Genomic DNA, 72,089 nt, shown 5'->3' with positions numbered 1-72,089 from the left:
AAGCGAACTTGAACAAAGAATAAGCACTGACACCATCGATAGAAAATGGGGCAATATAAGGCGATTTGCATGAATGAAGGGCCTTCATTTTGAAAATAGTGGGCGTCGTATTCCTAGCTGATGCTACATTCGCCCGCTCCATTAGCCATGAAATGTCCTGCTATAAAAGGGTAGCTATAAAATCTCCTAGTAGCGTTATAAGAACGCCTTAAGCGTGATATTTTAATAGCATTATAAAATTTTCACGAACAAAACTACAATCATAACGGTGGTGAATTATTGCATAGGAAAAAAAATCAGGGATCCGGTGTCGTGTGTTCTGAACCTCAACGAGTGTAGCGAAACAGTAGAAGGCACTTGCGGACTCATCGTTCAAGCGCTATTCTATTTTGTCTGGAAGATATTCCATCTGACCATCTTGAAAAAATAGCAAAACAATACCCCGGAATAACCAATATTGGCAGTTGCTTTTTTTTTCAAATACAACAAACTTGCAGCCAAAAGTTGTAGGTTATTGTTTTACCATTCCTAGGGCTGTCCAGGATATCCTACGGGGTGACGTATGTCGAAGGGGGAGTTAATTTTTGGGCATTGTTCCTCTTAGGCCGCTTAGGTGCTTGTGAGCGAACAAAATCAATTCCGCCAGGAACAGAAAGGAGCGCCGGGCAAATTTTCGAGGTAGCGGCCGCCATCTCTTGCCTCCCGTTGGCGCCGAACGTCACTGAAACACAAGCCACTGATTTCCCTTTGAAAGCTTTAAAAAAATTATTCATTCGTTTTGTGCATTTTCACTAGCAGCCAAGCGGTGATGCATCAAAAAATTGGGATGCTTATGTGATAACGCCGTAACAAACAGCGCGACTGTCCTGCCGGCCCCTCGTAGCTGCGCGTACCGACGACGCGCTGTTTCTGCTCCAGACGCCGTGCCGCGGCAACCGCTTCTGAAGCCTCACGGGGAGAGCGCCGCTGTTGCCACTACAAAACATTCTAGAACACTGTAGTGTCGTGTCAGTGGTGCTATAGAGCTAGAGCCGAGTGGTGCCGACTAGAGGCGGTAGGATCGGAGCGCCATGATCGCGCAGCGGAGGCAGACAGGCAACACCTCCAGTGCGCAGGCCGTACAAAGCGCGCGCCGCCGCCGCTACTCGAGCCCGGCCGTGCTCCATGCAAACTCCAATAGGCGGGGCGCCAGCTTTCCCTCTAGTTAATAGCAGGAAACTCTACGCGTCCGCCCAGCTGCGGTGGTTGCTAGGCAACGTCTCAAGGTCTGTCTTTGGGCCTCCTCGGAGCACCGCCACAGCGAAATCGCAGGTTCTCGACCAGTGTAGCTTTCGCTACAAAATTAACTACTATTTAAGTACTAACCTACAATTTTTAGTTATAAGTTTGTTCCAATTGAAAAAAAGACAAAAAATGGAATGAAAATTGGTTGTTGGGGAAAGGAAATGACGCCAATCTTGTTTTTTTCCAAGGGTTTTCTTCTTTCTTTTTTTTCCAGGAAGGCCAGACGGATTGGGTGAGGTGTGTTTTCTGATTCAGCGCAGACGATCATGGGAAAGTCGTCTGCTACTTCTACTTTCGGTTCCAAATTTCTCCCCCTGCTCGATGGTTTTACAGCAGTCGCTGTGTTAATATCGCTCGTTGCACTAATTTATTTGCACTGCAACACCACTGATTGTATTTCATCATCGCAATACAAACGTGACATCGACTCTGCTATGCTTCGTCGTGTGTTTTCGCACGATATGCAACAAAAATAATGTAAATGGTAGGAGGCTTTCTAAGCCTATGCAGTGCAATGTGTTGAGACGCGCTGTGCGCACAGTGGCGTGTATGGATAGCTTGCTAGCCCACTTGCAGCTTTTACATGCTGCGAGAAAAATACATCTATCGTCTGCGAAACTGCGCACGTTTCAGCCCTTCGTTGCCATCGTAGTGCGGTGAATAAACAAATACATGACCGACGCGTTAAACTATAGTTCAACCGACTGCCGTGCATACGCAGAGCAGACAGGCTACGCCGGCATATTATAACCATGACAAAACACTCCTACCTTTCGTTATTGTCAATTTCTGCGCTCAGAACGCGTTCATACGCTGCACGCGCAGATCTTACGGTGCTGCTGTGCAGTAAGCGGTGTCGCAGTACAAATAAATGAGTGAATAAACGATCATACACGCACGGCAATTGCTATGCAAAAGGCTGTGTGTTCGAGAAATTTGGAACCAGAAGTAGCTGGCAGACGACTTTCCCAAGATTCTTAGCGTCCACTTCGGAAACGCACCTCACCTATATAGGAACTATATGGGTCTGCAAGTGCAGTCTGTTGTACCACTGCATTCGTTAATGCAGGACATCGTATCCTTGATTTTTTCTTTGCAATATTTTAATTCACCAGCATTCTGATTCTAGTTGTAATAATTGTGTGCATAATGCTATTAAAATATCACGCGCTCAAAATGTTCTTCAACGCTACTAGAGGGTTTAATTTTGCTACCTTTCCTTTAGTTGGACACCTCTTACACCGTGGACGCCTCATGGATATGGTGGAACGAGCGGGTGTAGCATCAGCTGGGAATACGACACCCGCTATATTCTCCGAATGAGGGCTAATGCACATGCAGATCGATCGATCGCCTCATAGTGTGCCATTTTCTACCCAGTGTCAGTACTTATCCTTCTTTCAAGTTCACTTGTGTTTTAGGACATTAATTATAATGGCCCAACCCAGCTGTTACTGCTCCTTAAGACTCGCTTCTAACAGCTTTGTTTTGTTTTTGTGCTCTGACCTTATAACTGAGTTTCATGTCGCCCTTGCCTGGTCTTAGAGCGATCACGTTTTTTTTTCGAAATTTAAGTTTAACGTTACCGTAACCTCTAACGAAGCAAATGCAACTTACAATTATAAAATGCTATTTTTTATGCAGTTAACAAAACAAACTTCCACTTTGCAAAGATATAGTTATCATTACTTTCGGTCTGCGACTTATATGTTCCCAAATGGGGCGTAATCACAAATAAAATGATACATAGGCAGATACATATATGTGCAGACAAGTTTCCACTTAATTTTGTGCTGGTGCTCAAGCGATGGAAAGAGTGAATTAAACCGACTGTGGCGGATGCTTTCAAATTACTTCTGCCAGAGAGTGTACAGTGCGATGTCAGTGCACGTTAAAAGAACTCCAGGTTGTCGAAATTATCATGAGCCCTCCGCTGTGGTGTCCCCGAGTCGCTTGGGATGTTAAACCCCATAAAACCGATCCAAACCTTTCACGCTTTTCCCACGCCTCCTACTCTTCGTCCGCACCTTTTCTATGTTGTTTTACCCTCGTTTCGCGCTTTTGCCGAGTGGTTTGACCTCCCTTTCACTTTAGCCATTCTTCGTTCACTTCTCGAGTTTCACTGCTATATATACCACTTGTAATTGCTGCTCGTCAACTTCGCCCGCGTTCGCTTGCCTCCTATTTGCCTAGCTGAGTGCTCGTTCTCTGTCCCATATGGTGTTTCGATGTGTGTGATGCGTTCGCCCCACGTTTTGTAGACTTTTTGCATGTATTTATGTCTTCGAGGCACTCTTATCCACTTTTATTACCCAAACGAGCTTAAACCGCCACCCTTTTCCAGCAGCAACACTAAAACTCGCTGAATGCCGCAACGCAGACCTTAGACAATTTCACTTTCACAGCTATACTCGCCGCTTGCTGGCTTGCCAATCGCGGACGTCGCTGGAACTAACGGCGCTGCAGTCGCGCTTTTCTACACATCTCGCGCGTCGTCCGCTACACCCTCGTAAAGAAGGGCGGCGCCGCGCCCATACCTGGAGGTAAATTAATTTTTTTTTCCGGCGTGAGCAATCAATAATATGGCATAACTGCTGTTGATACGTGGACAAAAGTTGTTCCGCTTGGAGGGCACAAGGGTACAACCACTGGGGTTGGGGCGAACGATATCTGAACGAGGCACTAGACGAGGCGCGCTTCGCCTGTTAGGTGTCTATCGTCCCAACCTTCTCGTGTGTGTCACTATATATATGTTTTTTTTTGCGGTTATAGCACTGCACACCAATCAGAATCTATGACAATACTGTTTCAGTCCGCAAGCATTGAGCTGTGTTCTGAACGCCCTATCATACACCGTGCGGCCGAATCTGTGCAGCGAAAGAATCTTGTTTCTTAATTGCGTTCATTAGGTTCGAATAATTGAACTTTATATGAACAAGGAAAGACAAACTTGTTTAAATATTTTATTGTACAGTTCTTTTACGGCTCTCTGTTGGTTGAACTGCGCCATTTTTAAAAACAACTAATTTATCGGGCTCTTGAGGAGAAATTTGTTTTAAATGTCAAACGCTTCCATTGAAAGAGAAAAAAAACACATTGCTGCAAAAAGCGTTCCATTTATGGGTGCTTAAAGCAGTTCTGCTCTCTTTCTCGCTGACTGCACTTGCAGCAGTTACCAATATTTCATAGTTATTTTCCTGGAAACAAACTGCATCCTCATGATAATGTAACTTGATCACTTCTGCAGTGAACATCACAAGCGACTGCAGGCACAGAGCACTCTTCAAGCTTGTCTACAGTACCTCCCAGAACAGGTGACTAAATGCAACGCGCTTTTCAAGGGCTTTGTGAACAATGCTCATCTTCTTTACGACTGGGTACAGCCTTAGCGACGGCTCGCGAAGGCATCCTGGCTTGAACGACCTCAGGTCAGTCAAGTGCCCCTGAGCAACATATCATTTGGGCTGGCGTCTTCAGGAGCAGCCGTCACCGAGACCTGGCAATCCTTACAATGCATTGCCTTAGTTATCTTCTTATGCGCATATCCTGCTAATTAATAGACAACCTTTTCTTCTGATCCTGCTCTTTCATATCCATGGTCGCCCAGGTCATCACTTTCACCTGAAAGATAGCTGATGCTAAGAAGCTTCACAGCTTTTCTTCCACAGCATTCCTGAGCTCCGCAGCAGCCTTTGCCTTTTCTCCGAGGCTGTCATGCAACGACACGAGGACACTTTCAGCGGCTACAGAACAGTTCCCTTTCACTGCATTCTTCACAGGAGTGAACAGGGACAAAAGCCAGGTGAAAATTCAAGTTCCTATGGACGTCTTACGGACGTTCAGAACGTCCGCAGAATGTCGAAGGGAGTTCCATGTGCCCATTGGGTTATAATCTGCTACTTCAAAAAAATTGTGCTATGTTCACCATTTCATCATTATGCACGTACGCGTACCTGTTACCTCCAAGGGATCTTGGTTCAGCTTGGCCGTCAGCAAATAAGGCACACCTGCTTTGTGCAGCTCATCAATTATGTCTAAAGCCGACAGCAAGGTGACTTGTAGAGAATTCTGTCGTCTGCTGTGAATCAAATAGGAGCATGTTTCGATGTTGGTGGTTGTGCTCTGTTTCATCAAGAAGATGGAGGAAGTCATTTGATGACCTGCCCGAAGAATACAATGATTACTGAGTCAAACCCTTGAGAAGCAAAAGTGTATATCACGACGAATAACAACTCGAGAGCCCTCCGACGAACATCACATTAGGAAAAAATCTTCGGCGAGTTCACTCGGATCCCTTCCGCAGGGTGTTTTGTGTTCAGTGCATCGAAAAGATCGCTCATTCTTCTCGTGAAGGCCTCTGTTCCCTCCGTGTGAACGAGTCCTTCAACACCCTCTGCTCTGTAGACCTGCAGGGCAGCGCTCCGACTGAAGAGCTGCAGGGAAATATATAGTGTTTGATGACACTACTCCCAACACTGAACGCGTTGAAATTTATAAATCTTTTTGTATGTTCCCCTCGTAGCTAACCTGCACAGCAATCAAAATTGCCGATTGGGCGAGTTGGTGGGACATGATTCGAAATGACCAGAGCGGAAACAGACGAGGACACGAGAAGAAAAAACAGTGACAACAAGACGGGCGCTGACTATCCTCTGCTTCAAACAAAAGGAAACCACCCTCGACTGACAGGTGGTCGCAGCCACAATGTTGACCAGCGTGATGGCAGAATTGTGCCTGCGTGGATGACATAGAAAAGAGCCCAATGTAGAAGAAATACGTTCAATCAAAATTGCCGATTGGGCGAGTTGGTGGGACATTATTCTAAATGACCAGTATGGTCGTTACCTTCGTCTATTAATTCGCATAAACTTTTACGCAAGCCTGCTCAAGAGTTGGAATCTCAAAAAATGAATAAGCAGCGATTATATCGCAGTTTTTGCATGGCTCACGTGACCTCAAATCGTCTGCTTCTTCGGCTGTTGAAACGAAACTGAAACAGCATGAGAGAAAAAAAAAACCCAATCAGAATATTGAGCTGGCGTAAGTGAATGTCATGGCTCATGTATACTAGTGTCTTGCGCACCATTCCGAATAAAAAAAAACATTCAACCAAAAAAATTGGTTTCTCTACTTCATTCAGTTGACGAATTATTAATGGAAGCGTGTTACTTCATGCGTACCTGGCCATATCTGTGCTTAAGGAGATGGTTCCGCACACATTTGACGACGTGAGGAATGTCACACATAAAATGAAGGCACTTCCCCTCACGTAGACAAGGATGTTGAATCTTGTGACAAGGGGATGCAATGTTGCTACTGATTCCCATGTACTGCCACATTGAACGATTATTTCCAGCACCATATCGCTGACCACCGATATGACAGTCACTCCATACTTGTGCAGTTCGATAACCGCCTCCTACTCAAGTTTCGCCACAATGTTTCCTGGTGCAGATCCTTTCGTGACAAAGGTCGCTATAGGTTGCACCCAGTTTTCAAGCACAGGCACGAACACAGGAACAAAAGCATGGTTCGCAAGCTCTGTGCTTCCTTCTGAAATGTCATCGTAATCGACAAAGCCGTCAATCTTAAATGTCGACTTGCTGAAGTTGTACACCTGGCGCAATATTATTTCATCTAATATCGGAGTGCCAAATCCCTCGCCACCCGTTTTCCCACCTAAATGCTTTTGTATTGCGTCCAAACAAATGGATTTGAACCCAAACGTGCAAGTATAGCCTTTAAGGACTTGAGTTAGACGACTCGTAGAGGGCAGAGGCATCATATTCATGTAATAAATAAGCCTGTATAAGCTCTTGGCCTGGCTATCCTCAGCATTAAATAGTTTAACAACCACTCAGCATTGTAGCGCGCATGCCACATGCGCTGACTTTGATTTTTAGCTGCTTTAATGATGTCATGAATGCCAGGCACTGCAAAGGTGGAGATAAACTAGTGCTCTTTCAATTCCTTGATCCGTAACCTTTGAGAGCGCTGCTTTCAGTGCCACGACCTCGCTCTGTTTTTTCTCTCGCGCGGCAGTTGCTCGACAAGCTAAATTTCCTCTTCAAGTTCTGCAGCTTCTGGCCCTTCTTATATGTGCTGCCATTTTCTTCCTCGGGCGAACCTGTCTTCGCAAACGCAAGCAACGCGCACTGATTAGCTGCTTCGAAAAAGCATAACAGTGTTTGTGATGAACAGCTAGCAAGGTTTGTATTTACCCCTGCACAGATATTTAATTAAGCCATCTGTTTCCATCAGAGCGTTTTCAAGGTAAGTGACAGACGCTACAGTTTTGAACAGCTCTTTGTGCAGCTTGTTGTAGCCGTTCACGAAGCAGCTACCATCTTCTTCGACGACAACAAGCCTTGGGAATCACTGGACGGCTTATTGCCGCTAGCTTTCTGCAGTTTAAGCCTGGACTCCATGTACGCGAAAACTCACGCGAACGCGAAGGCGACGGCGGCGGCGACGGCTGGCGTTCGCTCCGTCGCTTGTGGGCAACCTCCATGCAAGCGAAGGCGGCAAGCGACGCGAACCCGCGACGTGCGCAGCGGATTCCGTGCTTTGCGCACTCAAGCTTAGAAACACGCCCGTAACCTGTTCTCTCTCTTAAAATTTTGTGAGTGTGCCTCATAGTCAGGGCCAAAGGAATATTTCCTCTACGGCAGCGGTGTAGCGGCAGTGGAGATAGCCAAAGGCGTGCTTGCGGAGACGGAAGTCACATCATGGGGGAGGTGTGCTTTCGTTCGGTGCCTGTGCACTCCTGCTTAGTAAAAACACTCCCATAAACTGTCACCGCAGTTTGATTGTAAGTGAGCGAACTATAATTTACAAGTGAGAATGCGCGCCGCGAGTGTTTCTGCACAGTTGGAGCGCAGCGGCACGGTGGATCGAGCGCCGGTACCCGCGGCTCGGCACGCACCTCTTCCTGCAGTACGCCCGCTCGCGTAGCCCGCTCCAAATGCTGTTAGCCCTGGGCACCCAACAAGTAGATTGTTTTAATTATTTAAATCATGCGGGTCTGCCTCTCAGCTACAAAACCAAATATTTTATCGACGGTGGCGATGACCAAGACGACAGGCGGGTTTCGTGAGATGTACCCGTGAGAAACCGTCGAGGAACCGGAAACGGCTTTGGGGGGCTCTGGTTGGCCAGTCGCGTGGGGGACTTCCGGGCGACGAGCGAAATTTTCTGTGGGTGCAGATCCGAGCGACACGGCAAGCGACACATGCATTTTGCTTCGCGCGACGGCGTCGCTCGTCGCTTGCCGCCGTCGCCTTCGCGTTCGCGTGAGTTTTCGCGTATATGGAGTCCAGGCTTTATAAACTGCGCACTCCTTCCCAGTTATTTCGTCCTTTATAATTTCATGTTGCCAGTCCGTAGATGGTAGAGTCGCAGTAGCCAGGTCACCAATCGCCAGTGCAGTCGACGTAGCACTGGTTTCCGCCGAGCGGGAAAGAGGAATATATCAGCTCATCCGCGATGACTGCCTCTACGCAAGGCTCGCCTGAGGAGGACGCACTGTCGCCGCTGTCGCTGCAAGGATCTTCACACTTATCAGATAAGCCTACATGACAGCACGCGTTTTTGGTGACTTTCGCCTGTATTTCACAATTTTTGGCTTTGAGAATCAGCCTGGAAGGCCGGGAAAGAGTCGAGGGACGGCACCGGGCACTAGCGCCCAGTTCCCACGGGGAATTCGGACCTCTCCCCCGTTCACAATGTAATTGTACGCCTTGATAATATCGTCATGCTCAAAATGACGCTCACATAGCTTAGACGTGTGAGAGAGCCGCCTCTCCTTGCGATGCAACATCTGCTCCCGCCTTATAAATTCGCTTTCATCGCGAGGCGGTTTGAAAAAATGATGACCGATGGCATCGTTTCTGTTGCCACTTTTGCAGCTGAAAGCAAAGCAGGATGGCATGTTTACCTCTTGCTTGAAGTCACCAAGTGCACATATTTCCCCACAAACACGTTTTCACAACACTAGCAGCACCATCACACGAAAAACCAGCTTGAAAATCTGACTAGCCTGTCGTAACTGTAGCGAGCGAAACTTCCGCAACAGTAGACGATGCATAAAAGCTCGACTGCAGCGCCACTAGTTCCCGCGACCGCCACTTTAGCCACCTCCCGAGCGGAGCTGCGAAACTGAAACTGTTTAAGAACGTTGACGCAGACGGCAACGTTTTTATCTAAAAACATGGAGGAAGGAATTTTCCTTTCTCCATGTCTAAAAACGATCTGAGCAGTTTCTCCTCTGATAAATGGAACGATGGGCGGTGGTTCTTTGAATCGGGCGGTGGTTCAAGCACCTAGCCATGAGTTGTGAAGGATGGGTGGATGGATGATTACGGCTGAACCCTTTAAATCGAGCGGTGGCTCAAGCCACCTAGCCATGACTTGTGAAATTTTACTCCTGTCTTGCTTTTAGCCACCAATCATATAAGCTTCGCTTGGTTACTTCTACCCGCTTAAAATCTACTTTCCCTTCACTATCCTTAAACCCCAATGCCTTGGGTAAATCAGCCCCGCTGCTTTCCACTGTAGGGTGAAGCCCTTTGCAGAAAAGTATCAAGTGTTCAGCCGTTTCCTCCTCCTCTCCGCACGCAATGCACAACGTGTCTATCTCGTGGTACCTGGCTCTATACGTCTTAGTCCGCAAAACTTCAGTCCTGGCCTCAAACAACAAATATCTTCCCCTACAATTATCATAGATATTTTCTTTGGCAATTTCCTGCTTAAAGGTCCGGGTCCCAGTGCCGATTTCGTCAGCATCCCTGTTTTCCACAGAGCTCTCTCTGTTTCTTTAACCTTTTTCTTAACCGAAAATTGCTGATTTGCCCTCTTACTGCTGTCCAGATATTTTCTTGTCAATTTTCTGGTTCGCTTTCTCCATTTCGTGTCAGCATTCTTTATATACAGGTATCTCAAAACTCTCCTAGCCCACTGCTTTTTTCCCATTTTTCTCTATCGTTCCTCAAATGCTATCTTACTGCTAGCCTCTCTGCTCTCGAAAGACACCCATCCCATATCACCCTGTACCCCCTGATTTGGTGTATTGCTATGAGCTCCCAAAGCTAACCTCCCTACTCCCCATTGTTTAATTTCTAACCTTGCTTGAACATCTGGTCTCATGCACAGGACCGCATGCCAAAAGTCAGGCTAGGGACCATCACCCCTTTCCAGATCCCTCTTACCACTTCATACCTATTGTAATTCCACAGTGCCCTATTTTTCATGACAGATGCATTCCTACTAGCTTTATTCATTACATATTTTTCATGCTCTGTCAGATACTCAGCACTGTTATTTATCCACACCCCAAGATACTTGTACTCATCCACTACTTTTAGCACGAACTCCTGTATTCTATGCTCGCCGCACTCTTCATTAAATATCATATGACTGCAGATTTTTCCTTACTATACTTGAAGCCTAATCTATCTCCCTCTGTACCACGTCTGTACCACTATATCATCCGCGTATATTAGTCCCGGTAATGACTGTTTAATCCATCCCCCTTGCTTGAAAAAAGATAGGTTGAAGCCTAGTCCGCTCCCCTCTAGCTTGGTCTCCAACCCTTGCAGGTACAACATAAACAACAAAGGGGACAGAGGACATCCTTGCCTAAGCCCCCGCTGTATCTCTACAGACCCTGATACATTTTTTCCCATTTTATGAGCACTCTGTTACCTTTATATATATATATATATATATATATATATACTCTTGAATAACGTTGTCATATGCTCCCCTAATATTCAGAAATGCTAGCCATAGGGGCCTAGTGCGTTCCTTTTCAGCAATCTCTATACACTGCGTCAATAAAAATAGATTGTCCTCCAACCTCCTTTGTTTCCAGAACCCATTTTGTAGTTCCCCTAGCACCCCCTCGTTCTCCACCCAAGCCTGCAATCTATCCTTTATAATCTGCATCACCACCCTGTAAACCACAGATGTCACTGTTATGGGACGGTAGTTACTTACGTCTGCTTTGTCCCCCTTTCCCTTGTATATCATGTTTATTGTACTTAATCGCTATTCATCGGGGACATTCTCATCCACTATCATTTCGTTCACTACGTGTATTAATGTTTGTTTGGATTTTGGTCCTAGCTTCTTTATCAACATAATCGGGATACCATCTGGTCCTGTTGATGTGCCACTAGGAACCTTCTTCTCTGCCCTTTCGCACTCTCCTTGCTCAAGTGAAGCTATTGCTGTAACCGGTCTATCCTCCTTCGATAAATTATGTACAACATTTCTTGAAATTTTTCTGTCATCTTTGTTCCTATGTGTTTTGCTGCTTCATCCCCTTCTAGTTGAATACCCTCATCTGTAACAATAAACCTTTGTTCTAGCCTAGTCTTATTACTCATTGCGTTTAGACGTTTCCAGAATTTTTGAGCTGCTTTTCTATCCTTTTTATTTACTTTTGACATCCATTGGGCACCCTTTCTTCTAATTTTCTCATTAATCGAATAGGATGCTTCCCTTCTACACATTTTAAGATATCCCATTTTCTGTCTACTTCAAATTCTGGTTCCCCCCTTTTCTTGGAATATCTGTGTTCCCTGGACGCTTCCTGACGTTTCTCTATCGCCCTCTTGACCTCCTCATCCCAACTCTTGGGTTTGCGTCGTTTCCCTTTTAGCTTTACTTGCGCCTTAGCTAGCTCTAGCCCCAGTAATCGAGTTAATTTGGTATAAGTCCATTCTGTTTCACTATCCTCAAAAATTACTTTCTCAATTTGTTTGGCTGCTGCTTCCAATTGATTTTCTGAGTAAAAATTCCCCTCTGATTGTTCATCTCGCTTCAGTCCTACAATGGTTTCTCTTCTGAAGCTCAACTTGATACGCTTGCGGTCACTACCTAGACTTCCAACTAGAAAGTTCTCGACAGCAGTGCCGCGCGCGGCCGACCACTTTTTTTTTTTTTTGCTTCAGCGTCTCCCATTGAAACCCGCTTCGCTCTTGACTGATGTTTCTGAGAGGAAGAGGGAAAAGGAAAGAGCTCGGGCCTGCCTACTGGCTCAAGCCGAGCCACACTCGCTGCCGCGTGCTGAAAGTAGGAGGGGTGAAGGATAGGAGAGTAAATATTGAAAGAAAAGGCGCGCCGCGCTAATAGTCCCCGGGCCGATCCCGGAGGCAGTGCAATACCTGGCCGACCCGTGCCGAGTGCTAGCTATCCCAGCAACGTTTTTATATTAGGTCATCGCTTCCTCTAGGAAGACGCCTGCCGTGTGCGCCAAAAACCTGCTGCCCTTACCTTTCTCTTTATCCCTCCTTTTCACTTGAAGTAGTAGCTAGCGATCCTTGTGGTGGCCGCTTGCAACATATGCGCGCATGCGCACATCAACGCGCGGTTGTGGCGCGCCCGCGCCGTAGCAGACGACGTCTCCGCGCCAGACGGCGCCTTCCGCACGTTTTCGAGTGTTTAAGCAAACGAAAACAAAAGCACGCAGAGCTGAAAGTAAAAAGTCGCAAATAAATTTATTTTACTCTCTCATAGGCTACTTAATATCTCTTTAAATTAAGTTTAAATCTTTTGAGAAAAATATGTTGGCAGACCTATTAGCAGAACTGTTTAACACGCCTGCTTACAGCTGCCGCTCGCTGCTTGCAACTGTTCCGGCATTTTGGCACTTCGGCAGCAGCTATACTTGCTCATTGTGCGTACTGAAAAGAATTTTGTTCTGTAAAGCACTATGCGCTATTGTTGCGTCCCAAACTGCACCTCAAGCGAACGAAGAAAGGAGCCCGGAGTCTCATTTCATGAGCTACTCCGACAGCGCTACGCGGGAGCGGTGGATAGGGGCAATAGCGAGAAAGGATTGGGTGCCAGCATGTGATTACACTGTTACGTACAGCCTGCATTTCAAACCGTCTGATTTCCGAGACGACTGCAAGCGACGTCTACTGAAGCCAGGTGCAGTGCCCTGTGTGTTCAGTGCCAGAACGCCGCGCACGGAGGAATCCGCCGTTCCGACGAAACCAGGGGGAGGAGCGGAAAAACGCAAGCGCGAGCCTTCGTCAAGTGTGCCTTGCGTGTTAGACGTGTGTGAAGATGAGCTAGGCAAGGCAGCCCCTTCAGTTGAACCAAGACCTACTGAACTAGAGACCTGCACATTTGGCGGGGTCCTATGGGACTGCGTGCGCCAACTTTCGTAACTTTATGGCCGTTGAGGGCGCTCGATTGACCTGTTTGTTTGTCATCATCATCATCGTCTGAATTTCACAAATAATTTCTCTCCTCTCACTGCCTCCCTGTGACTTTATCCTGTCTTGTTATTTTTAAACCTAGTAATGAACGATTGAAATATGACGTTTCTTTAAATCCTGGGTGCGAATATTCTGTTTGCGCGCATGCATGCGTGAAAGTTTCTGGGGCTGCGTTCCAATAGTCCCAAGTAGACGGCTACTTAGACGTCTAGCCGGACAGCCGCCATCTTTGGACGCGTTCCATTTCCCGGCGAAGCAGTCTCATAAGACTGCTTCGCCGAAGTCCACATCGATGCAGGCTAACTTGCTGATGTACGCGGATGAGCGAGTCGTGCTCTTGCGGGCGTCGGACTGTACACGGAGTATAGGAAAGGAAAAATGTGAGTCATTCCATTATGTTATTTGGTACACAAACTAGTGGCTAATTAATCTTCGTGGACGTGCGATTCCTAGCAGTGAATCACGCAGGAGAAAATCGTGCAGTTGAGAGCTTTGCTACAACAGCGGACGCTGTAGGTCTGTTTACGTGATCCGGCATCTGACGATGCCGGATCTTAATTAGCACCTTGACTTTAGAGAATACTCGTCGCTGTCGTTGGTTTCTTCGACGGGCGTTAAGACGGCTGGCGTGACGGTTAACAAATGTGTTCTTCTGTTGCTGTATTAGTTGCATCAACTCTTTCGCGTGCATTCCTTTTTATCTCTACACTCTGAGAACAAATACACCGGCATGTTGCGAATTGATTTGTCTTTGCAGGATTAAAGATCGCTGCTGTATTTAGGTCTCTCGCTGTCTCCGAGTGCCACGTACGGCAGACAGCAGGTTTAATGTCACGTATGTGTTTTCCTGTTGCAGTGTATATTAGCCGTATCGCATTTCGCGCATATTGATTACAGTCTTTCGTATTCTTTCTTATGTTTACAGGACCGACTGGACGAGCACGTTCGAGGAGCATGTACAGTTTAGCATCAATAATAAAAGAATAATCGCATATCTCTTTAGCGTCGTCTTCTGAGAGCGGCCCCGTCTGCTACAAGTAGACTGACCGATAGGCACATCCACCGGTCCGGTTTACGCGCAAAGACATTGCAAAAGAAATGTGTAAACTTGTTGAAAACACGTTTTTAATTATGGTTATTGCTCAGTTTGTGAAAAATAGTAGTACAACTGTTCATAAGCTTTAGTTACATTATTATGCCGCGAGGCGGCGTGAGCAGTAGACAAGACGCATCCTATTTGATTAATGAGAAAATTAGAAGAAAGGGTGCCCAATGGATGTCAAAAGTAAATAAAAAGAATAGAAAAGCAGCCCAAAAATTCTGGAGACATCTAAATGCAATGAGTAATAAAACTAGGCTAGAACAAAGGTTTATTGTTACAGATGAGGGTATTCGACTAGAAGGGGATGAAGCAATAAAACACATAGGAACAAGGATGACGGAAAAATTTTCAGCAAAGCACGTGGTACATAATTTATCGAAGGAGGATAGACCGGTTACAGCAATAGCTTCACTTGAGCAAGGAGAGTGGGACAGGGCAGAGAAGAAGGTTCCTAGTGGCACATCAACAGGACCAGATGGTATCCCGATTATGTTGATAAAGAAGTTAGGACCAAAATCCAAGCAAACATTAATACAGGTAGTGAACAAAATGATAGTGGATGAGAAAGTCCCCGATGAATGGCGATTAAGTAGAATGAACATGATATATAAGGGAAAGGGGGACAAAGCAGACGTAAGTAACTATCGCCCCATAACAGTGACGTCTGTGGTTTACAGGGTGGTGATGCAAATTATAAAGGATAGACTGCAGGCTTGGGTGGAGAACGAGGGGGTGCTAGGGGAACTACAGAATGGGTTCCGGAAACAAAGGAGGTTGGAGGACAATCTATTTTCATTGACACAGTGTATAGAAATTGCGGAAAAGGAACATAGGCCCTTATTGCTAGCATTTCTGGATATTAGGGGAGCCTATGACAACGTTACTCAGGAGCATTTGTGGGACATATTGGGCAGATTGGATGTGGAAAATGGAGTAATTAATATTTTAAAAGATATATATAGAGGTAACAGAGTGCTCATAAAATGGGAAAAAAATGTATCAGGGCCTGTAGAGATACAGCGGGGGCTTAGACAAGGATGTCCTCTGTCCCCTTTGTTGTTCATGTTGTACCTGCAAGGTTTGGAGGCCAAGATAGAGGGGAGCGGACTAGGTTTCAACCTATCTTTTTTCAAGCAAGGTGAATTGATTAAACAGACATTACCGGGACTAATATATGCGGACGATATAGCTATAATGGCTGACAACAAGGAAGACCTGCAGAAGTTGTTAGACATATGCAGTACAGAGGGAGATAGATTAGGCTTCAAGTATAGTAAGGAAAAATCTGCAGTCATGACATTTAATGAAGAGGGTGGCGAGCATAGAATACAGGAGTTCGTGCTAAAGGTAGTGAATGAGTACAAGTATCTTGGGGTGTGGATAAATAACAGTGCTGAGTATCTGACAGAGCATGAAAAATATGTAATGAATAAAGCTAGTAGGAATGCAGCTGTCATGAAAAATAGGGCACTGTGGAATTACAATAGGTATGAGGTGGTAAGAGGGATCTGGAAAGGGTGATGGTCCCTAGCCTGACGTTCGGGAATGCGGTCCTGTGTATGAGGCCAGATGTTCAAGCAAGACTGGAAATTAGGCAACGGGGAGTAGGGAGGTTGGCTTTGGGAGCACATGGCAATACACCAAATCAGGGGGTACAGGGTGATATGGGATGGGCGTCTTTCGAGAGCAGAGAGGCTAGCAGTAAGGTAGCATTTGAGGAACGATTGAGAAGGATGGAGGAAAAGCGGTGGGCTAGGAAAGTTTTCAGATACCTGTATATAAAGAATGTTGACACGAAATGGAGAAAGCGAACTAGAAAATTGACAAGCAAATATCTGGACAGCAGTAAGGGGGCAAATCAGCAATTATCGGTTAAGAAAAAGGTTAAAGGAACAGAGAGAGCTTTGTGGAAAACAGGGATGCTGACGAAATCGGCACTAGAAACATACCGGACCTTTAAACAGGAAATTGTCAAAGAAAATATCTATGATAATTGTAGGGGAAGTTCTTTGTTGTTTGAGGCCAGGACTGGAGTTTTGCGGACTAAGAAGTATAGAGTCAGGTACCAGGAGATAGACACTTTGTGCATTGCGTGCGGAGAGGAGGAGGAAACGGCTGAACACTAGATACTTTTCTGTAAAGGGCTTCACCCTACAGTGGAAGGCAGCGGGGCTGACTTACCCAAGGCATTGGGGTTTAGGGATAGTGAAGGGAAAGTGGATTTTAAGAGGTTAGAAGTAACCAAGCGAAGGTTATCTGATTGGTGGCTAAAAGCAAGACAGGAGTAAAATTTCACTAGACATGGCTAGGTGGCTTGAGCCACCGCCCGATGTAAAGGGTTCAGCCGTATCCATCCATCCATCCATCCATTCCAATACATGGACATGTAGACTGCTTCCTAACACTAGACGAGACGTCTAGAGTATTGGAGCGCAGCCTGGCATCTTTTGGTGTCTTCGGCTGAGCCGCACTGCCTGCGTGCCGGTGCTTAAGAAGTGACGTCAAATACTACACGAGTGGCACGTCCACTTGCACCCCAGCCGAACGTGCGAAGTGTCGTTGCTCTTTCTGCCCTCTGTTCACCGTGGCCTCTGAGATATCCCCAGATCTCAGGGGCCATTTTTACGAGCGGCCGACGCCGACTGCAGTCAGCAATTTGTACAGTTAGCAACAACCTCTTCAGTAACAGCGCGCAGGACCGGCGTTCATAGCAACGGTGGGCAATGCGGGAACCACGACCATGCTCATGAAATACTGCGACTGTGCTTGTGCAGGTTTGTCAGACACACCACGGCGTTATGCTTGCTGGTTTTGACGCATACGCTTTAGAGCAGCTATAGTGACTTCCGGAAATATCTGCCGACGATTCTCAATCCAATCTCAGCTCCCCACATTGTCACTGTATTGATATATCTTTTAACCTATGCTCACGCTGACAAAAAGTACGATGTCATAAAGTGCATGTGTGCCAGATGAACCGCATTTGCCGTTCGCCGCACTAAAAATATTGACGAACCTTTAATTTTTTCAAACGGTCAAGGCACAGCGCTCGCCGGCCAGTGGCTGCATGATTGCAGCGCGAATAAATGCATCGCAGCCGCTACAACATTCAACATTTCTTTAAAATATGCCCACTTGTGATGCTTCGTGTTTTTTCCACTTCGTCGATGCTTCCTATCGGCCACTGTGTAGTGATATTGTCTGCGCCAACAGCATCGTCCGCCCGCGACGTCTGCTAGCGCGAGCTGCACGACGGGATTGCACCGCGCTCCACCGTCGGTCTCCACGGTGGCGCGGTGGCGCGCACTCGTGTCGTGCTCGTCCCAGCCGAACGTAAGGCACTGCACGAGTGGCATCCAGCCGAACGTCGGGCACAGCACGAGTGCGTGGAAAACTCCACGAGTGCCGTCAGCCGAAGACACCATTTGCTAAGACAATGGATGAATGATGAATACTCAAAACGTAGACAAATGACAAAACTTTTACATCCTTGAAGTAATAAAACCTACGCCACCTTGCTCAACAGGTTATTTGTAGCGCCACGCCACCCGTAGCTGCCCTTCCCTAGCGGCAATAGGCATGAACTAGAAGGTGCGCGCTGGAGCGGTGCGAAGTGTGCAGGTCTCTAGTTCCGTAGGTCTTGAGTTGAACTACCCGGTGAGCTACCGACAACATCAGATGCTGCTGGGCCATCCAACGGGCAAGTTACAGACGGTAGAAGCAGCGCACTCCACATTGAACATGACGTGACTGCACCGAGTGGCGCATCGCATGAACCTGTTCAACATGGCAAAGAACCGGTCACAGCTGTGGAGAAGAAGAAACGAAAAACCAAAGCTCATGCTAAGAGGTCATTTCAAACACAAACAGCGCCAACACCCTCTTCAAGTTTTTTCGTCCAGAGCAAACGATGGCGACAAAAAGAACGCGCCCTGAGAGCGAAAATTGACAGGCTGAACAGAACAGTGAACGCGTACAAGCAAGAGCTTCAGAAACAGAAGGAAAGCTGCTTGGTCAGTGCATTTTTAGAAGTTGCGGCCGATGCAGAAGAGGGAAGTGCAAAGGCAGTGCAACTTCACGATCAAGTGAAGAATTATAAGAATAAACCGCAGTGGTCTGAAACCACAATCAGACACGGTATCGTTATTCGACACCTGTCGACAAAGATGTACGAGCATATCAGGAACGAGGGACTCCTCCGACTACCATGTCGAAGCACTCTACAGAAATATATTGGAACAGTCGCCGGAGAAGTTGGGTTTAACGACCTGGTCTGCTGCCGCCTGTAAGCAGAACTAGAAAATCTGGAGACGCCTCAGATCGAAGGTGTGCGGTCTTGTGGTAGACGGCATGAGGATTCAGGAGACGCTGATCTACAACAAGCAAAGATGTGCATTTGTCGGTGATGTTGACATGGGCCCCGAACTTCAAGATATCAGTCCCAGCTCAGAAGACGAGGTCCTAGCGAACTCCCTTTTGTGCTTTTTGCTGTGTGGTCTTCACGCAAGGTTTAAGATACCTGTAGGGTATTTTTTTGCCAAAGGCTGTACAGGAGAAAAACTGGCTGTAGTTGTACGCCACGTGCTCAAGAAGACAGCCGATGTTGGATTCGACATCGTCCGGCTGGTGACTGACAACCACAAGGTGAATGTCGCGGCAATGGATATTCTGTGCGGAGGCAAGGCGAACATGCAGATATCGCACCCTGCCGATCCCTCTACGGAGCCTTTTCTTTCTTTCGACCAAAGCCACATAATAAAAAATGTGAGGCGCCACAGTTCCTGGCGAAGGACTTCGGCAAAGAAAAGCAGATCACATCACGGTATGTCAAAATCTCTACAGAATGCAGAAAAACTCGACAATGAAGCCGGTTAGGTTCTTGACCCGAAAACACGTGTATCCATCTAACATAGAAAAAAATGAACGTCAGATCAACAGTTCAGTTGTTTTCAGTTCCTGTAACTGCCGTGCTTATACAGCTACCTCAAAGATCAGGCCGGCCACACATGTGATCTGGACTTCGCTTCAGCAGGACCGACAATTGAATTCATGCAAATGATACAGAAGTAATTCACAATAATGGACGTCAGCAGTTGTCAACAACACATCCACTGCAATAACGCTGACGCCCGGCAGTTTACGGACGCAGATGACCCAATATTAAAATGGTTTGAGGTTTTTTTCCTTGCTTACATCGAAGACCTCAGGAACGAAAGCGTGGCTGGAAGCTTCTTAAGCAGGGAAACTCGCCACGCTCTTGTCTTTGCGACCACGTCAAATGTGAGGTGCAGTCGTCGCTTGCTGACCGTCAAGAAGTTCCGCTTCGTGCTCACACGCAAATTGTCGAGTGACCCGATAGAGTCTATGGCTTCTGCGACGAAGTTACGGTACCAACGACATCCTTGATGTGGAGAGCGCGATATCCGGACTTGAAAAAATGCTAAAAACCGGCATCGTTGCTGCCTCCGACCAGAGCAACGTTCAGAGCTTGGCATCATTCGTCGCAAGGTAGCTGCTGCCGACTCAACGGAGCCCCACCATGCCTGCCACTGGTAACGAGTTTCTCGATCAGGCAGTGAACAACTTAAAGAATCACTGCACAATATCGACACCACACATAACAGGTCCGGACGAAGCCAGCGTCGCTATGGTTGGAGGTTTCATTGTGAGGGCTGCAAGTGAAAGCATTGCTTGCTCTAACTGCTGATTGGTCTTCGGAAGCTTGTGGATTATACGTGCTTCCCCATAAAAAGTATTTCATTAAACCTTTGGAGGTTTGCGTCGAGAGAAGTGTGGCAGCGCTCATGGAACTGAATGTTCTCAGCTGTGGAAACACATGGTGTCTTCGGCTGACGGCACTCGTGGAGTTTTCCACGCACTCGTGCGGTGCCCCACGTTCGGCTGAATGCCACTCGTGCAGTGTCTTACGTTCGGCTGGGACGAGCACGACACGAGTGCGCGCCACCGCGCCACCGTGGAGACCGACGGTGGAGCGTGGTGCAATCCCGTCGTGCAGCTCGCGCTAGCAGACGTCGGGGGCGTACGATGCTGTTGGCGCAGACAATATCACTACACAGTGGCCGATAGGAAGCATCGACGAAGAGGAAAAAACACGAAGCATCACAAGTGGGCATATTTTAAAGAAATGTTGAATATATGTAGCGGCTGCAATGCATTTATTCGCGCTGCAATCATGCAGCCACCGGCCGGCGAGCGCTGTGCCTTGACCGTTTGAAAAAATTAAAGGTTCGTCAATATTTTTAGTGCGGCGAACGGCAAATGCGGTTCATCTCGCACGCCTGCACTTTATGACATCATAGTTTTTGTCAACGTGAGCATAGGTTAAAAGATATGTCAATACAGTGACAATGTGGGGAGCTGAGATTGGATTGAGAATCGTCGGCAGATATTTTCGGAAGTCACTCTAGCTGCTCTAAAGCGTATGCATCAAAGCCAGCAAGCATGACGCTGTGGTGTGTCTGACAAACCTGCACAAGCACAGTCGCAGTATTTCATGAGCATGGTCGTGGTTCCCGCATTGCCCACCGTCGCTATGAACGGTCCTGCGCGCTGTTACTGAAGAGGTTGTTGCTAACTGTACAAATTGCTGACTGCACTCGTTGGCGTCGGCCGCTCGTAAAAATGGCGTCTGTGATTTGTAAAAGTCTCAGAGGCCACGGTGAACAGAGAGCAGAAAGACCAACGGCACTCTGAGAATGTATTGCACGTTCGGCTGAGGTGCAAGTGGACGTGCCACTCGTGTAGTATTTGACGTCACTTTCTAAGCACCGGCACGGAGGCAGTGCGGCTCAGCCGAAGACACCGACAGAAAGCGACCATCGCAAGCTTCTCCTGGAACTCACTGCACACAAGTTCACGAAGTCACTGTTCACCAACTATGCCGCCAGCGCTACCGACAGGAATGCTGTTGTCAAGTTTCTTGACCGCAAGCCTATTTCCCGCAAAGTGCTTAAATTGTAGGTGACTTAATAAGCATACGCCAAGCTCAAATGATTTGCTTTTATGTTGTCGTTGAACCTGCCCCGAGTTTACCACTAAGCAAAATTACGTGCGACTCGCATTATGCTGCGTAAGCGACATTCCAGGACGAGGTAAATCTGTCAAAATAAAATATTTTCTGAGGGCGTCTTGTTACGTTACTTGTGAACGCCAACTACATTGACTGCAACAACTGCGATACGTGCAAAAAACTAATATTTCATTGCAAGTGGCCACAACACAACGACTTCGCTCAAATACAATTGAACAGTCGCGCCGCGCTTGTCGAGCAGCTTAAAGCCCCTAGATAGCTTTTTTTAGAAAAGCTCATGAAGGGACTTTAGAGCGGCTAGAGCGGCGCCGCCGTTGCCCGCTACTGGCTTCTACCGCCGCGGCACCTCACCACCCTGACCAAGCTGCCACATTGGCGCATGTAGGGAAGTAGCTAGCGCCATCTCTTAACAACCGTCCGCAACTGAGGGCACAGCAGCTACAATGGGTGAGCGAGTGACGCCGCAGGCATCTTTCTAGAGGAGGCAATGATTAGGTCTAAGAAGCAGGCACCGTAGTCCGGCGCTGCCAAATGCGCCCTTGCTCGCATTGACGGACAAGAAGCAGCTGACCTCGGTTTGGTTATTCTGGAATGCTAGACCAGAGCATGTGTCTGTAGACTTTTCTGGAGAACGTGCTGACCGTAAAGCCACCCAAACCGAAATGTCTGCCGTCGCTAATTCAGTGTCGTTGCTCGCCGGCAAGTTTCGAGGTTGTCTCGTCGGCTCTCTCCTCGGAGACTGCTTGGGAGCGCCTTTCGAAGGCGACTTTCCAGTTTCGAAGTCTGTGCTCACGTCCTATATCTCGAAGCTCCTCGATGAATCAGCGAAAGGTGAACCGCATTTTGCTGGAACTTGAGGCCACAGTACTACTGTAGTGTGTTTTAGCAGTAATCCAGTGCAACGTTCTGTTTAATTTGGCGCTTAATGCGCAGTGCGGTGGCTTGTGTTGGCGGCGTGTTTGAACGCTTTTTGGAATGTGTAGCGCTCGGAAGGTTTATGGCGAGCGTAAATTTGTGGTGTGAGTGTGTCATGTACTACGCAGCTGCTTTTACTGCAGTAGTTTCGGACGGATGAGCGCGAATAAAAAAAAATGCACTTGCTTCAGGGCTGCTCCCTTTTCGTCCCTACACCGATGACACCGCAATGACCAAGTGCTTGGCTGCGTCCCTCATCGAAAAGAAGGGTTTCCATGCCGGAGACCTCGCGAAAAGGTAATGCCTTGCTCTTTCCAATGTGGCGCAGATTGAATGAATTTCTCCTGTTGTAGGTTCACCACCGAGTACTTTGAGCAGCCCAAGCGGGGCTATGGACCCAATGTGGTTGACGTGTTCCACGCCTTGAAGAAAAACAACTTTGAGGACCCTTTTGGACCTGCAAAGGACCAGTTTCAAGGCACTGGCTCATACGGAAATGGTGGAGCAATGAGGGTGGCGCCTGTTGCCCTTTTTTGGCACAGAAACTTGGCTGAAATGGTTTCTGTAAGTGAAGTTCGGGGATATCTCTTGCTTCCGAAGAAAGTGGTGACACTCAGTGCTGAGATGCCACGGCTGTTGCAACTTGTAATTGTGCATGGCCCTTTTTGCAGTTAAGGCCTTTTCAAATACAGTCGTGCCTCGTTAATACGACCGCCATTAATATGGAATTCTCAAACTAGACAATTATTCTGTGGACCAAACATTTTATTGTGTATTTTTGCCTCGTTAATATGGAAACTCACTGTTCGGACAATTGGACAGGGTGAAAGTGCACACCAGCCATTGGAGCCCATGTATTTTTGCTATGCTACTGTGGACAGCAATGAGAACACAGTCTCGACGTCCCTAAAGTAAAGTATTGAGGTTGTTGTAAGCTGCTGGTGGGATTAGCCTTGAGATTATTCTGTCGGTTGTTCCTGTAGCCGCCGCGGTGGCTCAGTGGTTATGGCGCTCGGCTGTCGGCCCGAAAGACGCGGGTTCGATCCCGGCCGCGGCGGTTGAATTTCGATGGAGGCAAAATTCTAGAGGCCCGTGTGCTGTGCGATGTCAGTGCACATTAAAGAACCCCATGGGGTCAAAATTTCCGGAGCCCTTCACTACGGCATCTCTCATAGCCTGAGTCGCTTTGGGACGTTAAACCCCTATAAACCAAACCAGTTGTTCCTGTATCTGATCATCCTTCTCCTGTATTTAGAGAGCTGGACACCAGCGAAAGGCAGTGAGAGAGTGCAGATGCCCGAATGATGGCCTTTTGTGTGTAGTTTCATGCTTTGCAGTGCCATGGTGCCCGGTTGACACGCCTTACCTTTTGCCATATTGCATGTGCGATTGTGAATAAATTCTCTCTGCAGGTTGCGCTATGTTGAAGGCTGGCAGCTGTCAGCCAGCTGAGTGCAGTGTACTAGCAGTTTGTGGTATGTGAACAGTCGTAGTAGGAAACAAGGGTTCATGCCATGAGACATCACGTCTTGTAGACCACTAGGTGCTTGAATCTGCACCACCTTATTTTAGATACAGTGGCGATCAGGATAGTACAAACCCAGAAATACTGGACAAGCATATTTTTTGCAACAGGAAGTTGTTTGAGAGTGCAATTTTTTCGCATACTATAGATTGCACCATTACAATCAATATATCCGCAGATCCTTCCTCGAGACTCCAAGTTTTCTGCTTTTTAATGTCAAAAAACGCACCCCATTGGGTTTCTATGGCAGTTTTAACTATTGTTTAAAAGCACAAGACGAAATTTAAAAGTGTCATCATTGTGGTCGTAACAGTGTCCTCCGCAGTTGCCTCGCAATTAAAAGTTATGTCCACGAAAGCTGGACTCGCATTAGGGACTTCCAAGAGTTTTCCCCTTCATGACACACCACTATGCAAAGAAGCTGACATGAATGCCATAGTTTGTGTTTTTTTCTGAATAAGTTATTTTTCTCTGCATTTCGTCACAATTCATTATTGCGGACAAGTAGCTTTATGGAGATCCTTGCTTGAGAACCAAAGTGTCCATATTAACGAGGCACGACTGTACATGTCGGGGCTACACATGCGTCTCACGTATGCTCTAAGTGTCTTTGCGTTTGTGATTTTCAAGTTTTTGCAGTTATGCAAATTTTATATTTTAGTCCCAGATGTTTTCCACTGTCTGCAATTGCGGAAATATGTTGCATTATGGATGAAGTGTTCACATGCAATTGTTCTCACTTTGCACTTTTCGAAACCCACAGAAGTTTGCCTTCCCGTCTTGTATTAGTGCATTATTTCTTGTCACAGAACTTGTTTTGCAGTGGTGTGGAAAATGACAAGAACGCTTTGTTTTCCTATGAGCCTATTGTGAGCACACCCTTTTATCTAGGAACCAAACTTATAAAAACCTACACATTACTCTTTGCTATCTTTAGTTTGAATTAAGCTCTCCATAGAGGTGGAAAACTAGCCAACTAAAGCTTTTCCAAGTTGTCAGATTGAATGTGTACATTCATTTGCCATTCAGTCAGCTTCAATGCAAAATTTGACACGATAGGTAGACTAGATAATAAAATGAGCAGTTTATTTCCTATCAGTTTTTACATTCACAAAAGAGGAAAAAAATAAACATAAACACTTCACTTTTCTCATTCCCTGCTTAGTGGGCAGTGGCATTTGTTTGTGCAGGATCATGCAACATGGGCAATTACAATACAAACATTGCTTGAGAGAGTCCAAAGAAAGAAAAAACAGACATGTTTGCTGCAACCATGTGTGAAGACAATAAAGCAAAATGCTACATTTAGGTCTTTTGTGCGAAAACAAAGCTGGTGGCAGGGAACTCGAAGTGAATCGGGCCAGCGGAGTTGATTCAGGTTGATTAGGTCCTAAAACTTCATCATACAGGTTGGGGGTCAACGTGGAGTTAGTTACATGTTTGTTGTTAGTAAAATTTGACTGTTCGGCTTTTCGTGGCTCTATTGATGTTCGTATGGTGGCAAAACATGGATATTCGATAGTTTTTCATGGCCGTTCATAATGTGGATAGAATTGGGACTCCATGATATGATGGTAGCCTTGACATACAGAAAGTGACCGGCGTCATTGCAATTTTCTTGTGAGAATAGCCCATGGAATTTATTTTTTTTACTTTTCTAGCTTTTAAAAATCTCATTTTCAGTGGCATTGGAAAGCGTTGATCGATAAGGTGGGGCAGTTCTGATAAAGTTTTAGTTGGGAGTAGCAGTGATCAATAAATGGAAGTGCTGGCCAACATTTTGACCAAGTGCTTGCCGGCACTTGTACAAGGTGTTATCACAGGAACCACATCAACATCTACAGCACAAAACACACAAACTGCTTCTGTATTTGCTGCGTTGACTATTGCCTGTTCTGCCATCAGTTGGTCAGGCAGCATTGCTGTGAAGCTGGCTAACATTTCTGAAAAGAGTCCATTGCAGAATAGTGACTTCACTTGAGTTGATGACATCATCGAATTTGTTTATATCTCGTAATTGATGGGTTACCATTTGGCGACCAGAATTTGGCCTTGGTGTGAGTAATGTCCAGTGGCCAGCAGCATTGTAAGTAAGGGTTATTCAAACAATCCTGGTGAAAGTAATGCATAAACAGTATTAAACTATATTTTAGGCTTGAGTTTCATGACACTAACAACCTAAAATGGTGTAAGTTGAATATATGATTTCAAACATGCACAGGAGTACATTGTGTGCCTGCTTGAACTATGCATACAAATGCTTTTTTGTGTGCCTTCTTGATAGGTCATGGACAATGTAAAGAATCCTTTTTTCAACAACAGCTTTAGTCTGTTGCAGCTTGTGTCCGCAGTGAAGCTCTGCCCACATTCATCACTGCACTGAGCTTCTTTGTGATAAGGAAATTGTTTATCATTCAAGTTGTTCTTGTAATATATATAAAAAGTAATCACTGGACGAGATTATAAGCACAAGAATTTTCATGCTTCTGACTTGTTCACTACAGTCGGACATTAAGATGCCGATTTTGTTTGCTGCGCTTGGTTAGTGTAGAGCTAGTGTTCAAGTTTCGAGAGTACCACAATCTTCCTCTCCCTGCTGCCAGATTCGGATGCTTCACGGCTGACCCTGACCGACATTCCCAGCAGTGCAGTTTCATCTGTGGTTCCTTGCGTATCCACGTGTGAAATGACAAAAACTGCTGCATAGGTGTCACAGCTAACTTCACAGGTTACTTGGATGGACACTCAGAATTAACAGGAAATAATACTTCTTGTGACTCAGTGCGATGTCAGTGCACGTTAAAGAACCCCAGGTGGTCGAAATTTCCGGAGCCCTTCACTATGGCGTCTCTCATAGCCTGAGTCACTTTGGGACGTTAAACCCCCATTAACTAAACTAAACTTCTTGTGACTCGCTAAGAAGCAACATCTTGCGCATGTATATGGGTCCTAGATTAAAGCCCAGAGAGTTTGGAAGCCCGTCGCTTTACTGAAAGACCCTGCAAATTACGGTGTTTTCTGTTTTGGCAACATAGGGCTGCGAAAGCCATGTTTCTACAAAGCTCGGTGGCACGGGGGACAAGGAATGCGGTACTCTGAAAATTTGTCCAGTGACTTGAGGTTAGCGGGGTAATGCAGCAGCCTACTATACTTTCTGTAGGCTTGTGAGAGTTGCAGTTGCTGATATTAGGCTTAATAATTTAAATAATGAAAAGGCAGGATATTGTATAAGCCTCAGAATGCTACTTCATATGCTTTTGAAGTTGTATAAATTATGCTGTTGTAACAGTGCATATTTTCTTGAATAATACGATTTTTACATGGCCACTTTCAAGGGCTATTGAGGGCTATGCAACTCGAAGGAATTGACCATTTGCGGAAAAGCGAGCGCCGCCTGTCGTGCAAACAGAGAAGCTCCGCCGGTACCTTTGGTTGGAAAGGGGCTCTCGAGCAAGCATGCACAAGGCAGCGTTCAGCAGCTCACGTGCGCTTGTTTTGTTGTTTTAGTGTCGTTTATTGGCCGGAAACGTGTGTCAGCTAACGAAAGAGTATGATGGAAGAGGAGAACGTCCCATTTCCGTTTTTAGAAACAGGGTGTAGCGGATTATTTTCGCGTTGTAGCCTGAAAAACGACCATGTGTGGCAATACCTGCACTCTGCTACCTCAACGGAGCGCCGAATGACCAAGTGAAAATGTGCGTGAATGTGCGCCTATGTGCGGGCGAGTGTGACAGTATAATCGGATGCACTTTTCTAATGCACACCGACGTTTACGTTTGCGCTTCCTTGATAGGGCCGGAGTTTCTGCTAACTTAACACAACACCTTTTGCCTCAGGGCACACTTAGCTGATTATTAAAGGACCCGTTGTACTATCTCAATCCCGGCTCGTGCTGATACGGCAGAGCGTTGCTTTGCGTGCTCACGGGCCGCGGGAGCGTTAGAATGCGCAGATATATGCGAGGCTGCGCTCGGCCGTGCTCCCGCTGTTCAGGAAGCACATTGTAGCATTAATGGTGAATGTTCATACTAGTATATATCATTCGGTTTTCCTGCGTCGGTGGCAAAACTCTTCTAGAACGACCGAGCAGTGTGTACTCTGCAGTAAGCGCGAAATAAAGCAGCAACACCCGTTTCGAAACGTGCTGGATGTGCGCATTACTGGCCCCATCAACGGGTTCGTCTTTTGCGCCTTGTATGTCGTCGCGGCCTTTATTACGTACAAGTCTCGCTGTTGCAAAACACGTGGTTATCTTAGATAAATCGCGTTGCAGTTACATGTCAGTTATGTGGAAGTTACAGCTCACATCAGTCGTCGCACTACAGCGCAGGAATGCACGGCTGGCTCATGTTTTCCAACCAAAAACCAAACCGCCCAGAGAGGGCGCTGCCTGCGCCTTCACCACGCATGCGCAGAAACTTCTCCGCAAATGGTCAATTGTGCAGTGAGGCGCCACCATTGCTGCCAATAATTTTGCAGGCATGCAAGTGATATGCCCACAAGTTTAACCTGAAAAAGTTAAAATGCTTATTCATTACAGTAGTAATATTGATATCAATTTCCTAGTTTTGAGGAAGCTGATGATCATTTTTGTATTGCTGGCAACAGTGGTATGTGTTCTGCAGTGTTTGTAGTCCGGCCTCTTTTTTTTTTTTTTCAAAATAAGTTGTATATTTAAAATTGTATTTTTCAGAGACGATACTATTATGATTTTACTCCCCAGCGCATTGCTGTGAGCATGCAAAATTGCTCACAGCCACCGCTGAAATGTCCTTGAGCAGAGTTCCACACTGCTCCGTTGACTCAATAGACTATTTGACTCATTGGCCATCGGAGCCGCCCGTGTAGTAGGTAATTGCCCTTTGAGTCGATAGACTATCGTTTCGAGGGCCTTTGAAGTGACCTTGTGACAGGGAGTATAACATATAACCTGAAGGACAGCGAGGTTAGTGAGTACACAGCACCTGGTGGCTTGGTGGTTAGGGCTACTGAGCTGGAGTACCCGGGGTCACACTGTGACCATGTTTCGATGGAGGCGAGACCTGAAAAGTGCCTTTGTGCTAAGCAATGTCAGCCCCCGATGTTTTTAATTAGTCCTCCACTATGGCGTCCCTCATAGCCCATGTGTCGCTTCGGGATGCTAAACCCCACAATTTACAATTGACATTACTTTTTGCCAAAAAGAATATTGCTTTAGGTTGTTATGTTGACAGACCTGACCTGTGTCGCACCTTTCTTCAAAGTTTCTCAGTACCGCATTTTTGCTTTTCCATGAGGTATTGCAAGATTTTCCTGATAGAAACGTAATGATATAATCTGTTCATATCGTAAATCCCACCTTGGGCTTTATAGAAATGTCATAGTTTAAAAGTGGTGCCAGGATACTTATTGGCATATGCCGGAAGTGAGAGGCCATATTCAGTCAAAATTATTTTTTTGCAGTTATTGCACCCGCTCAGTGGCTTTGGTGTTTGGCTGCCGATCTCAAGGTCATGGGTTTGACCCCGGCTGCGGTGGCCGTATTTCAGTGAAGTGCGGTGCATAGTTGGCACCCATTAAAGAGTCCCAGGTGGTTTAAATTACTCTGGAGCGCTCCGCTATGGTGTGCCTCATGCCACTTGCTGCTTTGGGATAAACTCCATGGTTCAAATTTTGACTTGAAATTTTATTGAAAGATCTGCCTGGCATCTATTTTATAGATTTCTAGTTTCCAAAACAGTTTATGGTTTATTCGATCAAATGCCTTAATAGAATCTGCAGATACTTCCAAAACAGTCGCTTTATATCCAAAATTATGTGTATATATTCTTTTTGTCAAAGAAGTGCAAGTTTGATGGGCCGATTTTATCTGAACCAATATATTCAGAGTCTAATTAAATTGCTTCTTGTAAATTTTTCAAGCTGTTTTTAAGGCGAAAGCCCTTAATGGCTCATACTTGCGGCTGTGACCTTCGTCCGGTCTCAGGTCATGCCTGGTCTCAAGTCATGTCACACTGATGACTAAATTAACTCAATAAGAAAAAAAATCCTTGTGCATGGCGGGATTCGAACCACCATCCTTCCGTTCCGCAGCAGAGCGTGCTAACGACTACAATACCTCATGCGAACGCATATGTAGTTCTCCTCTCCAGCATCCTAGGGCGTTTGGAAGGCATCCGTCTGATTGGACGCCTTTCTGTAAACATTCTCCATTGTCCTTACGCTAGTATATGTCTCGCGTAAGGGCGCTGGAGTGAGTTTGCGGAAAGGCGTTGAATCAGACGGATGCCTCCCAAACGCCCTCCAGTGTCCCCAGCATTTAAAATTCACAAACAACTGTGTACTTAATCAACATCTTAACCACACATCAGTGACACAATCAGGAACACCGCGCTAAAGGCTTTCGCCTCACCGCAATTTAGGTCAACAAAGTGCCCCCCTGAATTTCATTATCTAGTCTTGAGGACTCCAGATTTATGATAATAGGCGTGCAATTCTTGAAATAATTCTTTTCCTTTTCGTAGCTAGCTGTCAGTATAACAAAATGAAAAACCACTGTTCCTTGACAAGTTTTATATTGTGGAAGGGTATGCAAATGGTGGCATTTTACCCAGTCGTATTTGAATGTTAGAAGAAAAGATGTTCATAATGTTGGAAAATGTATGTACATACCGTTCATCTTTCGCAGATTAGTTTGAGGAACGTAGGAAATGGGTATGAGTTGATAGCGGTACCTGGTAGCAGTATGAAGGTGAGTGCAAAAAACCACTACACACTGAAAGGCTGACAGGATGACCGCATGTGCTCGTGCTGTTGTCCAGCCTTTCAGTGTGCAATGGTATCTTGTCCAAACCTTCATGCCTTTACAAGGAACTAACCATATGGCGCAACAAAAAATCTTGCTACTGATAACAGTACTGTGGAAAAATGTGGAAGGGTTTGGTTTGCAAATGAATTCATTAAATGCTTCATGGCTGAAAGCTGGGCGTGCATTTGTCACTTGGTTGAGCAAGGCAATTTCCTGCGCATTCTTAGCCATATATATGTAACTTTATCAATGCTTGCAAGTTTGCCAGAATTGTCAGGTGGCTGAATTTTTTTCCGTAACTGATGAGGACGTCATGATGAATATCTAGGGTATTTCCCATAATAGTGGTTTCTAGCTTTATTTCTTTCAGTTGTTTGTACATCGCTTCAACTCCATGAAAAACAAAAAAGATTCGCAGAGCTTGTTCTTTCTGTGGGAGGTCAAGAAGTGGCGGTTGCATGCTGTCTCACCCAGGTGGCCGAGAAGCAAGCGCGGATCACGCACACCCATCGGAACGGCTGCAACGGAGCCGTTCTCCAGTGTTTGGCTGTCTATCGTGCTCTCTTGTCTGATGGCCAGGCTCCATTGAATAAGGCTGCCTTTCTGGAGTTTCTCTTGGAACGTATGGATGCCATTGAGTCTAGGGATGTCAAGTGAGTGTGCTTCTGCTGTTCCCACCACTCAGACAGCTGGCCGACCTAATTGCGGGCGAGTGCTTCAGGCCCTCATATCGGTGGAAATTCTGCATGTCGGTGCAGCACAATGTATTCACAGGTTGTCATGCATGCATGTAGGTTCCTCTGGGCATCTATGCTTAAAGGTAGGAAACAAAGCGCAAAAATGACAAGGACTCAGAAAGAGACACACACAGCGCTAACTTCCAACAATGATTTATTTCCCGAACGGAAGGGTGGTTTTATGTACCGACTCGTCGCAGATGCACCATCACATCATGCACAAGCAAAGCGCATTAGCCAGATATGTGATCTGCTCTGGCAACAATGCAATGGAAGGGCTACTCACACAATCATCTTCCAACAGGGCAATCCATTCAGCTTCAATGATTTCTCGTGTTAAGCGGATTTTGTGCACTTTTAAGACCACACATTTTTTGAGGAGCGGAATGCAATGACAAACACAGCAATGGGCTGACAAACCGTTTCTGCACACGTCCTTTACACGTCACGCCCATGCTCCCGAAGCCTATCATTCAGGCATCTGCCTATGTTTAATTCTTTGCTTGTTTCAGCTTGGGGTTTTGCCATGTGAAATGTGTTGCAAGCACTGTCGGGAAGATTTCACTACTGTAGTTGCATAAGAGAGGCTTCTGCCGCCAAATAGTGTACTGCTGGATTGTGTTTTTGAAAGATAATGCGAAAGAAACTAACTAGTGCTGAGCACTAAGCCACAGTCATTGTTTTAATAAGGGGCTGTTTACTAGATGCTGTTGTCCTTGTGGCTTTTCTTAACCTTCTTATGCATAGATGTTTTAAGCGCACATTGACTGGTCTGGACTTGTGCTGTTTCTTTGGCTATGTTTCTTAGATTGCAGAAATCTCAATAATTAGTCATTGAAAAGCTAAACTATTGCATAAATGGGAACTAGAAAATCAAATTTTGTACTGAAGGACAACTCCGGGGCTGTTTTGACCTCCACGCATTTTACTGAAACTTTCACAGTATACATTTCCCAGATTCTTCTGATACTTTGTGCCAGGCGATATTTTGTTGCAGCGCAAATTAATTAAAAATTTTCCTGTTTTATGGCCTCAGTCGTGGTGATTTCTGTGAAGTCAGAGCTACTTGCCTGCTGGTTTTTTCGCTGATTTTGCTGAAGGGAAAAAATTCAAGCTTGTTCTTTGTCTTCTCAGAGAAATAAATATAACTTAGTTGCCAGCTTGATACAGTCAGATAAGGAGGGAGGCTTTGCATTGCTTCCGATAGATTTGTATCGTAAGAAAGCTCATGATGCTGTTAATTCAGTGTTTGATCGGCACCAACCTTTCTTAGTGCAAAAGGCAAAAGCACAAGCGAAGAAATTGTGTAAGCAGCTGGATCTGTCCAGGCTTTTGCTCGCAATCACGAATTCAGGAAAATATGCACTTGAGATATTTTTCTCAGTCAAGACCCACAAGCCAGAGGCGCCTTTTAGGGTCATCGTCTCCGAACGTGATTCTTGGCAGAAGGAAGTAGGCCTGTTTTTGCAGACTAAGCTGAAGCTGTTGAAACCTGACGACCCATTTATGATCAGAAGCTCAGAACAAGTTGTTGACTACCTGAGAGGGCTTCAGGGTGCAGATGTAGGATTTCTTTCAATAGATATAAAGGACCTTTACTACTCTTTGCCTCATCAACAGCTTTTAGAATGCATTGAAGACTGCATTCATAAATATGGCGCCGTATCGTTTCAAAATGAAGCTGGTATTTCAGTTGATGGTTTTTTGAATTTAGTGTCCCTGTACCTCTCGTCAACCTTTGTTAAGTGGAATGAGGAAGTATATCTGCAAAAAAAGGGAGTGTGTATAGGTTCGTGCATAGCGTCTGCCCTTAGTGACTTGTTTCTTGCGAGCGCAGATAGGAGGATACAGAGTAATCTAGATAGTAAAGTGGTGATAAAAACGTTCCGGTTTGTAGATGATTACTTGGTTGTTCTTCAGAAGAGCAATGGAAGCCTTCTTCAGGTAGCAGAAAGCACTATATCTACCTTCGCGAAGTGTCTTGAGCCACTGTCCATTACTCACGAGCTTCCTGTTGAAGGAATGATCCGTTTCCTTGATTTAAAATTAGTTTCTGTGAGTCGGGTTTGCTGGATGTATGAGCCTAGAGGGAATAACGCTCTCTTACCGTTTACCTCCGCACATACGAAGTTAGTCAAGAGAGGAGTAGTAAAAACATGCCTGTCCAATGCAGTCAATAAGTCGTGCACCTGCCTAATGACAACAAGTTTCAATAATCAGGTTCATTGCCTTCAGGAAGTGGGTTACCCGAGGTACCTTGTAGTATCAGTAGCAGAAAGCATGCGCAGACAAAAGAAAAACACAACGTTGACAGATAAAGAAGAAGGTACCCGCAAAATTGAAGTAATACCTTATATTCACAGGATTTCCCACGGCCTCAAAAAGATTGGAGAGAAAATTGGTGTAAAGATTTGCATGTCAGCCCCAGAAAAACTGTCTCGCATGTGTAAGAACACATGTCCAGACAAGCAGGATAAGAAGGCCTGCTCTGTAAGGCATCAGAACCCATTTGTAACTTGTGCCGATAGCATTATATACAGGTTGCCACTTTCATGTGGCAAGTTTTATATCGGGCAGACAGGCCGGTGCCTGAACAAGCGACTCAGCGAGCACCACAGAAGTGTTAGAGATCAGGGACCAGGTAATCTGGCTCGTCACTGCCGTAGTCACAAGTGCACGCCTAACTTCAAGGAGTGTTCAGTATTAGGAAAAAATAGCAATAAAAAAACGACGGAAATAATTGAAGCGGCAGAGATGGAAAAAGAGGGACTGGGAAATTGTATCAGTGATCCTTCGGTGTTTTTATCAATGAAAGACTTCGCTTTCTTAGGTGCAAGGCAGAGGGCGAAAGTGTGAAACTTGTGCACTGTTTGGTAGGTTTTTTTTTAATGTTTTTATTGTTTTGGTTTTCTTCTTTCCTTGACACATCATGGCCTTGACAAGATAATCATTGTTAGTTGTTTGTACGTGCGCAATACCTGACCTTTATAAGGCTGTCAGCGCCAAATAAAGACCATTCAGTGGAAGTAAGCGCTTGTGTTGTGTCCTGTGTATTCTGTGCGCTATGAATCCTCATGCTGATTACCCACTAGCCCGAACCCTGACCCTTCTAACTTTAACAGTGATGATGCCAAGGGGAGGCAATTGGAGGCGGTTGCCACCCCTAAAATTTGCCAGGCCCTAGCAAGTATTTGTCAAGCACTGTCTTCAGGCCCTGACAAGAAGGGTGTTTCCTGGTAATGCAGCCCTTAAGTGGGATCAGACTTGGAAAATTATTTTCAAAAATTGGCTGTAGTGTAGTTGTAATAAGAGCTGTGGCTATGAAATTTGCTTGTGATCTTTTGCATGGATGCAGCTTTCATTGGAGCTCAAAATTAGACAAATTTTGACTAGTACTGTTTACTAGGCTTTTTCACTATTGTACCTTATTCTTAAGATCTACTGGATACAGCCTTGAAACTGGGACTAAAGCTATGTGCTGTGAGCAAAAATTAATTTGCTGTATTTAATTAAATCTAGGCCGGTAGTTTTTTTTTTAAAACACCAGATATGAAACTCTTTGGTCAGCTTAGATTCAAGGATTTTGTCGTTCTGTTGATAAATTATGACAATGCATAAATAGGAAAAAAATAGCACGCAGGTATCCGTAACTGACGGTGTTATTATACTGCTGCTTTCAAGCGAAAGTTGTGCTCGCTGCAGTGCAGTCTTCAAACCTACAAGCTAGTCCGGATTTAGGCGTGGACAAAAAGAATGTTTGCCGTTGGAGGGGGCAGTGGCATGAACTTTTTGCTTGTGCCGCAATGAGGAGGGCCACCATCCAGATGTGGAATCAGCATTGGCAGAGTTCTTGAAATACATGCACTTGCTGGCATAGAAGATTGTGCACAGTGATGAGGTCAGCAATGATGAAGATGAGTAAGGGAGCAGGTTTGTGGAAACAAATGCCGTTTGCATGGCACCCCTGTTGTCGTTATAAATTTTTCGCCTGCTTACATTTGAAAAGTTTTCTTTTTTAATTTGGCCTTCAACTGTCAGCTAGACGACCGGCCGACTCTCCGTGGATGGCGTCGCCAGTTCTCCCCTTTTGCAGCCCCCCCCCCCCCCCCCCCCCCCCCTTCCCTTCAAGAACTGCTGAAGGCAAGCTGAGGAGGGGGAAATTACTCTCTAACACCTTGCACTGGGCATCAACAGCCGTTTCCGTTTCCGTTGATCCATTGTTGCCAGTCTCGAGTGGGCTGTGCAATCGCGTGCTTTATGCATTGCAGAGCAGCATTTTTCGTCATACTTTTGCCATTTTAATGATTTTTATCCCTTTATCAATGCCGTTCACGGTTGCAGGGTCATTAGGACAGCACTGTGTGATCGTGGGCTGCACAAATAATCAAAAATAATCGGAAGAGGATTGCCGAGAGCATGTTCGAGAACCATGCAGAGACAGTCCCAATGCAGTTGCGACATGTTTCTGCTGCGCAACCTTCCCGCCGACCCGGAATTAAATTGCCAGTAGACTTCTTGCGTAAACGGGAAAGTCTTCACGCCAATTACGAACTCTTGGTTATGTTCTTCAGTATTATGGGGTCACTCTGCGTCCAGCTGGCCGGGGAGGCGAGCTTCCGTGCAAGCTACACGCAGGCGTTATTCAAGTACGCAACACGTTTCCCCAACCCGTGGCGCAGAGTCGCAGCCACGGCAGGTCCGGACGAAATAGGCAATGGCAGGTCACGCTAGGAAGTAGTTTATTATCCTAACGCGAGGTGAAGCACACTGCGGAAGAATGTTCTATCCGTAAAATAGATGTTCAGCAGCTCACCAGGTCATTGATGTCGACTGGCGTTGGTGTTCGGGGGCTGGCGGCCAGCGGAGGGGGTCCCGTGGGGCACTTAGGTCAGGTCCGGCAGCGAGAGTCCCTTCATGCCGCGCGTTCCCCCCTTTTATCTCCTCGGTCATTGCCTCCCTAGCAGCAGATCATTGCCGTCAAGCTTAGGCATGCCACCCTCTCCGCAGAAGGCAGCGCGCTGCCGGGACCTCACGTCAGTGCTGGTGTGGAAATGAGCAGAGTCGCGGGGTGCCTTCTCTCCACATTCCTGGTGGCCAGCGCGCCCGTGTAAGTCACGGTCGCCGCTGGTGCGGGGGACGAGGAGGGGATACCAGTGTATCCCACATCCTCCCTTCCTTAAGAAGCCTCCCGAACACAGAAACAGGGGCAACATTACTTGATCTTCTCCGCCATCCAGGGATCGAGGTTCGATGTTCTTCGGCTTCCGCAAGTGCATCAGTTGACGGCCGCGCCACGCCCCCGCCGATCAGCTGCTTCGCTCCGTAGGCTTGGCCTCCCGCACGATGACGGTCGGCATCTTGCTCCCCGTCTCGGTCTTTCGAGTGCGCGCTGCTGCGCCGTTCCGGTGAATTCGGTTGACCGCCTCCTTGGCGCCGGCTGCGATGTCTTGAAGGTCAGGTCCATGGCTGTGCCCCTGAGGTACTGGTCAGGTGGCCCGACCCGCGCAGGCAGATTCTGTTTCTGCTTAGGGCGCAAATTATAGCAAGACGCGGGGTTCGCCGGCTGATCGCAGCGCTCGTTATCCGACTGCAGCGCGGGTCGGGCTGTGTCCTCTACCCATTCATCTCGCTGCACGTAGCGTTTCAGGTCGCATACATGCACCGGTCCGCCTGTCGGTTTCGACCGCAAGTCCTCGAGCCTGTAAACGAGCGAGGAAAGTTCCGCACGCGGAACGGCCCGATCCATTTCGGCACCAACGAGGCCGCAAGCTGTTTGCTAGCGTCGCTGAGAACGTGCTGGCGTCGAAGCACCAGATCGCCCACTTCGTAGTGAACATCCAGGTGCGAGCGTCGTACCGTGCTTTCTGCTGCGCCCTAGCAGTGTCCAGGTTGCGGCGAGCCTTGCGTAAGGCCTCCGTCATCTTAGCGCGCAGCTGCGTCGCGTACTCAGCTCGTGCTGACGAAGCGACTGGCGTCTTCCTGCTGTCCGATAGAATGCGGTCCATCGGGTTTAGCAGCTCTCTACCCAGATTGAGAGAAGACGGTGCATACCCAGTCGAGCGGTTAATGGTTGAACGCAAAGCAAACGCGATCTCCGGCAGATAGGAGTCCCAATCTTTGTGCCTCTCAGAGTACGCGACAAGGAAGTGCTTAACGTTGCGATTGACTCGTTCCGTGGGGTTCAACTGAGCATGATGGGTGGTCGTTTTCTTGTGCTTAATGCCGAGTGCAGCACACGAATCAACGAACACTTTCGCAGTGAAGTAGGACGCATTGTCCGTTATCAGCTGCTCTGGGAAACCGAACCTGGTGACTACGTCCATCAGCTTCTCCATGATCACTCGTGCCGTCAGCTTTCTAAGGGGGAAAAGTTCAACCCACTTGCTGAAGTGATCCGTGACCACCAGCAAGAACTTGTTCCTACTCGGTGTCATAGGATATGGTCCCATGATGTCACACGCCGCGATTTGCCAGGGAGTCTGGCTGTTAATCGGGTGCATGAGGCCGGGTGGTCGTCCGCTTCGGGGCTTCACACTTTGGCACACATGGCACGAGCGGGCGTTGCGTATTACGTCCCTTTTCATGCCAAGCCAGGTAGCAAAGCAACACAGCTTAGTGTAAGTCTTGGGGCCGCTTGCATGCCCAGTGATGCACGAGTCGTGAAAGTAGCATAACAGTGCTGCTCTCAATACTCGCGGTATTACCACCTTGAACGCCTTGTTTGTGTCGTTCTCTAAGGGGATATACCTCAGCAGGACGCCGTCGGAATCCAGCAGATACGAATTCATCGCGCTCACAGCACTATCAGCTGTTTGCAAGCGCTCCGCACTGACAGCAAAACCAGCTGTCTCCTTGTGTGCGGCGGCCCTGCCGCCCGGCTCCCGGAGCCCATCGAGCAACTTTCGACAAAACTGATCCTTCTGCTGAGCTTCGAGCAGCTCCTTTCTGCTGAACATGATCCCCACGGAACTCGCGTAGTCCACGTGGTTCACGCTCTCGCCCTGGATCAACGGTTGGTCCGCGTTCCTTACATGGGCTACGGCTCGGGTCTGTACCTCACTCTCTCCGGCTGTCGGGCGGTCGGTCGCTTGACCTTCCTCGCACTGGACAGGCGCTCGCGAGAGTGCGTCAGCCACAGCGTTGTTTTTCCCTTTGCAGTAGTGCACGGTGAAGTCGTAACGCTGCAGCAACAAGGACCAACACGCTAGGCGGCCGCTCGGCTCGCTGAGTCGTCTCAGCCATGTGAGCGCCATGTGATACGTCTCGATCACAAAGGCCACCCCATCGACGTAGTAGTCGAACTTACGCAGAGCAAAAACTATCGCGAGACATTCCTTCTCTGTCACCGAGTAGTTTCTCTCTGCTGGCATCAACGAACGGCTCGCGAAAGCTACCGGACGGAGAACGCCTTCATGCTCCTGAAGCAACACTGCTCCTAAGCCCAGGTCGTTTGCGTCGGTTTGAATCACAAACTCCCTGTTTTGGTTGGGTAGCTGCAACTCAGCTTTGTGAGCGAGCACTTTGGTGAGGTTGCGCAGTGCATCCTCTTGCTCGTGACCGCAACTCCAGCGCTCGCCTTTCTTCAAAAGCTTTGTCAAAGGCACCTGCAGCGCTGCGCAATCTGGGATGAACTGGCGATAAAAGTTCGCCATTCCCAGGAAGCGCCTGAGACCGGCTATATCTGTGGGCGACGTAAACTTAAGCAAAGCCTCAAGCTTATCATCGCACGGCAGAATGCGGCCCCTGTCGATCGTGAACCCCAAAAAAGTTATTCGGGTCGCGGCGATCTGTGCCTTCTTCGGGTTCAAAGTGATTCCCGCGGACCTCAGCCTCCCTAGGACGTCCCTCAAGTGGCGCAGGTGTTCCTCGAATGTTTTCGAATATACCATGATGTCGTCTAGGTACGCCAGCGCATGTTGCCACTTCGCATCTCCCAGAACACGGTCCATTGGGCGCTGATAAGTAGCGGGTGCTCCTACCCAGCCAAAAGACATTCTCTTGAACTGGAAAAGGCCTCTGTGACAAGTGAAAGCAGTTTGCTTCTTGTCCCGCTCATTCATTTCAACCTGAAAGTATCCGCGGCTAGCATCGAGCGTTGTGAAGTACTTCGCCCCACCTAGGTTGGACATTAGGGAAGAAATGGTTGGTAGAGGGTACGCGTCTTTCCTCGTAACCTCATTGTATCGTCTTTCTTCGGAACCAAGACTACCGGGAAGCCCCAAGGGCTGTTAGACCTCTCAGCAACGCCAGTGTCGATAAGTTCGCCTAAGGCGCTGTCCAGTGGTTTTCTCTTAGCCAAGCTAATTGGTCTAGGATTGCACTTCCAAGGCAGTGCGTCACCCGTGTCTATTCGGTGCCTGACTAGGGTAGTGAGGCCCGGGTGGTCAGTGAATGTCGCGTTGTACTCGCAGAGGAGCGATGACAACCGTGCCTTCTCCCTCTCCGTCACGCTGTTCACTTCCGACAACAAGGGGTGTGCTGACCCTCCCTGCGCGGCAGAGCAGTTTTCTACTGCGGCAACCTTCTCTCTGCCCTCTCTCTCAGCGGCGATGGTCCGCTCGCCTCCTGGATCTCGGGCTGGCGGGGTGGATTTGTCACGGTCTCCCCCTGCTCGTGCCGCGTTCGGAGTCTGAATGGGCTGCGACGCCGCGGGCACTTTCTCAAAAGGCTTCAAGGCGCCTGACGTGTGCTCCCTGTAGCCTCCGCTGCTGATGTCTATCACAATACCTGTCTTGGCTAGGAAGTCTCGTCCAAGAATTACAGGAACGGATAAACAGGGAAGATGAACGAGGCGTTGTTGCCGCACGCGTCTTTCCCAGCGAACCACTCTCCTAGCTGCACTGCTTGATTGCGCTGCGCCGCTCGCGAGGCGAAAAGTGGTATCGCACTCTCTCAGCCGGATTTTCTTCTCGCGGAGATGTTTTAACACCTCGTCACCGAACAAAGAAGCGCTTGCTCCTGTATCTAGTAACGCGGTGAATTTCTTTCGAGCTATTGTTAGCTCAATGAATGGCGCTGACAGGTCAACAGAACTTCCTACGCGACATGCCAAAGGCGCTAGCAAACCAGGGTTTTCTGTGTACGCCGCGCGGGATCGAAGGTCGATCACCGGCGGCTTTGGCCGTTTCCCGACCGTGTTTGGTCACAAGTGGGAGGGCGGGCACACTCGCGGGCGAAGTGCCCCGGCTGGTCGCACCGGTAGCAACGGTTGCCCGGGCCCCGACGGGCTAGGCGCTGGTCGCCCCGTTCTGGTCGGTCATCTCGAACTCGCGGCGCGGATGGTGGGGGCCGCGTTTTGGCCTCGCGATCTCGCCTCGGTTCGTTCCGCTCTGCGGCAGCGTGTGCTGTTCGCGACGCGTAGCTGAACGGGTCCAAAGCGCGGTCGGACAACTCCCAACCCCTTGGGACATGCTCGTCAGCAAACTACGCTGTTGCTTCAGCTCTAGATGGACTGCGCGCTGAGCTGCCATTCCACGCGCAGCGCGGCTCAAGTGACAGCGATGCGGGTGGGGGCCGCCAATGCGCTCGTGCAGAGAGGATGTCTCCCTGAATGCGCTTCGCCTCAGCTGCCAGCTCATCCAAATCTCTGAACCTGACTCCTCTCAGGTAGTCCGTGAAAGTCGGGTGTGCTTGTCTCGTGACACGCTCAACTTTCTCCGTGTTCATGGCGCGAGGGTCAGCGAGGCGATAAAGTTCGTCCATTGCTCGGATGTACTCTAACAGAGACTCGTCGGGGTGCTGGGTTCGGAGCTCCAGCTCTCTCCTCAAACGCCACTCATAGTTTGCGGGAAGGAATTCGGCGCGGAAGCGTGCGCGAAACTCCTCCATTGTCTTCGCACGGTTGCCGGCTAGTCGGTACCAGCGTGCCGCTTGCTCTGTCAAAGAAACAGGCACAACATGCGCGAGCATTTCGGCGTCTGCGATTCCTGTCACTTGCTGATAATGCAGCAGACGGTTGAGGTACTCGTTTGCTCCCGTAGTGTCGTGGTACCCCGTGTAGGTAGGCAAGTCTATCCTAACACGTGGTGACTGGGCCGGGGCTTGCAAATTGTTTTGCAAAATACCCGCTAGACTCTGCATAACCTGCATTGCATTTTGCAAGAGCACCTCGGATGATTGCGGACTAATGCCCACGGAGTTGGGTGCAGCCGCTGATGGCGTCGAATGATGAGGCTTAGGTGCCTCATTGTTCGTGCCGTGGAGCGGCGAGGTGCCCGATGTGGAGCCCCCCATGCCAGGCCTAAGTCCTACCAATGCGTCAGGGGATGTTCCTCGGCTATTCCGCGTGGAACGCCCAAGATCCACAAACTCAAACCCTTCCAAAGGCGCGTCAAGTAGGGAGCCCTGGTTCTGTGCCGCTGGCTCTGACAGCATGAACAAAGACTGAAAGTCAGGTCTACCGGCTGCCATCCTTTGTTAGGGCGACGGCAGTCGTTCGCTCGAACAAAGGTCACTGCTCAATTGCCTAGTTCGCCCCACGTTCGGGGGTGACAAGATATGGGGTCACTCTCCGTCCAGCTGGCCGGGAAGGCGAGCTTCCGTGCAAGCTACACGCAGGCGTTATTCAAGTATGCAACACGTTTCCCCAACCCGTGGCACAGCCACGGCAGGTCCGGGCGAAATAGGCAATGGCAGGTCACGCTAGGAAATAGTTTATTATCCTAACGCGAGGTAAAGCACACTGCGGAAGAATGTTCTATCCGTAAAATAGATGTTCAGCAGCTCACCAGGTCGTTGACATCGACTGGCGTTGGTGTTCGCGAGCCAGCGGGCAGCGGAGGGGGTCCGGTGGGGCACTTAGGTCAGGTCCGGCAGCGAGAGTCCCTTCCCGCCACATGTTCCCCCCTTTTATCTCCTCGGTCATTGCCTCCCTAGCAGCAAATCGTTGCTGTCAAGCTTAGGCATGCCACCCTTTCCGCAGAGGGCAGCGCGCTGCCGTGACGTCACGTCAGTGCTGGGGTGGAAATGAACAGAGTTGCGGGGTGCTTTCTCTCCACATTCCTGGTGGCCAGCGCGCCCGTGTAAGTCAGGGTCGCCGCTGCCGCGGGGGATGAGGAGGGGATACCAGTGTATCCCACACTATCGACGGCAGATGCCGGGGCTAGCAAAAATCTTTTCCTTTCTTTTTATTATTATTTTAATAAACCATTTACTACTACTACTAAAATGTTCAACCCATTTCGTTGATGGTAAGCGCACAGCACAAAGTCCGGTACAGATGTTGAACCTGGAATACAAGCACACGACAAGTAATTTTTCTAGTTTTATTGCATCACGCATTGTTTAACAAATTGTTTTCCTTACCATGAAATTACTGAGGCCATGTCATAACAACGTTTGTAGATTTACCTCCGGTTTGCATTAAATGTGACCTGCTTATTAGTCATATGATCGTGGTGCCACATCAAGACTTCAATGCATTGTGGGCAAGTTCGCAAATGCGAACTCAATTTGTACGTTCAGTTAGTAACATGGGCACAATATGGGCACTGCAAACTTCTGGCCACTTGAAGCTATCCACCAATTTGATGACTTCCAGCGGATGTGTGTATGATGAGCCATCTGTAAAGAAGTAATTAGAGAAAGAGGATCGTGTACTGAACATAGCAATAACTTTCTAGACAAGACAACACACGCAACATCTCGGCATTAGTGATCAGTCCCACAGTACACTCAAACGTTCGTAACCTGACTTCGGTGCCCAATCCCAATGCTCGTTTCTTGCCAATGTCCTTTAAATAACTTCGATCAGGACGAGATGCAAAAATGCCCTTCAGTGCACATTCAATACCCCAAGATGGACGAGGCAAATCAGCAGTTATTTGGTGTCGCTCTGGCCGCTGCTGCTGACAACGGCTTCCACCGTGCAGCGCTTACAAGAAAACCACCGGTGCAGTATCTCTACCCCCCGCAAGCTTGTCCAGCTAAGCCGTTGCATAACTTGCAAAAGCCGAAAGCTCGGCTGTCAAAAGAGACATGGGCAGTGTTTCGTAAAGTATGCCACTAACGACTATGAAATTCTGCTGTCCTGTGGAAAATCCTTTATTGGACAGACGGGGCGTTGCGTGAATGACAGACTTAGGGAACATGCAAAAGATATTGAAAAGAATGAGGGTGAGAGACTTGTCGAACACTTTAGGGCTTGCACCAGTTGTACACCATGGGTCCGTGATGTGAGGAATCTGGGTAGAGGCAGGCAGCAGATGGCTCGTGAAACTCTGGAAGCCTTATACATCAAAAATGCGGGTTCGAGCTGTGTCAGTGACACTTCAGTTTTTCTTTATGACCTACTCTGATAAGATTGCTGCTGGTTTTCGTGGTGCCTTGTACGCATGCACTTCAGCAGGGAGAACTATACATGTCGACGGCTTTCACCTGATTAAACAGCTGTACTAAGTGCCCGTGTTTTCCTCTTTCTTGTGTGTGTCTTCATTGCACTGAAAATCCTGGTAATATGTCTGAAAACCAACTAGCTCAGCAGTTAACTCTCTTAAAGTACATATTTATTATGCTTGATCTGTAACAAGTTAGACATCTCATGTCAAGGACTAACCAACAGTACAAGATAAAGTAATTTTTCAAGATGAGAAAACAAAGGCATACATAGTAGGAAGCTTAATTCTGTATATGTTTACGGGGATAAAAGGGGCTATAAAATGATTAAGGTTAGTTTGGTATAATAGCTAGAATAGTTTTGCCTGCTGTGACTCCTTTTCTACCATTACTGGCTATAAATGTTTGTCTGGGTTATTCTTGCAGGCCGGTTTCTGATCCAGCTGTGTGCAAGCCATTCACCACCTCACTCCAAAACATGCGGCGCGTACTCTGTGACGATCCTCAAGACTTGTCTGCGGAAGAAATTGCTGCTCTGTTTGGCAATGACGTCTCGGCACACAAGTCAGTCCCAACGGCCATATATGCTTTCCTCCGGTCACAAGAGCCACTGCCGTTCTTTCAGGTACTGAAAGCTGTCTAGCACAGCAATCAATTTCGTTCACTTGTATGTTACTGCTGGAAGTTCGTATTATTTATGGCATTAGCTGTAAATGGGCTTTAGTCCTGGAGTAGCTACAGTGCTAGTTCGTTATGTGCCACTGTCTTATGTAAGGCGGAAATAATCTAAGCGCTGACTAATACAAGAGACTTTTAGTATAGTGTACTCAGACATACGCAAAGGCATAGCGAACGCTATAAAATAGCATCCTTTGTACTGCGCATGCACCAAACACCATTCCAAATCAAGGTTTAACGTACGTGCGCATTCCGTACGCTGTTTTTCGAATTTAGCGTGCATGGTCTTGCTTACTCTAGAAAAAATGGCGTTGTCAAGATGGCGGCACCCATGTTACCCGCTTCGGAGAGAATTCGTCATGTTATTGGGTTTTTAGGCATATTCATTGCCTTTAAATGGTATACGTGATTATCGCTTTGCCTCCCCGTGTAACATTTCTACAGTCCTTAACCCTAACAAGACACCGCTGACTGTGGATTGCCTTGATTTGAATTTTTACGCAAAGGTAGCCTTGCCAAATGTAGTCGTTTTGGTAGCACGCAGAAGGGCCTGAAAGAACTTAACATGATGTTATCAAAAACCCTGCTCGGTTCAGTTGCCTAAAAGTAATTGGGCCCTGGCTCGTCTTAACTGGCCATGGAACTGGCTATCTACGCGATATGACTTAGATAACCTTCGCTAAATGCGGAAAAGCAGGCGGAACCAGATGGCGCCACCGCGGCCTGTGCTATTGTTGCGTTCAGGTTGGCATAGGATAAACTGAAAGTGCTTATGCGATTTCCACTTGAACCTCCCGCTAAATGCTTGCGTATAACGTACATAAGGGCTCATACGCTATTCTAAAACTGTAATCTGCATGCCATGTAATTTAATCCGAGTGCAAAGCATTTAATCTAAGTGCTAGGGTATTTAATCTGGACGCCAACTCGAACAGTGACAGAGCCAACCAGTTTAATCTGAGTGCCAATGCAATTAATACAAGCACCAGCAGATTTAATACTGACGCTGACCAATTTAATCCATATATGAAAAACGAATGTGGCAGAGGACTCCAAAGCACACAGTACACGAATGCCAAGAATAAAGCTATGTTTAGATAATTTTTCAAACCATGCGATGCCTAAGTGCATGCTGCATAGCTTTTGTTAATATTATAACCAACACTGGCTTGATGCAAGTGTTTTAAAATGCCGTTTAAAGCCCGCAGTCTCAGCATTCAAAAAACTGCTCAGGGACTCAGTGCTTACTGGCTCTTTATCATGCCAAGATAACGGAGAAGGGCACAAATGCGCGCATTAAACTGTCTTCAATAAAAGATGCAACTATTTTGTCAGACAATTAAAAAATTGTTAATAAGCCATACCTTTGTTTAGTCCTACGTAGTTTCGTCAGAAAAAAAGGTGCACAGCCAGTGATGGAAAGTTCCAAAGCAGACGGCAAGTTTTTGCCTCAGTTTCCTTGCTGCCGGATTGTTGTCTGGTTTTGCACACTATGCTAGGACAACGGAGGGAGGCACAGACATGTGCACTCATTATTAGAAATCGGTGAACTTTCTCTTGCAATTAATACAGTTGTTTTCTCAGGCATGTAAAAACATTGCCACAAACACACAAGACAAGAGAGTTCCAAAGCAGGCGGCAAGTTTTGCGCCTCCGTTGAGTGTGCCGGATTGTCGGCTGCATTTGCACAGTGGAGTAGAGCTGGACGGGGGTGGTGCGCGCTCGTATACTATACGCAGGCGGTAGTGTACCTTTTTTCATTGATCTCATATGGATATTAACGCGCAGTATTTTCTTCCATTAAAGCCGATGAGCCGTGGTATTACGTCCTAATCGGACACCGAAAACGAGGACCGCCGTTTAAGCTTCCAGGTGCACTAAGAAGAACAGCAAAGTCTCCGAACATGACAGGGCCAGAATTCTCGATGTGTCGAGGCGTGGAGGAGGTGTGAAAAAAAAATGGCAGACACGCTGGGCATCAATTTAAAGGCAGCAAGATCCATTGCAGCGACCGATAGAGAAGTGTTGAAGAAAGGTGGAACTTCGAAGAAATTCGGAAATGAAGTTGTAGCGGCTCTAAAAAATATTGTGGATAACAAACGTGATTTCACGCTGAAGCAAATAAAGCAGGTGGTGGAAGAAGAATTGCCCAGAATTGCCATCAGCACAAGTAGCATTGATCTCCTTCTGGATGTGCATGGCTACTCTATTAAGTTGGTGACTCAGAGGCCGATCGACAGCAGCAGAGATGACGTGAAATGCCCCCGGAAAGCTTATGTACAATGATGGCAGTGTGAAGGACCTCGCTTGTGCAGGTTTTACATTCAAGAGACTAACTATAACATATGGTGGTCGAGGAGCTTCGGTCATGCGGTTAAGGACAGCCTGCGTGTGCAGACAACTGGCACCAAAGGAGCAAACATTATCACCTGCATGTCAGCAAATGGCGTCATATATTGGACGGCTGTCGACAAGGTACACTGGGTCGTGTTCAAAGAATTTTTGAGCGACATATCAACTCGTGTTGAAAGTGAAGAACCTGGTTCGGAAGAGGTTTTTTGACAATGCTCGCTCTCACAGCCATGCGGAGCAGGCAATCCTGGCCAGTCAGATGCACTCGATCAAGCAGCTGCCAGCTGACAGCCTATTTTTTTAACTCTATAGAGGAAGTGTTTTTGAAGTTCAAGTCAGAGGTCAAAGCTTTCCTCAGTGAGCAAAGTGACTTGGCGATCATTACTCCGCCCGGAATGACTAAAAGTGAGCATCGGCGCACTTTGTTGCTCGACACTGCTCGACACTCCATGCAGCAAATACAGCGGGTATAATGCGATGCTTTCAACCGCCATAACTTTTCTTTTATACCAGCAACTTTGTGTGAAGATATCTAAAAAGTGTGAGGTCGCACTTTGAGTCACGTAATTTCCTCCAGAACATAAAATTGCATTGTAAAGACAACCTCTTTTGTGCTTGTATAAGTGTAGATTGTTAGTAACCTTCACTTTGTTCACTTCACCTTCACTTCGTTCACTTTCGCTTGTAAAACTGAAAAAGTGGTAAGTGAAAAAACATTACTCCGATTCTATGACTTGCCCCGCTTGGAAGAACTCTGCATTTCACTACTCCCTCTTGTATTTGCTAGTGGTGCTGAATCGTTATCAGAACTTCCCGCAACATTTTGCCCTGGGGCTAGATTACGTAACTCAAGTAGGAAAATTGTCAAAAACTTGTCACAAAGGTGTCAATAAGCCTCGCTCCTATTGGTCGGTTGTGGCCAGCGGCCATATTGCTTTTTTGCGTCATGAGTGGCTGCTGATGACGTCATGGATATGACAGTAGTGATGACGTTGCACACCTAATTATGCAGGCGGTTATTGACAGTTTTTTGTCACAGTTTTGAGGCTGTCAATTTGACCGTTGAGTTTGTGACAGAAAATGGCGGCGGTGTACGCAGCGATAAGACTCAGGCGGATGCGCTGGCGCGATCAATGGCGAAGGAGGGCGCACGAAGACGCGTTTGACTAGCCGGACGAGCTGTTTCGACGCCTTTTTCGACTGGAGAAACAGACTGTGGAGTGGTTGTGCAACAAACTCGCCGATGAACTGGGAGGTTTGCGTGCAAGTGCGCTGTCGGTGCGGCGGCAGGTGCTGTGTGCACTGCGGTTCTTTGCCACAGGCGGCTTTCAGGCTGCCGTTGGTAGCGAGACGCACGTCAGCATCGCACAACCGACGGTGAGCAAATGCGTGCGGCAGGTATTGGAGGCAATTTGTAAAATTAGTGCGCAGAAGGGGTGGGTTCCGTTATCACCTCTTTGACACATAGCTACATATAAATAAGACACGCTTATAAGCTGGCAAAGCACTTTATTTTTCCCAGCAAATGGCACTTCGTGGTCGTCTTCTGTTTCCCAAGGGGAAAGAAACAAACAACCACTCGTCACATACTGCAACGCCTCACCTTTTGGCATTTTTGTCATCGATCGAAAAAGCTGAACAACACAGACTTCAACAAGTTGTCTTCGTCGATTTCGTACCAAGCGCTTCTTGCAAGTTCGCTCGGTAGTCACGTAGCCTTCACTGCATTCGTTGAAATTTTTCTGTGCACTTAAATCAACCGCACAGTAGCTCGATTCCAGACGCCGCGCAAAAAAACAATAACACGGCGTGAAACAGCTGCTTTAGTGCAAAACGGCCTTTTTACTGCCGTCAGCACACGCCCGCGGCACCGAAAGTTACCCACCAGTCAATTTAATAGCAAAGCTTCGAACGCTTTTTGTTTTGCTTAATATTTTCGAACTTTAAACACAATGTGTTGACAAAATAAAATAATAGTTATTTTCATCATTGCTTATTTCTTATTTCTTTTTACAAAAAATTAAGCAGACGGTCCCTCGAATGCTCTCGGGGTGCCGCCCTGCTGTAATTGGCTGATTCCTCGTTGCATCACGTGGTGATGTCTCATCGTGACGTCATTTTGACGTTACTGTCAATAACTTGTGACAGAATTTGTCACAGTTGTGTAATCTAGCCCCTAGTTGCAATTCCATGAAAACAGCCGGCAGTATGAAAATAGTATAAAGCCCGTAATTCACATCAGCATGCAGATTCAGTGCATCTGACGACCCATAATCAGCAGTGCTTAACCAGCTAATTAGAACATGACAGTCACATTTGTTTCCTGGTCATGCATATAAGCTGAATGCTGCAATAAGTTGCGTCAAATACTGAGGTTTTACAGTGGCTCGTGACTCTCTGATGTTGCAAGATATATGAAGAAAACGAAATGTAGTGCATGAGGATGTGACTCTTAGGCATTGCATGGTGTGTCGGAAATTATCTCAACTTCGCCTTATTTCTGGCATTCGTGTTCTGTGCTTTGGAGTCTTCTACTGCATTCGTTTTCCGCAATCTGGATTAAATTGGTTGGCACCCAGATTAAAACCGCTGGTCCTTGTATACTTGCATTGGCACTTGGATTATAAACTGGCTGGCGCTGGCATTGTTCAAGTTGGCGTTTGGATTAAATATGCTGCCGCTTAGATTAAGTGCATAGCACTAAGATTAAATTACATGGCTTGCAGATTATATCTGTGGGCGCTCAGATTATTTCCACTGGCATTAGGATTAAATTCAGTGGAAAAACCTGTAGCAACAAGGATTATGCCCGCAATGGAAATAAAGCTGACATGCGCAGCTTGTTCGTTTGGTAAAGAAAGTGAATCTGATTTGTATGCACACAAACCGAAAACCACTTCAGTTGCACAAATCCAACAATGCAGTCTTCTTGTTATGCCAGTGCAGTGAATTTGTTAGTACTTTGCACATAGTACCTTGATGGTACCTTGTGCCATCATCAGCTTTGTTTGCAAGGTGGATCTTTCATGGTCCACTTTCTCTATCTGAAGAAGTTCAGCATTTTCATATTTCATGGTTTCTTGCTGCGTAAATTTGCCACCATCCTTAATTAACCCTTTAATACCCACATTATGAAGGAGTCAAAGAAAATAGAATCATTTCCTTCACGTTATGCTAGCTAATGCACCCACATTCAAAACTCGCTCAAGTTCAAATCAGTACAACCGTTCATAACAGAGATCATACATAGGTAATATAGCAATAGCAACAGTACACGGACAAGCCCTAAGATTACGCTGGGCCCCAAGCACAGTGGAAGAACAGGAGAGAGGTGCCGGAACGGTGCACCTTGGATATGGAGCAGGCGTGCCGTGCCGGGTATGCACGTTTCTGCTGCACGCCGACAGATGGCATGGAGGTAGGGGGGAAGGGGGGGGGGGGGGGGGGCCAATGGCAAACCGCTGGAAAGGAAAAAGGAAGCCACAAAGCTGGTGGATTAAAGGGGCCCTGCGACATGGATAAAGCATGCGGTCTTTATTATTTGTATGTAGAGTAAAGGACATTGTGACTCCTAAACGCACCGAAATAGTAATATTTCATGTTTTAATCTTCTCCAGAAATGCTCGTTTCGAGCAGATGGCGTCGCAATGCGGCGGCCATTTTTGGTAGCGCAAATGAGGTGGCATCCAGATTGGGTGCTGCCTTTTTGATCGGTTGGGCATCCAGTTCGAATCTTGTTCCTTTATACTCGCGAAATGGATCCAAAATATTATGTCTCTGAGTATTGTAAGCTTTTCGCATGCCACAAAAACTTGAAAGAAGCAGTGAAAGCGAACAAAAACTAGTAAGAATAACATTAGAGGCGACACTTTCCTTTCCTCTTCAGACTTTCAAGGGGGCGAGCGCAGTTTTTTGAACCACACCAAGAAGGCAGCGAAAAGAAAAAAAAAAGGTGGACGCACCTTGCCCAGAAATGTGAAGAGAAAGGCCTGACAGGAGACGGGAGGCAAAGTTGGGGGGAAGGGAAGGAGAGAGACAACCTTTCAATTCTGCCAACAATGAAACATCAGGGAGCTTTGTTTGTTGAGTTCGTCACTCCTTTTCTGTCTACGGCGTGTATGCAAAGAGACTACACCGTCAAAATGTGCGGCTGTGGGCTGCACCGGCAAAGCAACAATTGCATGCAAGCTTCCGCTGCGTGTGTGCCAAGTGCAGTTCTCATTGGTAGTGCCCAACCTTAGTACTGGGTGATTGAAATGGGCAAGTGGAACGTGTTTTTGTCTGATCTTTTTATTTTGAATTTTCAGAGTGAAATGACTTTCGTTTGCATGCTCAGATTTCAATAATTCTTTTTGCACTGGTCTATGGAATGTATAATGAATCCATTTAATGATATTATTCGGCACTGAGTAAAGCATCGCGGTGCCCCTTTAAGGAAATTGAGGTGGCAATTGAATGACGGGTGGCTTCGACCGAACGCAGAGGGGCAAAGAAGCGTAGTTTTCTCGAGGTGAAATAGGTCAAAAATAGGAATCTTATCAGTAATGTAATAGTTAATCAAAATGAACTGGAAAACCATTCCCGCAGGAACAATTTACTATTTTTTGCCGTCCCTGACACTGGTAAGGAATCCTGGGATGAATCAGAGATGAAAGTTCTTAATATCTGCGGGAAACACCTAAGCATAACCTCAATAGAAAGAACTCGTAATCAACTGAGAAAAGAATCAACTGAGAAGACAAGGCCGATAGAGTTGAGCCCACTTATAACGAACCTGACGGTCATTGTATCCGAGGTTTGTAGTAAGTGAACTTCCCATGTTACAGCCAAAGATATAAAGTCACACAGTGTGAGTTCCTTATGCATGTCTGTTTATTCAAATAAAAGCCTATTCCGGCGCTTTCTTAAGCTTCCATAGCAGTCACATGCCCCTTGCTGATAGCGCTACTACCCAAAAGACGCTTTAGGGACGTGACGTAACTAATCGTGACAGAAGGCTTTATGGCAGCTAGTGGTAGGTTGGCTTCCTCGACATCGTCTTCATCACATTCTTGACTATGGAAGAATATTCCTACTTGGCGTGCTAATATTTTCTTCAATGTATGGCTCTCCAAAGTCGGCGGTATCATCCGCACCAACGAACTCATCCGAAGCGACATCAGGTCGGGCTAGCTCCGTATCGACGACGTGGTGCCACAATCTAAATGCATTCAATAACGACGTCCTCTTCCATCGCTCCTGGGATTATAAACTCTGCCTTACAGATGCAGTTCTTGATGCATCTCGCAATCAGTTCCATCCATGCAAACTTACTCCACAGTGAAGAAAGGAGTTACCCGAACTGGGACGTTGGCATCTGGTCAGTCAATTTCTATCTGATGCACTGATAACGCAGCACGGATAGAACACCTAGAGCACGTGAATTATGCCAATGTCATGTTTGCAAGTCTGGCTTGTCGCGTTCAGTGGCAGAATAGCGTGGTTGCCACAGTCAGGGAAGGAGTGGTGCGCTGCACAGTTGTCGCGGACGAACAGGACCTTATATTTTTTAAGCCATTCAAGTCGCCTCTCATCCCCATACCTCCTCTAAATTTATGCCTAGTGAAACAGTCGTCGAAAAAAAACGTCGCGCATCGCTCAGGCCTTTGCATCGTGCCTATAGCGCACCAGAATGTAGCTCCCAAAGCACTGAGCCTTTGCGAGTCTTCCCGATGACACCTGGCCGGTTGCTGCCGTCCATGACCACGGTAACGCAAAGCTTACTGCACTTTTCTCCAGCACAAAGCCCCGCATGCATTTTTGACTGCTGCATCTGGCAAACCACTTTGTCAGCGTTTCCTACATCCCATATTATTTTTTTGCCTTTGGATGACTGCATTGCTTCCCTAGAAAGGGGGGAAGGAGGTGTCATGGGGGCTTGGAGGTGCTCGGCACTCTCCTACAACCCAGGTAAAATTCCTTACTGGTCCAACTTGTTTTTGGGACAAATTCCCAAAGTTCCATCAGCACCAGTTGAGAACCAGCTCGGTACAAATTGGTTCCAGTTCCAATTGGTTCCAGGAAGCGTTTCAAACCGGTTCGGGATTGGTTCACCCGCACTTTTTTGCAACACAGCAACTTTTTTTTTTTTTTCAAATGAAATGATGTGTGCCAGTGCGTACATTTGCCCACCAAAAGCTGTCTGTGCTATGCAGTCCGAAAATGTAATCCACTCTATGCGACAAGAAAACTGAAGGAAGTATGGTGTCTAGGAAGTAAGCTAATTGGCACTTCTGCAGTGTGTTTTTGGTAATTCTAAAGCTTTGTACACCAGATTAATGTGAAAGCTTGAGTTTTATAGTATCCCCCTTTCACATGCTTAAGTACAGCTTTAATCGAATTGTAGAGCCGTCAGTGACGGTGGCCCAGTGGTTGTGGTGCTCGGCTGCTGATCCGAAAGACACGGGTTGGATCCCGGCCGGTGCGATGAAATTTCGATGGAGGTGAAGTTCTAGAAGCCCATGTGCTATGCAATGTCAGTGCACGTTAAAGAACCCCAGGTGGTCGAAATTTCCGGAGCCCTTCACTACAGCGTCCCTCATATGCTGAATCTCTTTGGGACGTTAAACCCCCATATACCATTTAATCGAATTGTTGGCACTACTCTAACCCATAAAGCACCGACTGAAAATGGCTTCCCTTTTTTTGTGCCGTGTACCATAAATATGTGAAACATAAGTGAAACAACCCAACCACGTTGTGCATCATTTACTTTCGGAGGCATTCCTTGCTTCAGACAGAAGATACTGAATAAGACCCTTCACGATGGCTCAGTGGCTGTGCTGCTTGGCTACTGATTGCAAGGTCGCAGGTTCCATACCGGTGGCGAGGCTGCATTTCGATAGTGATGAAATGGAACAATGCGCATGTGCTGTCCGAAGTGAGCGCACTTTGAGAAACCCCAGCTAGTCTATGTTAATCAGGAGTCCTCCACTACAGTGTTCCTGATAGGCTCAGCTTCACCTTGACACTTTAATCCAAATACACCGGGTGTCCCAGCTAACTTGAGCCAAGGGTTAAAAAGTAAATTATTACGGCTGTGGGAGGTGGTTGGTTCGAAACCGACCGCTGGACACCCACCGGTAAAAATGGGTACAAGGAAGTGCGACACCAGTTGAGGCACACAAAGGACTTAGGGAGGGTTGTCTATTATCACCGCCACTCTTCATGATTTGTGTGATGTATGTGGAAAGGAGGAGGTTATAATCTCTTGTACAGATTAGGCAAGGTGGTTGTAGGGCAGAGGCTCTCGGATTTTATGTATGCAGACAATATTATACTGTATTAGCTGATAGCAGGAAGAATTACAGACTCTGGTTAATACTCGTGGAGAAGAAGATGCTCTAGGCTTTATTTTAGTGCCATTAAATCAAGTTTTTGTATTTAATGATTGCACAGATCAGGTGCTCACAGTACAAGGACATGAGATACCCAGGTTTGCAGAATGCAGATATCTTGGGGTATGGGTAAACAAAGGACAGACATGCATGGCGAAGCATGAAAAGACTTTTAAAGAGAAAGGGCGAAGAGATTCCGCGAAAATGAAGCATAGAGCATTTTCGGGTTACAACAGGTACGAAGTACTGAGAGGTATTTGGAAAGGAATACTGGCGCAGATTTGTGTCAAAGGGCAGAAGTTCAGTTGGGGCTAGAAATAAATTAGAGAGCTGTTGGCAGATTAGCAGCAGGTCCCCAAGGCAAAACCAGAAATGAGACAGTACAGGAGGACACGGGCTGGGCATCGTTTGAAGCACAGGAAGCTCTGAGCAAAATATATGAAGAATGCTGAGTAAATTGGACCATAACAGGTGGGCAGCTAAGGTATTTAAATACTTGTACAGAAAGACCGTCGACCCCCGCAGGGGGGCGCCTGCAGCTTGCAGGCGTCGCGACGGTGAGTGGCGACACCGCGGGTTCCCGAGCATCCGCAGGGACCTCCCCGCAAGGGGATGATGGTGAACCGTGCATCACCACGGACCCGAGCACCCACGCCTCGCCGTGCGTGGCATCGCCGTGTCCGGGGAAAAGGGGATCCTGGTGGTTGAGCCGATGCCGAGCGTTTGGACCCTTAAGGCCCCTCGGCGGAGGCAACACACCACTTTGGCCCCAGCTTCCTGTAGACGGCACCTTCGGCCTGACCCGACCGGGGGAAATCGGCAGTCGCCTTTTCCTATTCTCCACTTCATCTTTCACTTTCCTACCCCTTTCTCACAACTCTCCTGTCTCCCACTCACTTCTTGGCTTTTTCCTTTTTCCTGGCGGCGAGGGTTAACCTTGTGTGGCTGACAAACCTTTGTTACGCCATATTTGGTTATAGTGATGGTGTACAGCTGGCGCAGACAGGGCTTTTTAAAGGCACCTGTCCCGTCCCCATGTAGGGCTCCATGGTGGGTGGCTGCCACCATTGCTGAACAAAGAACACATTCCATGGCTTCTCATTTTTTTCAACCCGATCTCCCTCGAAAAAGAGGGCGCACCGAGACAGATAAATTCTTCAAAAAAAACGCTACAAGCTTCCCTCGATTCCACGTTGTTCACAGCGAACACGAGGAACAAACTGCTAGACAAGTGTCACCATTCATTGTTACCAGGACTTTAACAAGTGCCATAGGAGAAGGGTACAAGATCAAAAAACTAGCAAACGGAGACCTTCTTTTAGAAGTTTTATACAACCACCAACAAGAGAAATTGTCAGAAGTGAAGTCATTCGGAGATATACCGGTCACAATCAGCACACACCGATCTTTGAATACTGTTAGGGGAGTTATCTCAGATGATGACCTCAAATATGTAACTGATGAAGAACTTCTGGAAGGTTTGAAGGAGCAAAACGTGACCAACGTGTACAGGATAAAAATGAGACGAGATAATAAAGAAATCCCCACAAAGCACATTGTCCTGACATTTGCATCTAGTATCCTCCCCGACTCCGTAGAAATAGGCTACATAAAGCTCCAACTAAGACAGTACATACCAAACCCATGACGCTGCTTCAAATGCCAACGTTACGGCCACAGCTCTCAGAGTTGCCGGGGCCAACTCACATGTGCTAAATGCTCTTCCCATGAACACGATTCCGAAAACTGTGCAGTTGAACCACACCTATGTGTAAATTGTGAGGGCAGCCATCCTGCATACTCACGCACATGTCCAGTTTGGAAACAAGAAAAGGAGATTGTCACAATCAAAGTCAAAGAAAACATAACATTTAGGGAAGCGCGAAAGAGGGTAGCTTCAATACACAAACCTACTTTCTCCGATGTGGTGCAAAGGGGCACAGCACCACAGCCGCTTTTGGCTCCCACTCAGGCCACACGCAGTGAGCCTGTAGTGGGGCCACCCGTGCCCAAGGTGGCAGCAGCTAGCGCTGCGCCACCACCCACAAAACAGGACGAGCGGACCTCCAGGTCCGCGGGCCCCAAGGTCCCTCCCCACACGGAGAGGCCGAACATGAAAACAAACGTGCGGCTTGCACGTTCGTCCAGCGTGTCGGAGGATGCGATGGACACGATGGACACAAGTCAAAGTAGTCCTAAGGCGTCGACGTCGAAATGGCGGCAGGGCTCCATAGACCGAAAAAAAAAGAAAAGCCCCGAATAAGGGCGCCTGAAAACCCAACCTAGTTCCTTTCAGTACCCACATAATACAAGATGGCTTTTATACACTGGAACTGTAGGGGACTCTTACATAACCTAAGCGACATAAAAGACATATTAGCCACATACTCACCTGTCGCCTTGTGTTTACAGGAGACAAATTTAGGCTTTAAACACGAAAGCATTCTAAAACACTATAAGGTCTTCCGCCGTGACCGAGAGCAGGTGAGCCGGCTTTCGGGTGGCGTAGCCATCATTGTTAACAGTGGAATCGCAGCCCGAGAACACAAGCTTAAAACCAAATTAGAAGCTGTGGCGGCCATCCTGCACACATTTAAAACACTCACAGTGTGCTGCGTTTATATTGATCCACATCTTAAAATAACACTCCAAGACTTACAAGACATTTTAGTGCAACTACCAGAACCGTTTTTGATGGTCGGAGATTTTAACGCCCACTCCAGTTTTTGGGGCAGTAACAAAACTGACACTAGAGGCCAACTGATCGAGGATTTTATACTCTCCAATAACCTTTGCCTCCTGAACACTGGCAAACAAACCTATTGTTCCCCTAGCTCAGGAAAATTCAGTTGCATAGATTTGTCTTTTAGTTCGTCCTCGATTTTTACAGATTTTAATTGGGATGTCTTAGATAACCCATATGGAAGTGATCATCTACCCATACTAATTAGCTTAGCACATTCACCCGAAGTAATCCCAACTAAACCACAACGATGGAAACTGCACTTAGCCGACTGGGCACTGTTCCGTGAAAAAGCCAGCCTAGATAGAATAGTTTCTGACGACGGGAGTGTAGACGAACTAAACGAATGTCTCACAAACTGTATTATTGCCGCTGCACGCCAAGCTATTCCTCAATACTCTGGAATAGTAAAACAAAATCACAAATACTGGTACACAAAAGAATGTAAAGAAGCAAACAAGAAACAAACCAAAGCCTGGGGCATTTTTCGCAGATACCCCACACAGGAGAATTTTATAAAATTTAAAAAGGCGAGAGCAAAAGCTCGTTATATCCGTCGTAGTGCAGAAAAATCTTCTTGGAAAAATTACGTGTCGTCGATAAACAACTCAACCACATCAAAACAAATGTGGGAGAAGGTCAGAAAGCTAAAAGGCAACTACTCTCCGTTCACAGTCCCCCTTCTTACCGCCCCCGGTGTACAGACTAGTCTAGAACAACAGGCAGATATTTTAGGCGAATATTTTTCCGAAGTTTCCAGCTCATCCCACTACAGCGATTCATTTTTAAAATACAAAAAGACAGCAGAGAAACAAAGACTGCCGACAGACTGCGGTACAAACGAACCGTACAATAGTTTAATTACAATACAAGAAATCCAAACAGTACTTTCTGCCGGTAAACATACCGCCCCCGGCCCAGACCAAATACATTACCAAATGCTAGCCCATCTTTCTGAACCTGCCGTAGAGGCGCTTCTAAAGTTTTTTAACAAAGTTTGGGTATCAGGAAAAATGCCCAAAGCTTGGAAGGAAGCTATTATTGTGCCGTTTCTTAAACCCGGGAAGCCACCAACCGCTCCGAACAGTTATAGACCCATAGCCCTTACCATTTGCCTCGCCAAGTCCTTTGAAAGTGTCCTAAACATAAGATTAACTTTTGTCCTTCAATCCCGTGAACTTCTCGACAGCCATCAATGTGGTTTTAAAAAAGGATGCTGCACCACAGATCACCTAGTCCGCCTTGAAAATACTGTCAGAGATGCGTTTATACACAGACAACAATGTCTTGCAGTCTTTTTTGACTTAGAAAAGGCATACGACACAACCTGGAGGTTTGGGATTCTGCAAGACCTTGCCGAGCTTGGCGTCCGCGGCAGGATGTTAAATTGCATAAAAGACTTTATCCAATCGCTCATTCCATGTGCGCCTAGGCTCGACCTTTTCAAAGAATTTTATTCAGGAAAATGGGGTACCCCAAGGCTGTATTTTAAGTACAACTCTCTTTGTCGTAAAAATGAATTCTATTAGGAAAATAATCCCAAGGTCCATTATGTATTCTGTTTATGTTGACGATCTTCAGATAGCATGTACATCCTCAAACATATCCACTTGCGAAAGACAAATACAGCTAACAATAAATAAACTGGCAACATGGGCAGACAGGAATGGTTTCCAGTTCTCTCCACAGAAAACAGTGGCCTTACTTTTTTCACTGAAACGGGGTCTACAGACAGACCCCACATTATACCTAAACGAAAGCCAGTTACCTTTAAAAACTGAACACAAATTCTTAGGCATAACATTTGACCGAAAACTAACTTTTCTACCTCACATAAATGCCTTGAAAAAGAAAGCTTCTCGATCGCTGAATATACTCAAAGTGCTTTCACACAAACACGGGTTCTGACAGGGCAAGCCTTCTACACATCTATCGCTCTGTGGTACGGTCCGGCTTAGACTATGGCTGCCTGGTGTATGGTTCTGCAAGGCCATCCTACTTGAAACGACTAGATCCAGTGCATAATTTGGGGTTGCGTCTTTCCACTGGCGCTTACAGGACGTCGCCCATAAACAGTCTTTATGTCGAAACAAACGAACCATCACTTAGATAGAAGAAGCATGCTTACATGCTCATACGTCCTAAAAATCCGTTCCCTTCCAAAACACATCTGTTATGAAATAGTTACAAAGTGTCCATCCAGAACAATCTTTAACAACAAACCGCAAACCACCAGGCCACTGCTCTTGCGCTTTGAAGAGATCTGCCAGAATCTCGGCATACTGAACACATTACCCAGCATTGCGCAAAGACGAGGTCCACTGCCTCCATGGTATGATTTTCCTACATTGTGCGATTTCACTCTCACACAGTTCTGCAAAAAGCAAACTCCACAACTCCAAATAGTACAAGAATTTCTGGCACTTGGGGAAAAATACAATGGTTTCACAGCCTTTTATACTGACGGTTCGAAAACGGATACTTATGTAGGAAGTGCAGTGGTGCGAGGGAATTCGGAGACAACAATACGACTTCCACAGTGCGCATCCATCTTCACTGCAGAATGTTACGCAGTATATGTGACCGTAGAAAAAATACTCAGCGAGAACCTCGAAAACGCTATTATTTACACAGACTCTTTATGTATACTTACAGCCCTCCACTCAAGAAACGCAATCACTCCTATACTTGGTGACATTATACACAACATAGTAACAGCCACAGCTAGAAGACAAAACATTAAACTCTGCTGGGTCCCGAGTCATGTCGGCATAAAAGGCAATGAGCGAGCAGATTTCTGTGCTGCTCAAGCTCGTGGCAAGGAAATAAAAAAAGTAAATATACCCTTGAATGACTGCATGAAATTAGTACAAAGGAAGTTAAGGAAAAAATGGCAATCGGCTTGGAACAGCGAATTGAATAATAAACTACACTTAATAAAGCCGATTTTAGGTGAATTTAAGTCATGTGTGCACCAAGAACGTTTTAAAGAAGTGATTTTATGCCGTCTCAGAATAGGCCACACGCACCTTACGCACAACTTCCTGCTAACAAAACAAGATAAACCTGTTTGCGAAGAATGCGGAGGTGAACTTACAATTAACCACATTTTATTCTCATGTATAAAACTAGAAAAACTAAGAAAAAAGTACTTCACTCAATTTTATCATGAATGCATTCCTTTCCACCCTACATTGCTTTTAGCTGATAATGCCATTGTTAACATACCTTCCATTTTTAGCTTTTTAAAAGCAGCAGGTGTACTTGAAAAGCTGTAATTATTTTTTTAACCACTGGATCGCCTTTATACATGATACACATCAGCCACTTTCTCATTCTTGAGAAGTAGGCTGAGGCTGTTTATTTGATTGGTTGGGAGCCTCAGGATCCTTGCTAGCCAAGGAAAGTCGCTTAGGCTGCCTGACCATCTTTAAGGCTTTTACCATTAGCCATTTCCAAATTTCTTCCCTTTTATTACTAGGCAGTACAATCTTTTTAAGTCATCTGCACCATCGCCTCTTTTTTATACTCCAAAACATTCTGTAGAAAAGCAATTCTATACCTTGTGCTTGGCGCATGATGGCCTTAGCTGCCTATGTGCCATAAAACCCAACACAACACAACACAACACAACAGAAAGACCGTCGACTCACAGTGGCGAAAAACGATTAGAAAACCAAGACAGACAAATAAGGAGCTTTAAACCACAGATCAAAAACACAGAGGGTAAGAACTGGGTTAACTCAATGGAGAAAAAGTAGACTCTAGAGATTCTATGCCTGTGTGGAAAATGGAAAAGGCAGATCAGGAAGGAATGGGTCAGTGATAACTCTAGAGGCAGTGCCCTACTTTTTGAATTGAGATAGGGTGTCTTACAACGGGAAGCTGCAAGAAGAAATTTAACTGAGATTATGACACGTGCTGTGTGTAGTAAATATGTGGGAACAGTTGAATATCTGATTCTAGTATGTGGCAGTATCCATCTGGATGTTGATGCAGGCACAGTCACTATCTCTGAGGCCATAGGGTTTAGAGATAACAAAGGCAATGTGAATAAATCTCCGGTAGACATTAGCAAACAGCGATTGGGAAGATTGGTAGCTCAATAGCAGGGCGGTGATGTAAGGATGCAAGTTCAGGAGTAAAAATTTTTCAGACATAAAATAAAGATTCTTATCTAAAGAAAGCGAACTTATAGATAACAGTACCTTTAAATTTGACAGATTGATCAGAGAAATATAAAGAAAAAGAATACCGAGCATGGCGGCACCTGCCACCACCCTGTTTCAAAAGGGACGCTCTAACATCCATTCATTGCCCATCTATGCTAGCGCTGCCCAGAGTTATGGTATCACAGTTGTGACAAAGCGTGCTCTTCAGATTTTTGCGCATAAAGCTGGTTCACATGCAAGTGACTGAGCGAACTGAGCAGCGCGTCGCAGTGAAAAATTTCAAACTTCTTGGAACCTTGTTACTCTGTCCGCTCGAGTCGCCACAATGGCTCAACGCAGGTTTTTAATAAGGGAGTAATTACTCATTGACATCCACTTCGGGTGGATGGAGTAGTTACTCCCTTATTACAAATCTACTCTACCTTGAGGGATTCCCCTAAACATTTGACCAACACTGCTCCCACTTCGAGTTATAGATCAACACGCTCTCGCCCTACCATAAGCTTCCCGTCCCGGCTAGCTTCGTTGATAGAGGGACTGCTCCGGTGAAGCGGTGGTCCCCGGTTTGAACCCTGGACCAGGACGAATTTTTCTTTACGTGCGAAGTTTCTGGGAAAGCTGTATAGCTTTCCTCTGTAGCCGTGTGGCTGCGCTCGGGTGGATGTCAATGAGTAATTACTCCCTTATTAGAAATCTACTCCAGCTTGGGGGATTCCCATAAATATTTGACCAACACTGCTCCCACTTCGAGTTATTTATCAATTCGCTCTTGCCCTGCCATAAGCTTGCCGTTCCGGTTAGCTCAGTTGGTAAAGCGACTGCTCCGTTAAAGCGGTGGTTCCGGGTTTGCACCCCGTACCAGGACGAATTTTTCTTTTAACTACGAAGTTTCTGAGAAAGCTGTATAGCTTTCCTTTGTAGCCGTATGGCTCCACTTGGGTGGATGCAAATGAGTAATTACTCCCTTATTACAACTCTACTCCACCTTGGGAGATCCTCTAAACATTTGACCAACACAGGTTTTTGCAGCGCCGCGGCAGAAATGGCGAGCGTTTTCACTTGCATGTGAAACAGGCTTAAACTGTTCTAGGTCCATGTTTATAGGCAAGCATCATGTTGGTAAACAAAGGTGGTGCTGCAGTCTGCAACGGCACATAGTGTAGGCAAAAACGCAGCATGCCTACACTGTGTCAAGCAACGCTGCCTTCGAAACCAACTTGCGTATGCGAGTATTTCAAACCATGCGCGTCGTTTGTGCTTATAAGAATTTTTGTTGACGCTCATAGAGTAGTTCTGCACTTTTCCAGCCTGTTCACCAGACCGAATTGCTAGGCAGAGCGCTGCATCGGCTTCCCTCCGCACTCCTAGCCTGAACAACAAAACAACCCACACCCCTACGTTCACCATGTGCACTGTTCAGTCGTTCAGTCGCGAGCAAGTACGTGATTGTCAGTTTATGTCGTCCGGGATCGCGAGTGCTCCAGTGTGTTACCTGGCTGCCACACTGTTCAGGAGGACTTTTAAAGATTCAATACAAATTATTTGCTATACCAAATGAGCTCATATTTTGCCCAATTGTTTTGAGATGCATAGTGAACAGAATAAAATAAACAGCTTGAGTCTGAAAAATGGTGTTATGACCCCTTTTAATAAAATTGAGAAAGCATGAGGTATAGAGAGAAACTGTTCTTAGCTTCTTGATCGATACAGCATACCCGTGATTGCTAGTGCAAGAAGTGGGATGACGCAAAACCATCTTTTTCATATGATGAACCTTCTGATGATGCTTCCTGTTTTCCCTGAGCCACTTCACTCCAGAAAGCGTGTAAGTTATTGGACACTTAAGTCATACAGTTACATTGAATAACGCAAATGCGATCTCTCTGTCCTTTGAAGCTTTGTCGAGTGCGCAGCGAACTTAAATGCTTTATTCTACTTGATGAAAGAGACATTTGTGGCAGGAGTCGAAGTCTCGCTCCACCGGTAATGTCCGCAAGAATGCTCTCTTGGCTGAGAGCGGTGGGCATTCTTTTCGACGACCACTCTGGCTGAGAGCGGTGGGCATTCTTTTCGACGACCACTCAGCACGCTTGTTGCTATCGCTGACGCTAAGTCATTGAGTTCTTTGTAGGCTCGAGTCAGTGCAGTAAAGAGTCCCTTTTAGTAGCCTTTTTTGCTGTCTATCTGGCTGCCATCACCACTATGTGACAGTATTTTGCATATTTGCTAGGACCACCTCATTTTTATATTTTCGGCCAAATATGCAGCACAACCCACTTTTTTGCAACTGGCTTCTTTTTTTAAATGTCATTCACTTCAGTTTTATTGTAAGCATTTTAAGCAAGTAGTACATGTTATGGAGAGCCGATTAAAGCTTTTATATTGCTCATGATTGCCATGTAGAGTTTCTAAAAAAAGTTTTAAAAAAAAGTTCAAAAATGATCCGTCTTGGGCTAAAAAAACAAACTGGAAAAGAAAAAATTTTGTACTGGCAGTTTGTTGATGAATGTTACAAAAGTACAAACCATACACATTGTTTATAAAAAATTGGGAGTGCAAAAAGGAAATACTTTTTCGTAAAATTTTTACAGGAACCATGTTTTGCACTCGTTTGCAAAATTCCAAGGGCTGTCACATTACAGGAAAGTTTTTTCCTTAGAGACATTAAGGGAAATTGCTTTTGACAGTTAATAAGAAACCACAAATTTTGTGTAAAAAATTGAAGGGGGTCGAACACTTATTCAGGTGCCTTTGGCATGGAATAACCCTAATAGGTTTAAAAAGAAAGGAAAAAGACATGCCATGCTACTGCACCACTTGTTTAGGTTCGTAGATGTTGTGGAAGCAGTCTGAAAGCTGTGGTTATTTAATCTGATTATTGTGCTATCTTACTGTGTGTGGGAAGAAAGCCTTAAATACTGACACTTGACAGGAAATTTTCCATATTTCACGGTCGTGGTCTTTTTCAGAAATGAATGTTTCAAGCTTTAGTTTGAAATGGTGGTCGATGCCGTTTTGTTCATAATTTATAGTTGTCAATGCAGTGACTTTGTATAGATTGACGATTTTTTGTGTGTGTGAAAAACTTTTGAGAAACTCATTCTCCTTTTTGATATAAATGTGCTGTTAGGTTTTAGAATTTTATAATAGTGAATTGAACTCACAGCTCCCATTCTTTGTGTGTTTTTCTTTCTTTCTCACAGGCTGAGAACCCCTTTGTCCGAGCCATTGTATTGTCCATCTCAGTTGGTGGCGACACTGACACCATTGCCTCCATGGCAGGAAGTATTTCTGGTGCTTTTCATGGCATTGCAGGCATCCCAATTCCGCTTCAAAGGCACTGTGAGGGCTTGGACATTACCCTCAAATTGGCTGATGATCTGTACAATTTGTAGAGGTGCACTGAGCTGGTAGTGAGCGCTGCTGAGAAGCCCCCCATTTCCCAAACAAAATGCACAAACACAGGAAAGCAGCACAAAGGAGGTAAGGACAGGGTACATCTGACATGGACAAACTGGACTGGGACATGCACTGCAGCTGCTCAAGATCTAAAGGAATAGCAATGAAGCATGAAGAGAATTGCACTGGTGATGTATAAAGGAAGGCAGAAGTCAACCTACAAGTTCCTCAACACCTCTTCAAATTTCGACCGCCGTGGTGGCTCAGTAGTTATGATGCTCGGCTGCCGGCCCAAAAGACATTGGTTCAATCCCGGCCGTGGCGGTCAAATTTTGATGGAGGCGAAATTCTATAGGCCCTTATACTGTGCGATGTCAGTGCTCGTTAAAGGACCTCAGGTGGTCGAAATTTCCGAAGCTCTTCACTACAGCGTCCCTCATAGCCTGAGTTGCTTTGGGATGTTAAACCCCCTAAACCAAATCAGACCATCTTCAAATTTCATTCTTGCACTGCTCTTCCCAAAGATAATTTCATTTTTGAATTCGTTTGGCAGTGGTGCATAGATTCTGTGTTGTGCATCTGCTGCTTTGCGATTGAAGCTTGCTTTTGTGCATTTTAGTTCATCATGCATTTTCTATGGTGTAAAGTGAAGGAACCTACCATGCTTTTCTGCAAAGCATATACTTGGCACCAATGTGTCTTAGTGCCTCACGTAACCTGTTCTGGCCTTCTTTGCACCATTGGTGTACAGGTAGAAGCAGTATAATAAAAGAGAACATAGGAGCGCATGGCCTCTACACTATCACCACCGCTGCCGCCATCTGACAACGAGAATGGGCGGCACCAAGGGCATGTGTGGAAGGAGCGGCTGGCTATGCTTACTGGGCATACGCCTTTGGCACCGATTCTCACTGCCTCTCGGCAACAGCGGTCCGCGAAGTGCAGCGGCCACACGCTGCCTTGTTCTTTCTCATATTGCTTCGGCCTGTACTCGTTAGCAGTGAAACTAGCCCAGACCAAGGTGTTGGTTTCATCTGGCTGAGCGAGGAAAGTTGTGGAGCAGCTGTGTATGCTTCTCTGCAGGAAACAGTTTATGGGGCTCGTTCTGGACGTCTGCTGGTCAACGAGCTGGGTGTCTTTCTGTCTGTCACCCCCCACCATAACTACAGCCTTTTATGGCCAGTTCATTAAAACAAGCATGCTGTTTTACTGTCTTGGATGGAACTGGTAGCTGTTCCCATCTTGCCTGACTTCGGGCTTTTTTTTTAAAAGCTCAGCTCTACAGTTGTCTGAACAACGAATTTTATGCAGTAATAGTTGACGAGAGGCTGGCCAGAGGATCCAGTCACATTTGTTGTAGGTATTAAACCAGGTCTCTTTTTCTTGTTTGTGACTAAACGTAGTTTTTGAGCTCTTAAGATACACCAAAAGTATTTTAGCATTGAAATTCAGGGTATTTTTGAAGTCTAGAAACAGTCATTGTATACTGTCATGCAGTGACTGGAAGTAAATGATTATGAAACCTCAAGAAATGCTTTGTAGTGCTTTTCAGTGTTGCAGATGGTTCAACACATTACTACATGGAAGTTTTATCCGAAGGCATAGCACACAAGTGTTGGCAACCTCCTGAATTTGAAACACAAATGAGGGGTTATGTTCATCTTGATGGCTTTCTGCTGCAGATTTTTTGATGATTGCTTTTTCTTTGCAGATGCTCTCATGTAGTCTAGTGTATCCTTAGCTTGTATTTTGCAGCTTTTCAAGGGTTTTACCTCATTCTGTCTTGACGTTCTTTCACACCAAAGTAAAAGCAGAAGGTCCTGCAAGTGATAGTACTCTCGCAGTGTGCTTATGAATGAAGTCACTGACAACTGACTCTTAAAGGGACACTAAAGGGAAATGGGAAACTTGAGGAGGGGTGAACAGTATGTGTTCAACTATGTCTGGTGCTAACTTCGGTGACTTTTGAAGACTCGAGCTGAAATTTCACAGGCTGTTTGTGATCTAAGTGTACTAATAGCATGTGAAAGAAGGGTCATAACGTGGTCTACCAACAAATTGTTCTTTTACATTGCAGCTACTAGCCACAATGTTATTATGCGCACTTAAAAAAAGTAGAGCTCTATGCGCGCATTTGAACTATAAATTGTAAATTGAAGTTATCTGCTCTCAGCCCCCTCCACCTGGCAGCGACGGCCATATTGAAGCAGCCCGATTGACAACTATTCCAAAAGGGAAGGGGTAGCAGGGGAGGGAGAGATGTCCTAGGCTGGGTAGGCCTCTGCTACCCTCTGAGCCCAATCTAGGATCTTGTCCTGGAAATCAGGTGCTGGGCAGCGTAATCATCCTCCCACTGCTCCTTTGAATTAATATTCAGGGATTTTTTCTTGGGGGGGGGGGTGAGGTACACAGCTCCGCATGATGTAGTCGAGGCTGGCTCTGGCCAGGCAGAAATTTCAAGCTGAGGAGGGATAGACAGCTGGGTGGATGAAGTGGCAGAAGGTAGGAGTTGGAAAAGTTCGAGTCTGAAGCTGACGCCACAGATACTTGCGATACTGAGAGGTTTCACGGTGGGCAGGGGGGTATACAAGGCGACCAACGGGGTAATGGTGACATATGTCATCAAAGGAGAGGGGGCGGTCCCGCGCAGTTAGCAGGGCCACTTGGCCGAAGACGGACCTTATAGCCGGCGCCCAGACAGTGAAACCTCGGGTGCAGGCATGAGCCACCTCATTACCAGCTAGGCCTGCGTGTGCGAGGGTCCAAAGAGGGGTAGCAGAATGGTTTGGAGGATGTTTTAGGAGGAGGGACAGGGCCGGATGGGATATCCGAACCGTGCCGAAATTATGGATGGCTGATTTAGAAGCAGCTGGTGAGGATAGAGTAACAGCAGATCTATTGAAAGACTGAGATGAAATTCTGCTAGAAAAACTAGCCACCCTGTATATGCAATGCCTTATGACCTCGACCTACCAGAAGCTTGGAAGAAGGCAAACATAATCTTAATTCATAAGAAAGGAGACGCCAAGGACTTGAAAAATTAGACTGATCAGGTTACTGTTCATTGCCTACAAGGTATTTACTAAGAGTTGGGGCAACCTTAGACTTTAATGAACCAAATGATCAGGTAGGCTTTCGGAAAGGATATTCCACAATAGATCATAGTCACACTATCAGATGATAGAGAAATCCACAGAATATAACCAACCCCTCTATATACCTTCATTGAATATGAGAAGGCATTTGACTCAGTGGAAACCTCAGCAGTCATGCAGGCATTGCTGAATCGGGGTGTAGATGAGCCATATTTCAAAATACTGGAAGAGATATATAGGAACTGTACAGCTACCATAGTCCTTCATAAAGTCAGCAATAAAATTCCAGTAAGGAAGGGCGTCAGGCAAGGAGACACGATCTCGCCAATGCTGTTCACCGCCTGTTTACAGGAGGCATTCCGAGGCATGAATTGGGGACAGTTGGGAATAAGAATGGAGAATACCCAAAAATCTGCGATTCACTGATGACATTGCCTTGCTGAGTCACTCAGTAGATGAGCTGCAAATCATGATCAGTGAGAGCAATACGGTGGGTCTAAATATTAACATGCGGAAAACCAAAGTAATGTTCAACAGTCTAGCAAGGGAACAGCAGTTCACAATTGGCAACGAGGTGCTGGAAGTGGTAAAGGAATATTTAGGGCAGGTAATGACAGCTGATCTGGATAATGAGAGGGAAATAACTAGAAAAATGAGAATGGGGTGGAGCGCATATGGCAGATTCTCTCAGATCATGAATAGCAAGTTACAAATATCCCTCAAGAGAAAAGTTTACAACACCTGTATGTTACCGGTACTCACTTTATGGGGCAGAAATGTGGAGGCTAACAAAAAAGGTCCAGCTTAAGTTAAGGATGGCTCGGCGATCCATGGAAAGAAAAATGATAGGTGTAACGTTAAGAGACGCGGAAGCGGGCAGAGTGAGTGAGGGAACTAACGCGTGTTAATGACATCCTAGTCGAAATCAAGAAGAAATGGGCTTGGGCAGGGCATGTAATGCGAAGACAAATAACCGCTGGTCCTTAAGGGTAATGGAGTGGATTTTAAGTGGCAGACGTAGCAGGGGGCGGCAGAAGTTTAGGTGGGGGGTGAGATTAGGAAGTTTGCAGGCATAGAGTGGGTGCAGCTGGCAAAGGACAGGGTTAATTGGAGAGACATGGGAGAGGCCTTTGCTTACAGTGGATGTAGTCAGGCTGATGGTGATGATTTAGAATCTGATAATGGTGGTAATACCAGGAGTGGTCAGGGCAAGAGAGAGGGCCGCCTCCGAAGAGGTGTGCACAGTGGCAGCCGTCTTGGCGGCTGCTGGAATCAACGACGGAAAGGGCATAGGAGAGGCCGGAGGGGTATTCTGCTACATCGATATAGAGCACTTCCTTGGCAGTGGAAAGGAGTTTTCGACATCGTCGTGGATGATGAGCAGAGTGCATGTTCTTGGGTACAGGGGAGATGCGTAGGTGTTGAGTATGATAGGGGATAGTGTGCCTGGATTGAGTAATCAAGGTAAAGTTGATGGGTAGGGATTGAAGTATATGCCAGCTAGTGATGGTATGGGCAAGACGAATATATTCGATGGGTGGGGATTGAAGTATATATGCCGTAACCAGTTGTGGTATGGTCAAGACGGGCATATTGGGAGGTGAGATGAGCCTCTACAATCTCGGGGAGGGTGTTGAGGATGCCGGTTTGAAGACTACGTTCTGTGGATGCATTCGAGGGAATACCAAGAGCATGTATTGATGGACATGATGGAGAACGTCTACGGCGTCGATTTCCGCACGGGAGAGGTGAAGGTACGATAGTGAGCACGTAAGCTAAGGACAAAGGCTGCTGGACCAGACGAAGTTCCGACTCTCGGTGAAACTCCTTGCTTGTTGGACACGCGCCCTATGAGGCGGAGGGTGTGATCGGGGGGTGAAACATCTTATACTAAGGCGGCCACGAAATACAGACGGTAGTACCAATTCCTCCTCCGGGTACATTCATAACGTTTGGTGTGATCTCCATGACAACGACGACCGAAACGCGGGCGCGGGGGTTCGCATAGCATCTGCTTCACGCGCGGACTGGTAAAAAAAAATTTGCGGTGGTTTAGCTCTGGTTAAACCCGGAGTGACGCGATAGCTACAGCTGGCCGAGTGGAACTTGGTCACGTGATCAGCCGCGCCGCCGGAAACTGCTCCGCACCACGGGACAGCGTGGCGGCGCCACCACCGCCACGCTGAAGGCTCGAAATGCTACCGTAATGTAGCTATCGCTACAAAATCGGGCCCGCTAGCAGATCGGTGGATGCATCGTCGTCCGCCCGCTGCACGCGGCCGCGCGCCGCGATTTACTTGGGTTTTCGTACACTCTGCTGTTGTGACATGTTAAAAGTGGTTGCGCTGCTGGTCAACAATGGCAACCGCAGCGCAGCTGGGCCAATGTATGAGAACAGAGCATTTTTCATGGCTTTATTGACGCATATATCTTCCCGTTACTTTCAGTCAAAAAAGATTTCTCCAAATACACTATATGTCTACGTTACAGCATTCCTTACAACATTGTGTGCCGACGCACCAGAGGTGTTTATCTCAAATGAATAATAATAATAATAATTGGTTTTTGGTGGAAAGGAAATGGCGCAGTATCTGTCTCATATATCGTTGGACACCTGAACCGCGCCGTAAGGGAAGGGTAAAGGAGGGAGTGAAAGAAAAAAGGAAGAGAGAGGTGCCGTAGTGGAGGGCTCCGGAATAATTTCGACCGCCTGGGGATCTTTAACGTGCACTGACATCGCACAGCACACGGGCGCCTTAGCGTTTTTCCTCCATAAAAACGCAGCCGCCTCGTTTTTATGGAGGAAAAACGCTAAGGCGCCGCCTCGTTTTTATGGAGGAAAAACGCTAAGGCGCCCGTGTGCTGTGACACTGACATTTTCAGTACATCGATCATTATTCACGCAATTAATATATGCGATCATTCCTGCACAATTTTCATGCAACACAGAAGGATCAATCTGTTCACAGAGAGTGCACGCAATTTAATGCATGATGCACCTTACAATCTTAGACAATTGCAAAAAAAATGTTTAGGATTTCCGTAAACGTGTGAAAGCCACTATCAAGCAATGGCCTGAACTCCATGCTGATATATGCGACACCAATAAAATTCAGTTGACGTACAGTTGCATAATTGGTCCCACGATGCGCCGACTCGATCAGTTGCGAACCAAACTCAATGACTGCTTCGTCAACAGCAGTGACTAAATCATTGTTCGTGATCCACGGCGCCGAAATGAGTGGTGGCTCCCGTCGCATCCGTGCGGATCTCGCTGCACGCTTCGCAGTTTCGAAGGTCACGAGCACAAAACGAAACACCACCGTAGCTGTCGCAGCACCGACATCACTAACGCATGAAGGAATACGACGCCAAAGTGTCTGTGGTCGGCGCCGCAAAGCAGGCGACAGCGCCCGAGATAACGCGGGACGGACGGAGTTCGCGAAACACGCAAAGGATGCTTGGCGGTTGCAACGGCCGCACGGGCCAGAAATTCAAAAGGGATGGAGAGCGGGAGACCGTTCCTCCTCTCAGAACCTTGCGGTTAGATCTCGTCACTACAGACGCTAGCGCCAACTCATCCTTCCGTTCACAACGGATGGTATAATACTCTATGTCGCAAATACGTTCCAAATACCGCACTTGCGCATCGTACGTCTTACGCACTTACGCGCACTCCCGAAGAATAACTGCCTTATAATAGGCAGCCACAGGTCCTTACTTCGCCACAAGTATGACACTTTATCATTTGAGTCACCCGCCATCTATTAATGTATTGACACGTGCAACTCCGTGAGCAAAGCAGCCTACTTTCAAGGAAGCGCGTTCGGCCCCAGTGCGCGCTCCAGAAGCGCGTTGAAAAGAGGATTAAAGAAGGAAACCAGCGCAAAAGACGAAGACACAGGAACACGGAACCACAGGACGACGCTGGACTATCGACTGTATTTATTTGAGAAACGATCACATTTATACCCTTCAGTTATCAACCAAGCTTGCGCACACATGACAGATTAACAAGACAGGGTAAATAGCAGCATCACATACAACCGCGTGAGTTCATAAATCTAATTTCTTTATCAAATAGACTAACCGTCGTGTCACACATAGATGTCTTGTCACTTACACATAGATGATAACTGAAGGGTATAAATGTGATCGTTTCTCAAATAAATACAGTCGATAGTCCAGCGTCGTCCTGTGGTTCCTTGTTCCTGTGTCTTCGTCTTTTGCGCTGGTTTCCTTCTTCAATCATGTACCGACTCGCCCAGCTCTCCACTCTACTAAATCTGTTCAAAAGAGGGCACAACAAT

General features: G+C 46.6%; 1 protein-coding gene across 2 annotated transcripts; it reads left to right on the top strand.

Annotated features, from left to right (window-relative positions):
• The first annotated feature begins 22,107 nt into the window (after positions 1–22,107).
• Positions 22,108–65,897, top strand: LOC144110139 (ADP-ribosylhydrolase ARH3-like). 2 transcript variants are annotated; one of them, XM_077642970.1, is made up of 6 exons: positions 22,108–22,498; positions 22,774–22,879; positions 22,936–23,146; positions 31,369–31,547; positions 44,391–44,589; positions 64,489–65,897. In XM_077642970.1, exons 1-6 carry the CDS (start codon positions 22,330–22,332, stop codon positions 64,678–64,680), a joined length of 1,056 nt encoding a protein of 351 aa, XP_077499096.1. In that variant the 5' UTR covers positions 22,108–22,329; the 3' UTR covers positions 64,681–65,897. The 2 variants fall into 2 exon arrangements, with proteins under 2 accessions (XP_077499096.1, XP_077499106.1); XM_077642980.1 differs by lacking the exon at positions 64,489–65,897 and adding an exon at positions 50,881–50,997 and having other exon boundaries at positions 22,121–22,498.
• Positions 65,898–72,089: the final 6,192 nt, after the last annotated feature.

This window comes from Amblyomma americanum, chromosome 1 (genome assembly GCF_052857255.1).
Source record: "Amblyomma americanum isolate KBUSLIRL-KWMA chromosome 1, ASM5285725v1, whole genome shotgun sequence".
NCBI lineage: Eukaryota > Metazoa > Arthropoda > Arachnida > Ixodida > Ixodidae > Amblyomma > Amblyomma americanum.
Note: the sequence above shows the minus strand (reverse complement) of the source record. Positions and strands in the feature narration are given on the sequence as shown.

Bases quoted from the DNA above. Each gene is read 5' to 3' on its own strand.
- LOC144110139 (XM_077642970.1), top strand. From the start codon at position 22,330: ATGTCTGCCGTCGCTAATTCAGTGTCGTTGCTCGCCGGCAAGTTTCGA. The intron at 23,147-31,368 runs GTAAGTGAAGTT...TGTCTCACCCAG, and splicing joins ACTTGGCTGAAATGGTTTCT to GTGGCCGAGAAGCAAGCGCG. The intron at 44,590-64,488 runs GTACTGAAAGCT...TCTTTCTCACAG, and splicing joins AGCCACTGCCGTTCTTTCAG to GCTGAGAACCCCTTTGTCCG.